The sequence below is a fragment of the Pristiophorus japonicus genome, chromosome 5, assembly GCF_044704955.1.
Source record: "Pristiophorus japonicus isolate sPriJap1 chromosome 5, sPriJap1.hap1, whole genome shotgun sequence".
Lineage (NCBI taxonomy): Eukaryota > Metazoa > Chordata > Chondrichthyes > Pristiophoridae > Pristiophorus > Pristiophorus japonicus.
Genome location: NC_091981.1, coordinates 240870331 through 240942419, shown reverse-complemented (window position 1 = coordinate 240942419; position 72089 = coordinate 240870331).

Sequence of the window (72089 nt, the reverse complement as noted above, 5' to 3'; positions counted from 1 at the left end):
AGCCAGGACCCCTTACTGTCCTTAATAAAAAACTGTGTGCTCCACGGGAGTTGGTCTAGTGTCCCATTAGAGATGCAGGAAGAAATAAAGCCGTACCAGCGGCGCAAAGATGAAATGTCTATACAGGCAGACTGCCTCCTATGGGGTAATCTGGTAGTTGTGCCAAGAAAGGGCAGGGACACTTTCATTAGTGGTCTCCACAGTACCCACCCAGGCATTGTAATGATGAAAGCGATAGCCAAATCCCACGTGTGGTGGTCCGGTATTGATGCAGACTTAGAGTCCTGTGTGCACAAATGTAATACATGTTTCCAGTTAAGCAATGCACCCAGGGAGGCGCCACTAAGTTGCTGGCCCTCCAAACTGTGGTCTAGGGTTTATGTCGATTATGCAGCCGCAATCTTGGGAAAAATGTTTTTAGTGGTTGTAGATGCATACTCCAAATAGATTGAATGTGTGATAATGTTAGCAAGCACGTCCGCTGGCACCATTGAAAGCCTACGGGCCATGTTTGCCACGCACGGCCTGCCTAATGTCCTTGTAAGTGACAATGGGCTGTGCTTTACCAGTGCAGAATCCAAGGAATTCATGAACCGGAATGGGGTCAAACATGTCACGTCTGCCCCGTTTAAGCCAGCATCCAACAGTCAGGCAGAACGAGCAGTTCAAACAATCAAGCAGAGCTTGAAAAGGGTAACTGAAGGCTCACTGCAGACTCACATATCCTGAGTCCTGCTTAGTTACCGCACAAGACCCCACTCGCTCACCGGGGTCCCTCCCGTTGAACTGCTCATGAAAAGGGCACTTAAGGCAAGGCTCGCGTTAGTCTACCCTGATCTACACGAACAGGTAGAGAGCAGGCAGCTTCAACAGAATACATATCATGATCACGCAAATGTGTCATTCAAAATTGAATTAAATGATCCTGTATTTGCGTTGAACTATGGACAAGATCCCAAGTGGATTGCTTGCACTGTTTTGGCCAAAGAGGGGAGTAGGGTGTTTGTGGTCAAACTCGTAAATGGTCTCACATGCAGAAAACACTTGGACCAAACCAAACTCAGATTTACGGACTATCCAGAACAACCCACAATAGACTCTACCTTTTTTGACCCTCCAACACACACACAAGTGGCAACCGACCCAGTGGTTGACCACGAAGCAGAATCCATCACCTGTAGCAGTCCAGCAAGTCTCACCACCCCCAGCAGTCCAGCAAGGCCAGCTGCACAGCAGCCCAGTGAAAGCCCAACAAACGACTCACCAACACCAGCATTTGCACCAAGACGATCAACCAGGGAAAGGAAGGCCCCAGATCGACTCACATTGTAAATAGTTACACTATTGACTTTACGGGGTCAGGGGGGAGTGTTGTTATATATGTAAACCTGTAATTACCATGTCTAACCACCAGAGGGCTTATCCCTTGGCGTCCCAAGGAATCCCACAATCCCTTGCGAGCATCTGTATATAAGGAGGCTTCACAGGCTGGAGAGGTACTCTGAGATCTGTAATAAAGGACTATTGTCACACTTACTTTGAGCTTGCAGTATCTCGTCTGACTCTTTATCCAAGACATTCAGGAAGGATAGAATAAAAGGAAAAGGAGGTGGGGTAGCATTGCTGGTTAAAGAGGAGATTAATGCAATAGTTAGGAAGGACATTAGCTTGGATGATGTGGAATCTATATGGGTAGAGCTGCAGAACACCAAAGGGCAAAAAACATTAATGGGAGTTGTGTACAGACCTCCAAACAGTAGTAGTGATGTTGGGGAGGGCATCAAACAGGAAATTAGGGGTGCATGCAATAAAGGTGCAGCAGTTATAATGGGTGAATTTAATATGCATATAGATTGGGCTAACCAAACTGGAAGCAATACGGTGGAGGAGGATTTCCTGGAGTGCATAAGGGATGGTTTTCTAGGCCAATATGTCGAGGAACCAACTAGGGGGGAGGCCATCTTAGACTGGGTGTTGTGTAATGAGAGAGGATTCATTAACAATCTCGTTGTGCGAGGCCCCTTGGGGATGAGTGACCATAATATGGTGGAATTCTGCATTAGGATGGAGAATGAAACAGTTAATTCAGAGACCATGGTCCAGAACTTAAAGAAGGGTAACTTTGAAGGTATGAGGCGTGAATTGGCTAGGATAGATTGGCGAATGATACTTAAGGAGTTGACTGTGGATGGGCAATGGCAGACATTTAGAGACCGCATGGATGAAATACAACAATTGTACATTCCTGTCTGGCGTAAAAATAGAAACATAGAAACATAGAAAATAGGTGCAGGAGTAGGCCATTCAGTCCTTCTAGCCTGCACCGCCATTCAATGAGTTCATGGCTGAACATGCAACTTCAGTACCCCATTCCTGCTTTCTCGCCATACCCCTTGATCCCCCGAGTAGTAAGGACTTCATCTAACTCCCTTTTGAATATACTTAGTGAATTGACCTCAACAACTTTCTGTGGTAGAGAATTCCACAGGTTCACCACTCTGTAGGTGAAGAAATTTCTCCTCATCTCGGTCCTAAATGGCTTACCCCTTATCCTTAGACTGTGACCCCTGGTTCTGGGCTTCCCCAACATTGGGAACATTCTTCCTGCATCTAACCTGTCTAAACACGTCATAATTTTAAACGTTTCTATGAGGTCCCCTCTCATTCTTCTGAACTCCAGTGGATACAAGCCCAGTTGATCCAGTTTTTCTTGATAGGTCAGTCCCACCATCCCGGGAATCAGTCTGGTGAATCTTCGCTGCACTCCCTCAATAGCAAGAATGTCCTTCCTTCCTCAAGTTAGGAGACCAAAACTGTACACAATACTCCAGGTGTGGCCTCACCAAGGCCCTGCACAACTGTAGCAACACCTCTCTGCCCCTGTACTCAAATCCCCTCGCTATGAATGCCAACATGCCATTTGCTTTCTTAACCGCCTGCTGTACCTGCATGCTAACCTTCAATGACTGATGTACCATAACACCCAGGTCTCGTTGCACCTCCCCTTTTCCTAATCTGTCACCATTCAGATAATAGTCTGTCTCTCTGTTTTTACCACCAAAGTGGATAACCGCACATTTATCCACATTATACTTCATCTGCCATGCATTTGCCCATTCACCTAACCTATCCAAGTAACTCTGCAGCCTCATAGCATCCTCCTCGCAGCTCACACTGCCACCCAACTTAGTGTCATCCGCAAATTTGGAGATACTACATTTAATCCCCTCGTCTAAATCATTAATGTACAATGTAAACAGCTGGGGCCCCAGCACAGAACCTTGCGGTACCCCACTAGTCACTGCCTGTCATTCTGAAAAGTCCCCATTTACTCCTACCCTTTGCTTCCTGTCTGACAACCAGTTCTCAATCCACATCAGCACACTACCCCCAATCCCATGTGCTTTAACTTTGCACATTATTCTCTTGTGTGGGACCTTGTCGAAAGCCTTCTGAAAGTCCAAATATACCACATCAACTGGTTCGCCTTTGTCCACTTTACTGGAAACATCCTCAAAAAATTCCAGAAGATTTGTCAAGCATGATTTCCCTTTCACAAATCCATGCTGACTTGGACCTATCATGTCACCATTTTCCAAATGCGCTGCTATGACATCCTTAATAATTGATTCCATCATTTTACCCACTACTGAGGTCAGGCTGACCGGTCTATAATTCCCTGTTTTCTCTCTCCCTCCTTTTTTAAAAAGTGGGGTTACATTGGCTACCCTCCACTCCATAGGAACTGATCCAGAGTCAATGGAATGTTGGAAAATGACTGTCAATGCATCCGCTATTTCCAAGGCCACCTCCTTAAGTACTCTGGGATGCAATCCATCAGGCCCTGGGGATTTATCGGCCTTCAATCCCATCAATTTCCCCAACACAATTTCCCGACGAATAAAGATTTCCCTCAGTTCCTCCTCCTTACTAGACCCTCTGACCCCTTTTATATCCGGAAGGTTGTTTGTGTCCTCCTTAGTGAATACCGAACCAAAGTACTTGTTCAATTGGTCTGCCATTCCTTTGTTCCCCGTTATGACTTCCCCTGATTCTGACTGCAGGGGACCTACGTTTGTCTTTACTAACCTTTTTCTCTTTACATACCTATAGAAACTTTTGCAATCCGCCTTAATGTTCCCTGCAAGCTTCTTCTCATACTCCATTTTCCCTGCCCTAATCAAACCCTTTGTCCTCCTCTGCTGAGTTCTAAATTTCTCCCAGTCCCGGGGTTCGCTGCTATTTTTGGCCAATTTGTATGCCACATCCTTGGCTTTAATACTATCCCTGATTTCCCTAGATAGCCACGGTTGAGCCACCTTCCCTTTTTTATTTTTACGCCAGACAGGAATGTACAATTGTTGTAGTTCATCCATGCGGTCTCTAAATGTCTGCCATTGCCCATCCACAGTCAACCCCTTAAGTATCATTTTGCCAATCTATCCTAGCCAATTCACGCCTCATACCTTCAAAGTTACCCTTCTTTAAGTTCTGGACCATGGTCTCTGAATTAACTGTTTCATTCTCCATCCTAATGCAGAATTCCACCATATTATGGTCACTCTTCCCCAAGGGGCCTCGCACAATGAGATTGCTAATTAATCCTCTCTCATTACACAACACCCAGTTTAAGATGGCCTCCCCCCTAGTTGGTTCCTCGACATATTGGTCTTGAAAACCATCCCTTATGCACTCCAGGAAATCCTCCTCCACCGTATTGCTTCCAGTTTGGCTCGCCCAATCTATGTGCATATTAAAGTCACCCATGATAACTGCTGCACCTTTATTGCATGCACACCTAATTTCCTGTTTGATACCCTCCCCAACATCACTACTACTGTTTGGAGGTCTGTACACAACTCCCACTAAGGTTTTTTGCCCTTTGGTGTTCTGCAGCTCTACCCATATAGATTCCACATCATCCAAGCTAATGTCCTTCCTAACTATTGCATTAATCTCCTCTTTAACCAGCAATGCTACCCCACCTCCTTTTCCTTTTATTCTATCCTTCCTGAATGTTGAATACCCCTGGATGTTGAGTTCCCAGTCCTGATCATCCTGGAGCCACGTCTCCGTAATCCCAATCACATCATATTTGTTAACATCTATTTGCACAGTTAATTCATCCACCTTATTGCGGATACTCCTTGGATTAAGACACAAAGCCTTCAGGTTTGTTTTTTTAACACCCTTTGTCCTTTTAGAATTTTGCTGCAAAGTGGCCCTTTTTGTTCTTTGCCTTGGGTTTCTCTGCCCTCCACTTTTCCTCATCTCCTTTCTGTCTTTTGCTTTTGCCTCCTTTTTGTCTCCCTCTGTCTCCCTGCATTGGTTCCAATCTCCCTGCCATATTAGTTTAACTCCTTCCCAACAGCACTAGCAAACACTCCCCCTTGGATATTGGTTCCAGTCCTGCCCAGGTGCAGACCTGGTTTGTACTGGTCCCACCTACCCCAGAACTGGTTCCAATGCCCCAGGAATTTGAATCCCTCCCTGCTGCACCACTGCTCAAGCCACGTATTCATCTGCGCTATCCTGCGATTCCTACTCTGACTAGCACGTGACACTGGTAGCAATCCTGAGATTACTACTTTTGAGGTCCTACTTTTTAATTTAGCTCCTAGCTCCTTAAATTCGTTTCGTAGGACCTCATCCCTTTTTTTACCTATGTCGTTGGTACCAATGTGCACCATGACAACTGGCTGTTCTCCCTCCCTTTTCAGAATGTCCTGCACCCGCTCCGAGATATCCTTGGGAAGGTGGCTCAACCGTGGCTATCAAGGGAAATCAGGGATAGTATTAAAGCCAAGGAAGTGGCATAAAAATTGGCCAGAAATAGCAGTGAACCCGGGGACTGGGAGAAATTTAGAACTCAGCAGAGGAGGACAAAGGGTTTGATTAGGGCAGGGAAAATAGAGTACGAGAAGAAGCTTGCAGGGAACATTAAGACGGATTGCAAAAGTTTCTATAGATATGTAAAGAGAAAAAGATTCATAAAGACAAACGTAGGTCCCCTGCAGTCAGAATCAGGGGAAGTCATAACGGGGAACAAAGAAATGGCAGACCAATTGAACAAGTACTTTGGTTCGGTATTCACTAAGGAGGACACAAACAACCTTCCGGATATAAAAGGGGTCAGAGGGTCTAGTAAGGAGGAGGAACTGAGGGAAATCCTTATTAGTCGGGAAATTGTGTTGGGGAAATTGATGGGATTGAAGGCCGATAAATCCCCAGGGCCTGATGGACTGCATCCCAGAGTACTTAAGGAGGTGGCCTTGGAAATAGCGGATGCATTGACAGTCATTTTCCAACATTCCATTGACTCTGGATCAGTTCCTATGGAGTGGAGGGTAGCCAATGTAACCCCACTTTTTAAAAAAGGAGGGAGAGAGAAAACAGGGAATTATAGACCGGTCAGCCTGACCTCAGTAGTGGGTAAAATGATGGAATCAATTATTAAGGATGTCATAGCAGCGCACTTGGAAAGAGGTGACATGATAGGTCCAAGTCAGCATGGATTGGTGAAAGGGAAATCATGCTTGACAAATCTTCTGGAATTTTTTGAGGATGTTTCCAGTAGAGTGGACAAGGGAGAACCAGTTGATGTGGTATATTTGGACTTTCAGAAGGCTTTCGACAAGGTCCCACACAAGAGATTAATGTGCAAAGTTAAAGCACATTGGATTGGGGGTAGTGTGCTGACATAGATTGAGAACTGGTTGTCAGACAGGAAGCAAAGAGTAGGAGTAAATGGGTAGAATTGCAGGCAGTGACTAGTGGGGTACCGCAAGATTCTGTGCTGGGGCCTCAGCTGTTTACACTGTACATTAATGATTTAGACGAGGGGATTAAATGTAGTATCTCCAAATTTGCGGATGACACTAAGGTGGGTGGCAGCGTGAGCTGCGAGGAGGATGCTATGAGGCTGCAGAGTGACTTGGATAGGTTAGGTGAATGGGCAAATGCATGGCAGATGAAGTATAATGTGGATAAATGTGCGGTTATCCACTTTGGTGATAAAAACAGAGAGACAGACTATTATCTGAATGGTGACAGATTAGGAAAAGGAGAGGTGCAACGAGACCTGGTTGTCATGGTACATCAGTCATTGAAGGTTGGCATGCAGGTACAGCAGGCGGTTGAGAAAGCAAATTGCATGTTGGCCTTCATAGCGAGGGGATTTGAGTACAGGGGCAGGGAGGTGTTGCTACAGTTGTACAGGGCCTTGGTGAGGCCACACCTGGAGTATTGTATACAGTTTTGGTCTCCGAACTTGAGGAAGGACATTCTTGCTATTGAGGGAGTGCAGCGAAGGTTCACCAGACTGATTCCCGGGATGGTGGGACTGACCTATCAAGAAAGACTGGATCAACTGGGCTTGTATTCACTGGAGTTCAGAAGAATGAGAGGGGACCTCATAGAAACGTTTAAAATTATGACGGGTTTAGACAAGTTAGATGCAGGAAGAATGTTCCCAATGTTGGGGAAGTCCAGAACCAGGGGTCACAGTCTAAAGATAAGGGGTAAGCCATTTAGGACCGAGATGAGGAGAAACTTCTTCACCCACAGAGTGGTGAACCTGTGGAATTCTCTACCACAGAAAGTAGTTGAGGTCAATTCACTAAGTATGTTCAAAAGGGAGTTAGATGAAGTCCTTACTACTCGGGGGATCAAGGGGTATGGCGAGAAAGCAGGAATGGGGTACTGAAGTTGCATGTTCAGCCATGAACTCATTGAATGGCGGTGCAGGCTAGAAGGGCCGAATGGCCTACTCCTGCACCTATTTTTCTATGTTTCTATGTTTCTACATAACACTTTCGGTCCCGGGTTTTTTGTTGGAGAAAGGCTTATAGTAGCTTAGAATCCCCAGTTTTTTTTATCCACTGCAAAATTGTCTCTGTAAACCCCTCTTCCTTTCCTTCTTGATTCTCACCTCCAACAGAAGTGCAAGGAGCTCATGGACTTCTTTGTCACTAAGATTGGAACTGTCCATTCAGCTCTCTCTGACATATTCCCCCTTCCCCTTGCCACCAAACCAAACTTCCCTCAAAGTTCTCCCCGGCCATTGCCCTGATCCCAATGTCTTTCTCTTATTTCTCTCCAATCCCTTTTCATACATTCTTCAAGCTCACCTTATCCATAAAAAAAGGAATTGCATTCTAATAGTGCCTTTCATGATGTCAGGACATCCCAAAGTGCTTTACAACCATTGAAGTATAGTCACTGTTGCAATGTAGGAAACACAGCAGCTAATTGTGCACAGCAAGCTCCCACAAACAGCAATGTAATAATGACCAGATAATCTGGTAGGTTTTAAGTATCATCTTGAAGGAGGAAAGAGAGGGAGAGAGGTGGAGAGGTTCAGGCAGGGCGTTCCAGAGCATGTGGCTGGGCATCATAAGGCACGACCACCAATGGCTGAGTGATTAGAATCAGGGATAAGAACATAAGAACATAAGAACATAAGAAATAGGAGCAGGAGTAGGCCATATGGCCCCTCGAGCCTGCTCCGCCATTTAAAACGATCATGGCTGATCCGATCATGGACTCAGGTCCACTTCCCTGCCCGCTCTCCATAAAACCCTTATTCCCTTATCGTTTAAGAAACTGTGGGCTAGAACCTCCACTTCTGTGCTTATCGCCGAAAAATGGGCATTATTTCCGGCGAGGGCATTAAAGGGTTTTCAGATCGCTGGCTTCTCACCCATTCTCAAAACACCTAGTTTACATTTTTGAAAATGGGCGTTACCTCGAGCGATATCAAATGGGCGGCAGCGTAAAATTTTTCTGACCTTCTGCCGTAAAGTGTGGCGTCCTTAGCAACGGCATGGCAACGTTCAATTCCTGCGATTCAGGAGGTCAAGGGTCATATGCAAAAGAGGAGACTGAGAGAGAGGGAGCTCAGAGGCACTGAAGGTGTTTGTGGCTGTGGTGTGTGCTTGTTTGGCTGTCGTGGGAGGAACAACAGAGATTCACCAGCAGCAAAAAGCCGACTAAGCACCAAGAACATAGTTGGCACCTAGTTTTTGTCCAATAAATAAGATGTAACGTGGAAGGGATGGAGGAGGCCCTGGAGCTGCTAGCCAGGAACACCGGTGGCAGAGGCCTCCCTGTGGTCTTGGAGCACCGTACTGCACCCCAAGGTGACGCACCCGCATTGCCAACCACATGAGAACCAGCAGCAACATCTTGTTTATGGCTCGGAGCACGCTCCCACCTCAGGACCGTCCTCTCCCATATCCTTCCAAGCAGTGCTTCGGCCATCACCCCCTCCCCAATGAAGCAGCGCCTGAGGACCTCCTCGGTCAGGTGACTTGGAGTCAGGAGGGTAAGGGGAAGGGGTAGAGGTGGGGAGGAGAAGCGGGGGGAAAGGGTTGGTTTGTACAGAAATACTGATGATTTCAGACTAATGGTTGGTTTAAATGTTTTTTATTTAACAAACTCTTGTAGCACATTGGCTCAGATAGCTGGACCATTACACGCTGGTGATTCCTCAACATCAAAGGGTATAATCACACTTAACTTCAATCAACTTTAACTTTAACTGTCACCAAAGTGAAGGCCACCATTGATGTATGACCTGCACACCCAGCAGTGTGTCAGCCTTATAAAAAAAACACTAACGTTCTTTCAGGCAAAGCGATCATTGATGAGCTCCTGACATAAGGTTCTTACAGCTATCATGTCACCATGGGCCCTTTCATGCGGTCTACAGGAGGGCAGGGGCATGGCTTCAGCATCAGTCTGATTGTCTGGCCCGATGTCAGCATCCACCTCCTCGTCCTCCTCTTCCTGTCTCTGGTGAGGTGAACTGTCAGACTCATCAGGCAATTCTTGTCCCCTCCTGATAGCCAAGTTGTGTAGCATGGAGCACGCCACCACGAATTGAGCTACCTGCTCAGGGTAGTATTGGAGCTCGCCTCCCGAGTGGTCCAGGCATCTAAAGTGCTGTTTCAGAATTCCAATGGTTTTCGCCACGATATTGCGAGTTGCTCTGTGGCTCTCGTTGTATCGCCTCTCGGCCTCGGTGTGGCTGTCAGGCCGGGGGATCATCAGCCAGGTGGCGAGGCCATATCCTTTGTCACCAAGCATCCAGCATTGACCTTGTGGCTCATTGTTAAACAAGTCAGATAAAATGCTCTCACGTAGGATGTGAGCATCATAGATACTGCCCGGAAATTGAGCAGTCACAGCCAGTATAATTTGCTGGTGGTCGACAACCAGCTGGACATTCAGGGAGTCTCTTGCAGTTCCTGAAAACCTCAGAATCCTGAAAAGATGCCTGCATCGCGATGTACATACATTCTATTGCTCCCTTGGGGAAGTTTGCAATTCTGGAGCATCCTGGAGCCCTCTCACTCTGTGCCTCCCTGGTCATAGTGAAGCTGATCAAGTCCCTCCTGTGTGCGTACAGGGCTTCAAGTGACCTGTCTAATGCAGCGTTGTGTGGCATGCTGAGAAAGTCCGCAAATGTCGCCAGCTGTGGCCTGAAAAGAACCCAAGGCGTAGAACGACAGTGCCGCGGTGACTTTGACCTCGACGGACAGTGCAGTACTGATGGTGCTGGCAGGCTGCAGGTCTGCCCTCATCAGCTGGCATACCTCAGTGATAACCTCTTTGTGGAAGCGCAGTCTCCGAAGGCAGGTGGTGTCGGGCAAATCGAGGTAAGAATGCTTCTCCTTGTACTTGCGGGGGGTGTAACATCTGGTCCTCCTCATCTGTCTGTCACTTCGTACATTGGGCACATAATGCAGTGGAGTGTTCCTTCGGCGATGTCGAGTCTGCAGCATGTCTTTGGTCACCAAGAGAGGGTGAGAAAGGACAGGCCCCATTGCAGTAGCTCTCTATTTTCCAGCGATTGCACACAAACAAGGAATGTCCCGATGAACACATCTCTCGGTCACAGTGTGGTCAAGATGTTTTTAGAGATGTTCACATCAACTCCAATGACCTGCAGAATACATCTGAACTCTGCCGAGATTGAAGCATAGCAGCCTTTTAAAGAACGCGACATGTGATGTAGAACACGGCGTCCATAACGCTGTGATTCGTCCCGGTTTGTGAACGGTTTTTTAAGCGAGCGATATTGTGGGTGACATGTGTGCGAGGTGGTGAAATTGATGATGGCCCATCTCCATGGCCGCTAGTTTGGGTAAACATACTCTTTACGATAAAAAACAGTGGGTGGCCGTTAATATTGAATCTCGGCGTTAATTCCACACGGAAAGTAACGCTGGCCGATATTATGGGTGTTGACTTCGCCCATTCTGATGATTCCACCCAAAAAAAGTAGGCGGGTGGTAATATTTTTTCTCGGCGTTAAGCACTTGGGGAAAGTAACGCTCGGCGATAAGTTTCTGAAAAATGCCTGCCAAAATGGGCAATATATAGGCGTTATACATCATTTCAGCAGTAAAATGGGTGTTAAATGGGCGTTAAGCAGGCAAAAAAAGTGAAGGTTCTAGCCCTATCTATTTCTGTCTTAAATTTATTCAATGTCCCAGCTTCCACAGCTCTCTGAGGCAGCAAATTCCACTGTTCCACAAATCTCTGAGAGAAGAAATTTCTCCTCATCTCAGTTTTAAATGAGCAGCCCCTTCTTCTAAGATTATGCCCTCTAGTTCTAGTCTCCCCCATCAGTGGAAACATCCTCTTTGCATCCACCTGTCAAGCCCCCTCATAATCTTACACGTTTCGATAAGATCACCTCTCATTCTTCTGAACTCCAATGAGTAGAGGCCCAACCTACTCAACCTTTCCTCATGTCAACCCCCTCATCCCCAGAATCAACCTAGTGAACCTTCGCTGAACTGCCTCCAAAGCAAGTACATCCTTTCGTAAATATGGAAACCAAAACTGCATGCAGTATTCCAGGTGTGGCCACTACCTTATATAGCTGTAGCAAGACTTCCCCGCTTTTATACCTTTTGTAATAAAGGCCAAGATTCCATTGGCCTTCCTGATCACTTGCTGTACCTGCATACTATCCTTTTGTGTTTCATGCACAAGTATCCCCAGGTCCCGCTGTACTGTTGCACTTTGCAATCTTTCTCCAATATACTCCATCTGCCAAATTTTTGCCCACTCACTTAGCCTATCTATTTCCTTTCGCAGTTTTTTTGTGTTCTCCTCACACATTGCTTTTCCTCCCATTTCTGTATCATCGGCAAACTTGGCTACGTTACATTCAGTCCCTTTATCCAAGTCGTTAATATAGATTGTAATATAGATGCTCAAGGGGGCAGAGTTAGAGGAGCACAGCCATCTCCGGGGGTTGTGGAGCTGGAGGAGATTATAGAGATAGGGAGAGGTGAGGTCATAGACAGATTTGAAAATAAGGATGAGAATTTTGAAATCGAGCTGTTGCTTAAACAGAAGCCAATGTAGGTCAGCGAGTACAAGGGTAATGACGACGAGATTCAACATCACCTCCAGTGTGCCAGTGCAGCCTTCAGCCGCCTGAGGAACAGAGTGTTTGAAGATCAGGCCCTCAAAACCCCCACCAAGCTCATGGTCTACAGGGCTGTAGTAATATCCGCCCTCCTGTATGGCTCAGAGACATGGACCATGTACAGTAGACACCTCAAGTCACTGGAGAAATACCACCAACGATGTCTCCACAAGATTCTACAAATCCCCTGGGAGGACAGACACACCAACATTAGCGTCCTCGAGCAGGCCAACATTCCCAGCATTGAAGCACTGACCACACTTGATGAGCTCCGCTGGGCAGGCCACATTGTTCGCATGCAGACATGAGACTCCCAAAGCAAGCGCTCTACTCGGAACTCCTTCACAGCAAACGAGCTGAAGCTGGGCAGAGGAAACATTACAAGGACACCCTCAATGTTTCCCTGATAAAGTGCAACATCCCCACTGACACCTGGGAGTCCCTGGTCAAAGACCGCCCTAAGTGGAGGAAATGCATCTGGGAAGGTGCTGAGTACCTCGAGTCTCATTGCTGAGAGTATGCAGAAATCAAGCGCAACCAGCTGAAAGAACGTGCGGCAAACCTGTCCCACCCAGCTTTTTCCTCAACGATTATCTGTCCTACCTGTGACAGGGACTGTGGTTCTCATATCAAGCTGTTCAGCCACCTATGGACTCAGTTTTAGAGTGGAAGCAAGTCTTCCTCAATTCTGAGGGACTGCCTATGATGATGATGATGATGGGTGAGCGGGACTTGGTGCGAGTTAGGACATGGGCAGCTGAGTTTTGGATCAGCTCTAGTTTACGTAAGATAGAATGTGGGTGGCTTTGGAATTGTCAAGTCTAGAGGTAACAAAGGCAAGGATGAGGGCTTCAGTAGCAGATAAGCTGAGGCAAGGGCGGAGACGGGCGATATTACAGAGGTAGAAATAGGTGGTCTTAGTTATGCTGCTTGAATTTTACATTTCCAACCTCACGTTCAATCCCTCAGGACCTCGGCCCTCCCTATCTCTGTAATCCTCTGAGAACTCAGCATTCCTCCAACACTGGCTTCTTGTACATTCCCACTCCCTTCACTCCACCATTGGAGGCCATGCCTTCAACCATCTAGGCCCTAAGCTCTGGTGTTCCCTGCATTAACCTTTCAACCTCGCTCCTCCTTTAAGCCCCTCTTTATAACATTATCTCTTTGACCAACACTTTCATTATCGCTCCCAATATCTCCTTTTTTGGCTCCGTTCCAATTTTTTTCTGACTACTCTCCTGTGAAGCTCCTTGGGACATTTTTCTACATTAAAGATGCTCTATAAATGCCACTTATTGTTAATTATATTGACTTGACTGGTATTTGGTTACTCTGTTTATCTCTTTTCCCTTATTGAAATGACGAGTTATATTCTCAACTCTATAGTTCTTTGGCAGAACTTCCATACTCAAGGATGTTTGAAAGATTATGATTAAATTCTCTGCTTTTCTCTCTCTGATTTTCCTCAGGATTCTAGGATACATGCCATTAGAGATGGATGCCCTACCACTGTGAATTCCAGCAACTTTTTCCTACCTAATTCATTCACTACCAAAGTGTCAGGCTTGGCTCAGTTAGTAGCGCTCATGCGTCTGAGTTAGAAGGTTCATGGGTTCAAGACCCAAGCCAGATACTTGAGCCCGTAGACTGACACTCCCGGTGCAGTACCCTGGGAGTGCTGCACTGTCTTTCAGATGAAGAGTTAAACAGCTAAACGAGTCAGCCCTCTCAGATCCTTTACATAGAATATACATCACAGAAACAGGCCATTTAACCCAACCAGTTCATGCATGTGTTTATGGTCCAGTCGAGCCTACTCCTATCTTTCCTCATCTAAGTGTATCAGCATAACTTTCTATTCCCTTCTCCCTCATATGCTTATTTAGCTTCCCCTTAAATGCATCCATACTATTTGCCTCATCCACTCCCTGAGGTAACGAGTTTCAAATTCTCAAATTGTTTGGGTAAAGAAGTGTCTGAATTCCCTATTTGATTTCTTGGTGACTATCTTAAATGGATGGCCTCTAGTTTTGCTCTTCCACATAAGTGGAAACACTCTCTGTACCCCTCTAGCAATAAACCCCAGCTTGATTTGCTTTTTTATGGCCTTGTTCACCTCTCACTATTTTTAGTGATTTGTATATTTGTACTCCGATTTCCATTCGCTTCTCTACCCCATTTAGATTCTTATTTTCCAAGTAATAATTGACCTCCTCGTATTTCTTACCAAAATGTACAACCTCATACTTATCTGTGTTGAAACTCATTTGCCAATTCAATGCCCATTCTACAAGCTTATCTTCTTGTCCTGGATCCCATGTGCTTTTACCTTTGTGACCAGTCTGCCATGTGGGATCTTATCAAAAGCTTTGCTAAAGTCCATATACACTACATCGTACATACTATCCTCATTGACCCTCCTGGTTATCTCCTCGAAAAATTCCATCAGGTTAGTCAAACACGATCCTCCCTTAACAAATCCATGCTGACTATCCCTGATTAATCCTTGCCTTTCTCAATGTAGATTTATCCTGTCCTTCAGGATTTTTTCCAATAATTTTTCCACCACTGAGGTTAGGCTGACAGGCCTGTAATTACTTGGCCTATCCCTTTTTCCCTTCTTAAACAAGAATACCACATTAACAGTCTTTCAGCACCATGCCTAAATCCAAAGAGGACTGGAAAATGATGGTCAAGGCTTCTGCTATTTCCTCTTTTGCTTCACTCAACAGCCTAGGATGCATTTCATCCAGGCCTGGGGACTTATCCACTTTCAAAGCTGCTAAACCCTTTAATACCTCCTCTCTCACTATGTTTATTTCAGCCAGAATTTCACACTCCTCCTCAATAGCAGTATCTGCATTGCCCCTTTCCTTTGTGAAAACAATCGCAAAGTATTCATTAAGAACCATACCAAAACCTTCTGCCTCCACAGAGAGATTATCCTCATAGTCTCTAATAGGCCCTACCCTTTCTTTAGTTATCCTCTTAATATATTTATAGAACATATTTGGGTTTTCCTTAATTTAACTTGCCAAGAATTTTTCATGCTCTCTCTTAGCATTCCTAATATCTTTTTTAATTTTACCTCAGAACTTTCTATATTCCTCCAGAGATTCTACAATATTTCGCCGTCGGTATATGACATACGCTTCCCTTTTTTTCTTTATCCTCACCTGCAAGTCCCGAGACATCCAGGGGACTCTAGAATTGTTATTCCCACCCTTTTTCATTAAGGGCACATGTTTGGCCTGAGCCCTCCGGATTTCCTCCTTGAATGCCTCCCACTGTTCCAACACTGATTTACCTATAAGTAGCTGTTTCCAGTCCACTGTGGCTAAATCACTTCTCAACTTAGCAAAGTTAGCTTTTCCCCAATTTGGGACTTTTTATTCCTGGTCTATCCTGGTCCTTATCCATAACTATCTTGAATCTGACTGAATTATGGTCACTGGCACCCAAGAGTTCCCCCACTGATACCCCTTTCACCTGCCCAGCTTCATTCCCCAAAACTAAATCCAGAACTGTCCCCTCCCGTGTTGGGTTTATTACATACTGACTAAAAAAGTTCTCTTGAATGCATTTTAAGAATGCTGCACCCTCTGTACTCTTCACACTATATTTGCCCCAATCAATATTAGGATAGTTGAAATCCCCTACTATTACTGCCCTATGGTTTTTGGATTTCACAGAAATTTGCCTACATATTTGCTCCTCTATCTCCCTCCCACTGTTTGGGGGTCTATTATACATGCCCAGCAGTGTGATCACCCCTTTTTAATTTTTCAGTTCGACCCATATGGCCTCATTTGATGATCCCTCTAACATATCATCCCTCCCTTCTCACAGCTGTAATAGTTTCTTTAATCAATACTGCAACCCCACCTCCCTTTTTACCCTCCTCTCTGTCTTGTCTAAAAATCCAGTAACCAGGAATATTGAGCTGCCAAACTTGCCTCTCTTTCAGCCATGTCTCTGTAATGGCTATAATGTCATACTCCCAAGTGTTTTTCTGTACTCTCGGCTTATTTGTCTTATTCGCTATACTCCTTACATTGAAGTATATACCATTTAGCACAGGAAGACCTCCTTGATTGCTACTTACTAACCCTTGTTTCCTCTGCCTTCTACATTCTCGCTTTCCAATTTCATCTTTTCTTCTTTCCCTACTGAATCTATTCTCAGATTCCCATTCCCCTGCCAAGATAGTTTAAACTCTCCCCAACAGCACTACAAAACTCCTCGCGACAATATTGGTCCTGGCGCTATTGAGGTGTAACCAGTCTAGTTTGTACAGGTCCCATCTCCCTAGAAGCAGTCACAATGCCTCAGGAATTTAAAGCCCTCCCTCCTACACCAAATCTCCAGACACGCATTCATCCTCTCTATCCTTCTATTCTTGTACTCATTAACATGTGGCATCGGTATGAGCCCGAAGATTATTACCTTTGTGGCCCAACCTTATAATTTTTCTCCTAACTCCCTAAATTCTGCCTGCAGGACCTCATCCCTCTTTCTACCTATGACATTGGTCCTGAAATGGACCACGATCTCTAGCTGTTTACCCTCTCTCCCCAGAATGCCCTGCACTTGCTCTGTGACATCCTTGACCCTGGCACCAGGGGGGCACCATACCATCCTGGAGTCACATCTACAGCCGCAGAAGCGCCTCTCTATTCTCTTAACTATTGAATCCCCTACCTCTACAGCTCTTTTATTCTTTGTCCCTGCCCCCTGTGCGGTTGAGCCACCCGTGGTGCCTTGGACTTGGCTCTGGCTGCACTTCCCAGAGGCACCATCGCTCTCACCGGTGCTCAGTAGAGAATATCGGTTGGAATGCAAGATGGACTCACGGGGGAATTCCTACACTACCTTTCTAGCATTCTTCCTCCATCTGGTGTTCACCCACTGCCCCTCTGCCTGCATGCTTTTAAGCTGCGAGGTGACCACCTCATGAAACTTGCTATCCACGTAGCTCTCAGCCTCGTGGATGCACCGTATTGACTCTAGCCGCTGCTCAAGCTCCGAAAAGCTCCTGACCTCCCGACCTCTCGGACCTCCGGGCCTCCTGAACTCTCGGACTCCTGACGTCCCGAACTCTCAGATTCCTGACGTCCCGAACTTTAGGAACTCTGGGCCTCCCGAACTCTCGGACTCCAGACATCCCGAACTCTCGAACCTCCGGGCCTCCTGAACTCTCGGGCCTCCTGAACTCTCGGACTTCTGACCTCCCGAACTCTCGGACCTCCGGGCCTCCTGAACTCTACCATTCTGAATAGCTACCCTTTACCCCCTACTCTCTGCTAGCTATCCATTCTACTACTTGTCCCCTGACTCCACATGCTCTGTTCTTAATCATTAGTCTATTATGTGGTACCTTATCGAAGGCCTTTTGAAAATCTAGATAAATGACATCTACTACATTACCTTTGGCTACTCTCTCTGTTACCTCTTCAAAGAATTCAATGAGGTTGGTAAAGCAAGATTTTACCTTTTGAAATCCATGCTGAATATTCATTATTATATTTTTGGTTTCTAGATGTTTTTCTAATTTTTTTCATTTAGTAGGGTTCATAGGTGGACATAAAAGATCACATGCCACTATTCGAAGAAGAGCAGAAGAGTTCTGCCAGGTATCCTAATCAATATTTAACTTTCAATCAACATCACTAAAAGAGATGATCACATTATCACATTGTTGTTTGTGGGACACAACTGTATGTAAATTGCCATTTCCTGCATTTACTACACTTCAAAATGTACTTCATTGGCTGTGTACATTGCAACACATGATCCATGGAATGTAATTCAATGTTCATACACTACAACACATGATACATGAAAGTTAATTCAATGTTTATACATAGCAACACATCATGTATGGAATGTAATTCAATATTTATATACTGCAATACTTCATACATGGAATGTGATTCAATGTTTATACAGTACGCACTCAGAATGTAATTTAAAATCACAAACATTAATAATTCAAAGTGGCGACATATCAGTATACTACCCTCACTTGTCTATTAGCGTGTAATTGTTTACTGCACAACCATCAATAATAACAAAGGCTATAGAGAAAGCAACAGTGCAATATTAATGTCAGAGCATTTTTTGGTGCAAGCCAGAAAATTGTGTTCCCTGCACCCATTGGAGCAGTATTAACAACTGATTACCTCCATTCCACAGTAGGCAGCAACATGTATGGTTTCTCATAATATCTACTTACATCAGTGGTAGTATAAGGCTAGAATTGGAAATAAAAGATCAGGGTTAGAGTGATTTTATTGTAGATCAGTTGCATATTTCTGACACTCTCATGAAAAATGAATAGATCTTCAGCAAAGAAAAATAACAAGGACCAGAGAGCCCAGAACAACAGGCGTAAAATATAAGATAGCCATAAAATAAGATAATATAAGATAAAATAAAAGATCAAATAAAGAATTTATCAGAAATTTCGCAACGCAGGGAATGGTGAGAACATGAACTGGTTGAAGCAGATTAACATTGACACATTTAAGGAGGGGGAAGGCTCAGTGCATAGATGAGGGAGAAGAGAATATGGGACAGGGTGGGAAGATGTAATCAGAATGGGAGCAGGCTCGTGAGAAGTATAAAAATCAGCATAGGCCAGTTATGCTGAATGGCCTGTTTCTGTGTTGTAGTGTAATTCTATGTAATTCTATGTAAATACCAATCTTGATGGCAGAGTGATGCTATATGGCAATACAATGCTAATCAATAATCAGTGACTACTAAAACACAGATGCCATTTAATATGAAAAATATTAAAACAGCAGTACAAATGTTCTCTAACTGCAATTATGGCCAAAGAAATACACACATTTGTACTTATTAAGATGACTTTTAGTAAAAGAAAACACTACCTTAAAATACATCTTATAATAAGCCTGTGGTTCATACTGTCCACAAACAATTTACCTCAATGCCCATGTAAATCTATAATTTATAATACAGTTAGACTAGCAAACCTTTAGTACATAACAGTAACTTAAATAGTCTGGTAAGACCTTTAGAAATGAAAATAATCACTTACAAATGTTAGATGCTAAACCTGTTTCCTAAACAATTACAAAAAGCCCCAGGAAATTGTCCAGTTATAACTGGTTCATTGGCCAGCTACTGTACAAGAATCTTGATGAGCTCTTGAAGGGAGGAGCTATTAACTAATCCCTAAAATCCAAAGCAAGCAGGCAGCAGCACTGGATTTGAACATTGTGGAGCTGTGTCGAGGATTAGTGGGTATTAATGAGGGCTTCAAACAGAGCCTTTTGTAATATGGTTTTGATCTCCAAAGATGCAAACCATTTAGTTCAACTATAAATGGTGCGTAAAATTCATTCCAGCACATTAGACTTAGATATATACTTCAGAAGATTTCAATAGAAAGGCCTAAATTATAATGCTGATGGTAACCCCATTAAACTGAATGGGTTACAACTGGTGTGACAGTTGGAAAATCAAGGTCAAATGGTCTGGTAGCTGGCAATTATTTTTATTCACCCTGATAGCCCTCTCAGTAGCACATCGAGAAGGCTTCGTTTCCCTGAACAACAGGGAAGAAAAAGGGAATGGTATCTGATGCAATGTTACCCTAAGATTCTCTGGGCTTACCCAAAGAGGCGGACGTCTGATGCCTATAACAGATGCAGGATCAATGTAAGGGCAGCCATGGAAATTAAGAGGGACAGGGCTCTCTCATGCTCTCTTGTCTCAGTTTCCTCATTCATTTTCAGGGGCACCTGGATGAAGTGGTGTTAGACCTTGCAGATCAGAAGGCCTAAGGGAGCCAAACAGCAAAGGCAAAGGGTGCCAAAGAAAATAAATTCTACCCTCTTTTTCAGCCTCCCCACTGATCTCCAACAGCAGCTAGAAGGCCCTGGAGGGAGCATCCAGTTCCACAGCTGCAAGCCTCTTGGGAGTGCAATCAGCCATCTAATGTCACGATCCATAAAGTCCAGGCACACTGTTCAGTGGCTAGGCAAAGCAGGGGAGGAATATCAAGAACTGAATGTAAAAATAAATGTCTGTGGGCCTGAAATTCATCGACATATCATCCACTACCACCTGCTTACCGCCCAAAATGCAAATTTGGGCAAAACACCTACATACGACCGACATACCACTCGGCGGGAGATTTATCATTGACATACCACCGAGCGGTATGCACACCGTCTGCCGTGCAGGACCGCCCACATACCGCCCAAAAAGTGCAAGTTTCATGACATACCGCCGGAGCTGCATACCGTCCTGGAAAAGGTGGTTTTACTCGATCTTAAGTGGGCGGGAATGGGTGGTAGTGCTCAGAGCCACCATTTTCAAATCGGGAACAGTCAGCAAAAACAGCACCTCAGTATTTCTGAGGTGAACAGTGACTTTACATTGCGATTTACAGTGGAAAAGGTATTTTTTATTGGAACTGAGTATATTCTTACAATAGAAGGCACTTCAGTTAATTCTTTTTCATTAAAAAAATTATTTGAGTTTATCTCAGGACATTTGAAGAGATTCTGGAGATTTAAAACGAATGGGGCCTGTACTATCTCAGCCTAATGCAGGATCCAGATGGGAGAAGATTTATTGAGCAGAATTATCAGGGTAATGGAGGAGGTCACAGACTGATGAGGAGGAGGAGGCCTTACCCCCAAAGGATTTTCAGGGAGAAACGCTCATATTTGGACCTGACCGATCGACAGTGCATTCGAAGGCTGCGTTTCCAAAAAGAGGTGATCAATGAGATTTGCCAGCTCATTAAGGCAGACCTGCAGCCCAGCACCACCAACATTACTGCACTCTCTGTCACGATGAAGGTGACTGCAGTACTTTCCTTTTATGCACGCGGCTCATTTCAGGCATCAGCTGGGGACATATGCTGTATCTCTCAGGACGCTACTCATTGCTGCATTCGACAGGTAACCAAAACACTGTATGCACGCCGGATGGAATTTATAAACTTCCCAATGACCAGGGAGGCACAGAGTGAGAGGGCTTTTGGATTTTCACGCATTGCCAGCTTCCCCAACAGGATGCTGTTGACTGTACCCATATTGCCCTGCGAGCACCATTACAGGAGCCGGAGGTGTACTGAAACCATAAGGGATTTCACTCCCTCAACGTGCAGCTCGTCTGCCACCATACACAGCACATAATGGCAGTGAATGCCAACTTTCCAGGGAGCATTCATGATGCGCACATCTTGCGTGAGAGCACTGTGTCTGAGCTGTTGAAGTCTGAGCCACATGGTAAATGCTGGATGCTGGGAGACAAAGGGTACGGCCTCACCACCTGGCTCTTGACCCCCCTCCCCTGAGGAATCCTCAGACAGAAGCCGAGCAACGATATAATAAGAGCCATATAGCCACACGTAATATTATTGAAAAGACTCTGGAATCTGTGATTAAACCAACTGACCCTCAAATACCTTGCTGCTCCTTCTCACTTTCTCTCCCTCCACTGCAGGCGCAGGTGACCTCTGACCCCTGAAATCGTGGGGAAAAAGCATCTGTGATAAAAAAAATCAAAAAAAAACTTGTGCATGCGCAGCGCAGTGCCGCGCCGTCCGTCGACAAGAAAGTCAATCTTGATCAACTATAATGCTACATACCGCCCGCTGCACACCACTCGTATACCACCAAAAAAAATTCCACCAAACTAGTGCTCTTCGGTCTCGGCGGTATTCCGGCGGTTTTAAACGACGCACCGCCGGAATACTGCCGAGAAATGGGCAGACCTTACGTCCTGATGAATTTCGGGCCCTATGTGTTTGTGTGGAACAATTGGACACCCTCATTAGGGGCACTCTGGCCCCGATATATACGGGGAGGTGGGGAGAACGTAACAACATAAGAAATAGGAACAGGATAGATTCTAGCATTTTCCATACTACTGATGTCAGGTTAACTGGTCTGTAGTTCCCTGTTTTCTCTCTCCCTCCTTTCTTACGTTTGCTACCTTCCAATCCACGAGGACCGTAATGCATCCATTATCTCTGCAGCCACCTCTTTTAAAACCCTAGGATGTAGGCTATCAGGTCCAGGGGATTTGTTTACTTTTAATCCCATTAATTTCACCAGAACTATTTCTTTACTAATACTAATTTCTTTAAGTTCCTCATTCTCACTAGACCCTTGGGGCTAGATTTTCCACTTCACATCACCCAGTTATGGCCCAAAACGGACCTCTATCGGCCATTCTGAGCAAAAAGTGGAAACTAGGCCCAAAATATTGCCCAAAAAACAGGTGCCTAAATTTCCACTTTGATCGCCGAGAAGATCGCCAAAATTCAGCACCTAGGTGTTACTAAAGTACTTGTTTATTAATAGAATGCTCAGATATGGAATAACATCTGTATAGTTGATAACTAACTAAGAGAGAAGACAAACACAATTTATTGAATGAAAGACATTTTTTTTTATCAACAAAAACACAAATAAAAATTGAAAAACTATCCCTCCAACCCCCCCGCACCCCGCATCAACCCACCCTTCCCTCAAATACAAAATCTTAACAATTAACAATTAACAATTAACCAATAACAACTAACAAAACAGGAACAAGAACAATTGAACAAGTTTACAAACTGAAAAAACGCCCCCCCCCTCCCTACCTGCGGCCACGTTTCCCTCCAGGTCCAGTCCCACCCTGTGTGCGAACCCCACCCGCCCGTTTTGGTCTACGCAGACCGACACCAAGACATCGTGCAGAGTTGGACGGCAAGACTTCCTGCCGTGGTGGAGGTGACGGAGCGGAAGCGGAAGCCTGAAGCTCCACTCCAAGTCAGGAGGAACTGTGCCCTCCGTACTCGCTTGCATGCTCGGGTTCTCACTGCAAGCAGACACAACACCTTGGGGTGCAGCACCGTGTCCAGCCAGCAACGCATGCCATAGGGTATTGGTTGCGGCTGTCTGCTGCCGAATAGCCTCCAAGGCTTCCCTTGCAGTCTGTGACTGCTCAGAAGACCAGTTGGAGAAGTTTGTGCAGAACTCACTCCAGGATGCTGGAAACTGGCTGCAGTTTGCAGAGAACTGGCTCCAGTTCACAGAGAATCCCGCAAACCCCTGGATAAAGTTGCAACCAATTGTGACCGTCTCCCTGCACAGGGAAATCAAGCTCTTTGTCTGGCCCTCCATGGTAGGCAATTGCTCGCCACGCTGACCGGACCTCCGTGGGGTCGGCATTTGCAATATGACGCACCTTGGCATGCCACCTGCACACCGCTTGGTCCCGGTGCTTCTTCCATCTCAACCGAGATGGCCGCAGGTTGTTCACCCCTCCACAAAAAAAATCATCATCCTCCTCCTTCTCCTGCTCATCCTCCACCGTCTCACCCTCCTGTGAGCTGTTAGAAGAGGGGACTATGAGCAGTACTGAGCAGTGCTCAATGGACACCGCACCTTAGAAAGATGAATGAAATTTCTAAACAACTCATAACAATACATATCAATATATTTCAATATCAATAATTTCAATATAATGCCAAACATTGCAATACTTTGCAAAACCACATATGCGCAAGGGTTCATTAGCGTTAACATGGCCTCACTCGTAGATCAGACTACATCTAAATTAATGAATTATAATTGCATAACAAATGAGTAACTACGATATTTCTCGTATGTTATTAGTAATGTTTGATACTTTGCCCATTTCGCATTACACACCAGGCTCAAGGGTGGGCTCAGCCACGTCGCGTGTCGTGACTGCACGCCTTTCAGGACCCACCAAGGCCACCGCAAACTCCTCGTATGGATTCAGAACGTGCACTTGAGCGGGGCCACCAACCGTCCTCCTTTCCTCTGTGTGGTTTAAACTGATCTTTTTCTGTAAATGATAATTTAACATTGCATGGCATAAGCTACCTTACTTGACAATAAACGTTGAAGACTGATTTAAATGTTCAATTATTACATAACATCGTAGTGCATATGAATAATTTTTAATATTATTCTAATTATACGCAGTAAGTATACAATACATATGTATGATTTTAAATATGACTTTTAAATATCTTTTAAATATTAAAATGCAATTTAATCTTGGAGCTGCATATGAATAATTTTTAATACTATAACATGCAACTTAGTATTAGGGTGAATAAATGTAATTGGTAATGTAATTTTTTTTAATTCAATGTAGTTTTTAAACTTCACATTACAAATAATTAACATTGAGGAATTTGTTTGCAATTTATAAACATCAAGTAAATAATACATAATAATAATTTATAAACATGAAGTAAATAATACATATGTGTGCTTTCAAATATGACTTTTAAATATGTTTCAAAGACATATCAAACTTACTCTGGCAGCTGCCAGCAGGCTGTTCCATCTCTTGCGGCACTGGTCAGCCGTCCACACCTTGTGGGATGCCGATGTGACAATATCGGTAATCTCCTGCCAGATCCATCTGGAAGCACGGGGTGGAGGTTTCCCAAGGTCACCCCGTGTCAAGTCCTCCCACCTTGTTGACACTACATTTACAAGTGCCTCGTTGACCTCTTCACTGAAGGCTTTGGCCCTTCTCATTTCCATTTCATTTTTATTTTCATTTTGAATGTGCATGGACATTGCTGAAACGTCTTTTAGGATACCAGATAATAATCAACCGACCAAGTCCTCTCTCCTTCTCTCTCTCCCGCTCTCTCCAACCCTCCCTTTCCTTCTGAGCATGTGCGATGACCCAAGAACTCTCCAAACGCGGCAAAAAAAAATCGACCCCAAAAAAAAATCCCATACATACGCACAATATCGTTGCTAGGGAAGCTTTTTTTTGGACTTCCGTTTCACTTCCTCTTTTTTTGGGCGATCGTGAGATCACTGAGAAATCAGATTGCCCATTTGACATCGCTGGAGTAAGGCCGAGTGAAAAATCGCAACAAAAAAAAATGGGCCTTATGCCGGCAATCAGCATGGGCGATACATCACACATCACTGGAATAGGGCCCATTTTTTGGGGCCTTAGCCACCAAGTGGAAAGTCTAGCCCTTAGTTCCCCACTATTTCCAGAATGTTATTTGTATCTTCTACTGTGAAGACAGATACATAGTTTCATTTAATGTCTCTGCGATTTCCTTATTTCCTATTATAATTGCTCCTATCTTTGCCTCATATGAACCCACGTTTACTTTCACATAATCCCTTCCTTTTTACATGTCTATAGAAGCATTTACTCTCATATTCTCTCTTCTCTTTCTTTACCAGTGCCTTTGTCATCCTTTACTTAATTTTAAAATCCTCCCAATCCTCAGGCTTACTATTCTTTTTGGGAACATTATGGGCTCAATTTTGCCCAATGTCGTTTTTTTGGCATATTGCCAGAGTTACGCCCGTTTTTTTTGGCCCCGACTACTCCAAAAAAAATAGCAAGTCTCCCCGTTCTATTTTTTGAAATTGGCGCCGTGCAGTCTGTCCTGTAGCCTCGGGGGGGTGGAGCCTAATGCCTGCGCCGAAAAAAACAATGCTGCCCCTTCTGCTCATGTGCAAAAAAAGACATTTTTGATGTGATTCCTATGGGTGCACATGCCCAGTACAGCTCCCAGTCTGCATTCAGCCATTTTTAAAGAGCCAGTTGTGTGAGAGAACTTTAATTCTCATTTGAAAAATCAGAGTTGCAATGCAAGATGCAACCGGTGTAAGGACCAAGAATTTCTCACAGTTACTGTAATTGAGACCAGATGGCATGAGCTGGACACCAATAGAAGTCACATAAAAGTTCCACTAAAAGAAATGAAGAAACGCTGGAACCAACTTGCAGAAGATTACTGCGCAATGGTGACCACCGAGAGGTCTGGAGGCCAGTGCAAGACCATTGTCAAGTAGTTAATCTAAGTAATATTTTCATTTATTCAATGGAATTGCAATTGTAAATGTGACCAGCTGTATATGTCTGACCCAGCAGAATTACACCCTCTCTAAAAATTATATTTTCATCTTTACAGAGGAAAGTGGCACACAACAAATGAGAAAGAACTTCAACAGGAGGACGCCCGGCAAATCTGCACCCACTGACACCCTTGGAAGAGAGGGTCGCTGCTTTGATGGGTCCTGCCTGGAGAAAAGTAACCACCACTGCACAAGCTGGGCCCACACTCGAGGGAGAGGGCAAGTCCTGCAAATTCCACAGTCTGGCTTTGCTAAATGTTAAGTACTGTGCGGATTAGCCATGCTTCGGTTCATGGGGATGTCTCCGTCGGCTACGCTTCGGTTGATGCAACGTGCTATCATTCATCGTGGTCCTTCAAATCAGCCTGCTGCCTGCGCTGTGTGAGCCTACTCATGCCACCCACCCTGCCCTCTCCTCTGCTGCTAACCATTTGTCTGTTCTGTTATATTTTGCAGAACTTGATGCAGAAGAAGATTCAGACATAGACGAGCCTGAAGAGGAGAAAATATTTCAATTCCACCTTCCAGACCAAGAATATGGGTTGAGGGGGAGGTGATGGCTGAATCCTCCACTGTTGTACTCACTCTGGAGGAGGTGCAGGTGCCATCCATTGAGGTGCCAGCCCCTTTCCTGAGTGGTATGAGCGTTGGTGGGACATTCCATGGTTTCCCACCATCCAAGGCTGCGAGTCCAGTGGGGTGCAACAAGGCACACCCAGGGTTCCACCATCCCAGACTGTGGGTCCCAGTGGGATGCAGCAAGGCACACCCAAGACCCCACCGTCCGAGGCTGTGAGTCCCAGTGGGATATAGCGAGCCACACCCAGGGTGAGGAGGAGCAGGAGAGCATGACAACGCTCTCCTGAGGTGCAGGATCTAACAGATGTGGTTCACATGATGGCTATGAGGGCGGAGAGCATTGACCTTACCCGATCACTCCTGGACACCATCAATGGGGTGGGTGATGAGGTATCGGGACTGTTGGGAGAAGTAACAACACTCTCACGAGAAATGGGAACGCTGTCCGGGAACATGAGGGAGGGAATGTCTCAGTCAATGGAAACAATGTCGGTGCACGAGGGAGGGAATGTCACAGGTAGCTGATGCGCTGTCAGTGATCATGAGGGAGGGAATGTTTCAGGTAGTTGAAACACTGTTGTTCAACATGAGGGAGGGCACGTCACAGGTAGCTGAGACACTGTCGGCGAACATGAGGAAGGGAATGTTGCAGGTAGTTGACACACTGTCAGTGAACTTGAGGGAGGAAATGTCGGAGTTAGCTGCTGCAATAAGGGAACACGCCCAGACCCCACGCCCATTGACAAAATCAACTACCACTCCCACTCCAATCCCCAGACCAGCCTCTGACGAGGCCCGAGCCGGGCCTTCCACATTACCACTTGCCCTCCCCCACCCCCACCCGCCCGCATCAAGAAGTGTGCATTATCTGAGATATTTGAAGGAATAAGCTTGGTACCACCCAAGAAACATTGTACCCCTGCCCTCAGGCAGGGGTGGAGTCAATAAGACCAAGCGCAGTGGTGGAGAAGAGATGGGTGCAGCCTTTCTTTGCTGCTGTTGTTGTTGTTGTTACTATTGTACTGTTCTCAAATTAAACATTTTTTATAAGTTATTAAATTTACAAGTTTAGAAGTTTGTAAGTGATCTGAACGGTTTTAAGTGATCTTAGAGTTTGTAAGTGATCTTAAAGTTTGTAAATGATCATAACTGAAAACTTGAAAGTTTGTTACATTTTTATTAAAGTTAAGTTAAGTACAAATGTTAAACTTTTGAATAAAATATATTTTACATTATAACATTATTTGTTGCATTATTAACACAACTTTTTGAACTAAGGAAGAATCATTTGCATTATTTGTTCCATTATTAACACAACTTTTTGAAGTAAACAAGAATCATTTCCATCATTTGTTCGATTAACACAACACAACATTACGGAACAGGTCCAAACAATAAACATGGTCCATTTTGGAATAGTTGCCGCTGAGCCTTCAGGCAGCAAAGTGTTCATGGAATGAGCTGCTGGCGCAAGGCTCGAGCAATCGTTTAAGGGGAACAATGGCCTGCCCTCCTCCGCCGTTGTGCTCTGGGTGCAGGTAGTTGCTTGGCTTCCTCGTCCTTGTCATCTGCATCTTCTCATCTTCATCAGCCGCTCTCACCTCAGGTGGATCTTCTAATACCATCTGCTGCAGCGACATGATGGCTAAGTTATGCAGCATGCAACAGACAACAGTTATGCAGCATGCAGCAGACCGACAATCTCAGGGGAGTATTGCAAGAACCCTCCGGAATGGTCCAGGCATCGGAAACGCTGTTTCAAAGTGCTAATGGTCCTCTCTATTATGCTGCACGCTGCAATGTGCGACATGTTGTATTCCCGGTCAACTTCCGTCCGGGTTACGCGTAGGGGCGTCATGAGCCAGGTGGTGAGGCTGTACCCTTTGTCTCCCAGTAGCCAGCTCTGCCCTTCTGGCTGCTGCTGAAATATAGCAGATATAATGCTCTTGCATAGTATGAGCGCATTATGGGTATTTCGCATCAACTGATATGATGCAATGCAAGTCGTCACACACGAGCTGCATATTAATGGAGTGGAAGCCTTTTCTGTTCTTGTATATCTTGGAATTCTCCAAAGGTGCTCGCAAGGCGATATGGATACAATCAATGCAGCCCTGTACCTTTGGGAAGCCAGCAATCCTAGTGAAGCCCACAGCCCTTTCACACATTGTCTGGGTGGTCATTACTCTGGGCATATAGTGCAGCAGTCACCTGCTGAATGCAGATATGTGTTGCATGTTGAGAAATGGCACACACATCCCCAGTTGTAGCCTGAAATGATCCAGATGCATAGAATGAAAGTGCAGCTGTAACCTTCACTTCAACTGACAAAGCAATCCTGATGCTTCTAGGTTGCAGGTCTGCTTTTACTAACTCACAGGTCTCAGTTACAACTTCTTTGTGGAAATGCAGCCTTCTGACAGAGTCGGCATCACTCAGGTGCAGGTACGAATGCCTGTCTCGATATACCTGATGTGGGTAAGGCCTCCTGCCCATCATCCTACGTGCTCTGAGGCTCCTCATGCGATGATGTTGAATCAATTGTCTCCACCACAGCATCATCATGCAGAAGGCTTGCACAAGGTATGGCATTATCAGTATTGCAACTTGATTAAATTGTACCTTTGCAAGAAGCTGAAAACGGCAAGGTCGACGCCCTAGTATGGACCACACCTAGGTCTGAGCAGGCGCAATGATCGGGAAACCCCATCGGGCTTTATTTGATGCATAGTGTAGGCATCTCATGCCTTCCGTTCACCTTCCACAACCCCCCACACCCACCCCTCCCCAGGCTTCTTTTGAAACCGAGCCCCAAGCCCCTATGTTCGAGCGAGAGACCGATTCTGCCGGGTAACGCTCCGACCCCCGAGCCCGGTTTGGAGACATCCAGTGGTGGCGTACAGTTTTTTAAAAATTACAACTTAAATAATTACATTAAACTTCCATTTTCTGTGTTTTAAGTTTTAAAAATTTAAACTTGATTATGATATTTATGTGTTCTTGACTCCCTCCAAAACTTTGCATAAAAACAATGGCGTCTTTCTGCGCCAATTTTTTAATGTGCGCTGGGTTTTTTTAAGTGCCCAGAAGGTTTTTTGGGAGTGGTCACATATGCTGTCCTAGAATAAATTTAAATTGGCCAAACTTCCAGAATTGTGAAAAACTGGCGCAGACATCAGGTTATGCTCCCTATGATGCAAAAAAAAACTAACCTAAAAAAATCGTAACTAACTAAGTTACACTGGTGCACAAAGATTGAGAAAACTTGGATTTTAAAATATAGGCCAAAAAAAGCGGCGCGTGCCAAAAATACGGCGCAAATCACTGGCTAAGTTGAGCCCCATAAACTTCTTCTTTTAATCTAATACTATCTTCAACTTCTCTTGTTAGCCACTGTTGGACTACTAATTCTATGGGGTTTTTATTCCTTAGGGGAAATGTATATTTGTGATAAATTATGAATTAATTCTTTAAATGTTTATCATTGCTTAGCTAATTATACCTTTTAATCTAATTTCCCAATCTACCTTAGCCAACTCATCCTCATAGCTGTGTAGTTTGCTTTGTTCAAATTTAAGATTAAATCACTCTCAAACTCAATATAAAATTCTATCATATTATGATCACTTTTTCCCAGAGGATCCTTTAATACAAGGTTATTAATTAACCCTTTCTTTTTGCACAATACTAAATCTAAAATAGCCTGTTCCCTAGTTGATTCTTCAACATACTGAATAGTCCTCCACACTATTACTGCAAATTTGGCTTACTCAATCTATATGAAGATTAAAGTTCCCCCATGATTACTGTATTAGCCTTGTTACATGCACCTCTGATTTCATGGTTTATACTCTGCCTGAAACTACAATTACTGTTTGGGGGCCTATAAACAACTCCCACATGTGTTTTCTGCCCCTTCTTGTTTCTTAGCTCCACCCAAACTGATTCTACATCTAGCTTTTCTGACGTAATATCCCTTCTCTACTATCTTTATTATCAGGGCTAACCCGCTCTCCTTTTTCATTTTGCCTTTTGTAGGGTGTTTGATTTTACACTCTACCTTGATTTGTTTGACCTCGGGAATTATAGGAAAAAGGATAACACCTGGCACAAAATTTAGGCTTAACCCAGTGCCAGTTTTATTAAGCAAAAACTAACTAAAACTACAGAACTAGATTCCTGAGAGAATTGACTGAAGACATACAATCACCCGTCCAGTTTATCACTGTAATCGAGGATCGTCGGTTCTTGGTCGTTGGTTCCTTGACCGGATGTTTCCTCTCCTAGCCATTCTTCTCAGTTCTGTTCCTTCAGTGTTCATTCCATACCTCGCTTCGGTACAGTATCACTCTTCGCCCTTCTTCGCTTCTGTTCTTGGCGCGCTGAGCCGTTTCTAACTCGCATATTTATATCCATGTCAGGAATAATCCCCCGCTGCTGCAGTTTTCGACAATGTGTTTGAATCGATACGTTGTTTACAATGATCTTGTTTGATTGACTGCAATGATGGACCTGAATGTTCCCAGTTTGCACACAGAATCTACCAGGCAAAAGATGACTCCTCACGCTTAACACCTCGTTCTCCAACAAGATTTGTTTTTCTCCCTCTCTGGCCAATCAGTTCGGGGCCTCTTCAGTTCGTTTATGAAAATATACAACTCCATTGTTGTTATGCATAAAACCAGTTTGGTACTTGACCACAAAGATTGTCTTTAATTGGTGATGAGTCACTACCTGCCCCCAGAACTTTTGAGTTCATGGTCTCATTCTGTGCTTTCTGGAAAAATTGTAACCTTACATTATCCCTTCTAAAAGTCAAGTATCCTGAAATATTTAGTTCCCAACCATGGGCACTCTGCAACCATGTCTCCATAATGGCTATTAGATCAAACCTGTTATGTATATAACTATGTAATACTTGCCACCAGAGGACACGACTGTTAGAGTCCTAATGGTCTCCTGCACACACGTGCAGGGCCAGTATAAAAGGTTGGCTGCCATGTTGTTTAGGCAATCTGGAGTTGTAATAAAGAAGACTAAGGTCACATTAAGTTTAGCTCATAGTACTCAGCCTCGTGCAGTTCTTCTATACAAAACAACTGGCAACGAGTAACAGAATATGACCCTTCTAGCAACCATGGCTGCCACTGGAATATTAGAGAGATTTGTAGAGGGCGATGATTGGGAAGTCGTCATCGAGCGTTTCGACCAGTACTTCATGGCCAACGAGCTGGAAGGAGACACTAACGTGGCCAAGGGCAGGGCGGTTCTCCTAACCATCTGTGGGCCTAAAATATACGGCCTCATCAAGAATCTGCTCACACCGACAAAACCAACAGAGAAGAAATATACAGAGTTGTGCATGCTGGTTTGGGACCACCTCAAACCAAAGGAGAGTATCCTCATGGCCAGATATTGTTTTTACACGCATCATCACTCTGGGGAGCCAGGACATGGCAGATTATGTCGACAACCTGAGATGCCTCGCGGGACCTTGCGATTTTGGAGCTGTGTTGGGGCAAATGTTGCGGGACTTTTTCATGCTGGGCATCAGCTATGAGATCATTCTTCGAAAGCTGGTGGCTGCCGAAAACCTAGACCTGAGCAGGGCCATCGTGATCGCCCAGGCATGTATAGCCATAGACGATAACACCAAACAGATAACTTATCAACATCGAAGCTCACCGGTAAGTACTGTGCATAAAATGACATCGCTAGCAGGCTGAACTGAATATGGCAGGGCCTATACGTCTGCGGCTGCAAGACCTGTGATGACTCAGAGTCCGCCATCAGGGGTGAATGTGAATCCATTAGCACCATGTTGGCACTGCAGGGGTAATCATCAGGCCCATCAATGTCGATTCAAGCACTACGTGTGCAAAGGCTGCGCAATGATTGGCACCTCCAGCGAATGTGCAGCGACATACCACGTGGCAGAGGATGATCACGCAGCACAGACCACTCAACCTGAGGAAGAAGTGTATGGGGTACATACCTTCACCATCAAGAGCCCTCCTATAATGCTGAAAGTCAAATTAAATGGAGTTCCAGTATCCATGGAGTTGGACACGGGTGCGAGTCAGTCAATAATGAGCCAGAAGGCTTTCAAGAAACTGTGGGGCAATAAAGCACAAAGGCCCAAACTGAGCCCAATTAATGCAAAGTTGCGTACCTACACCAAAGAGCTCATACCAGTCATTGGAAGTGCGGCAGGGAAGGTATTGTATGATGGAGCTGTGCATGACCTATCATTGTGAATTGGTGGCCCAATGCTGTTCGCCAGAAGTTGGCTAGAAAAGATTAGATAGAATTGGAAAGACATCAAAGCATTATCTTCAGAGGATGACACCTCGTGTGCTCAAGTGCTGAGCAAGTTTCCCTCGCTATTTGAACCAGGCATCGGCAACTTCACAAGCACCAAGGTACAGATCCATCTAGTCCCCGATGCACGGCCCGTCCATCACAAGGCTCTGGCATTTCCGTACATGATCAGGGAGAAAGTCAAGATCAAACTGGACAGACTCCAACGCGAAGGAATCATATTGCCAGTTGAGTTCAACGAGTGGGCCAGTCCAATTGTTCCGGTGTTGAAAAGCGATGGCACAGTCAGAATCTGCGGAGACTACAAGGTAACGATTAACTGAGTCTCACTACAGGACCAGTACCTGCTGCCCAAGGTGGATGACCTGTTCGCAATATTAGCGGGGGGGAAGTCGTTCACCAAGTTGGACCTAACCTCCGCCTACATGACGCAGGAGCTGGCTGAATCTTCGAATAGACTGACGTGCATCAACACACACAAAGGGCTGTTTATATACCATAGGTGCCTTTTCGAGATTTGCTTGGCTGCAGCCATTATCCAGAGAAACATGGAGAGTTTGTTGAAATCTGTTCCGCACACCGTTGTGTTTCAAAACGACATCCTGATCACTGGTCGTGACACCACCGAACACTTACACAACCTGGAAGAGGTTCTAAGTCGCCTAGACAGTGTGGGACTCAGGCTGAAACGCTCCAAGTGTGTTTTCCTGGTGCCAGAAGTCGAATTTTTGGGGAGAAAGATTGCAGCAGACGGCATCAGACCCACGGACTCAAAGACAGAGGCCATCAAGAATGCACCCAGACCACAGAATGTGACGGAGCTGTGTTCGTTCCTGGGACTCAACTCTTTCGGTAACTTTCTACCCGGGTTGAGCACGTCAATAGAGCCTTTGCACATGTTGCTACGTAAGGGTGACGACTGGATTTGGGGCAAATCTCAAGACTCAGCCTTTGAGAAGGCCAGGAACCTGCTATGTTCAAATAAGTTACTTGTATACTATGACCCATGTAAACGTTTAGTGCTAGCTTGTGACGCCTCATTGTACGGGGTCAGCTATGTGTTACAGCAAGCCAATGTATCGGGCAACCTCCAACCGGCTGCATACGCGTCTAGAAATCTGTCTAAGGCTGAGAGAGCCTATAGTTTGGTCGAGAAAGTGGCGTTGGCATGTCTATATGGGGTTAAGAAAATGCACCAATACCTATTTGGACTTCGGTTTGAGCTTGAAACTGACCACAAGCCGCTCATTTCACTGTTTTCAGAGACCAATGCTTTGTCCCGCATCCAAAGATGGGCACTAACATTATCCGTTTATGACTATGTTATCCGCCACAGACCAGGCACTGAAAACTGTGCCGATGCTCTCAGCCGGCTACCATTACCCACCACTGGGGTTCAAATGGCGCAGCCCGCAGACTTGCTACTGGTCATGGATGCTTTTGAGAGCGACGGGTCACCCATCACAGCTCACCAGATCAGGATCTGGACCAGCCATTAAAGAGTGGTGTCCTAAATGGGAACTGGTCAGGGAAATGCAAGATGAGATTAAGCTGTTTCACCGACGCAAAGATGAAATGTCCATCCAGTCGGATTGCCTCTTATGGGATAATTGCGTGGTTTTGCCAAAAAAAGGGAGGGAAACATTTAACGCGACCTACACAGTACCCACCCAGGCATTGTCATGATGAAGGCAATTGCCAGGTCGCATGTTTGATGGCCCGGCATTGACTCGGACTTGGAGTCATGCGTGCATCATTGCAACACTTGATCGCAACTGAGCAATGCAGCAAGGGAGGCTCCACTGAGTCTGTGGTCATGGCCCTCCAAACCATGGAGGGATCCACGTAAATTTTGCCAGCCCCTTTCTAGGAAAGATGTTTTTAGTAGTTGTGGACGCTTACTCCAAATGGATTGAATGCGTAATCATGTCATCCAGCACGTCCACAGCCACCATTGAAAGCCTCTGGGCCATGTTTGCCACCCATGGCTTGCCCGACGTCCTTGTCAGCGACAATGGACCGTATTTCACCAACTCGGAATTCAACGAGTTTATCACCCGCAATGGCATGAAGCATGTCAGGTCTGCTCCGGTTAAGCCTGCGTCTAACGGTCAAGCAGAGCGGGCAGTCCAAACAATCAAGCAGAGCATGAAATGCCTGACGGACAGCTCCCTGAAGACCTGCTTGTCTCGCATTCTGCTCAGTTACCGGGTGTGACTCCACTCGCTCACTGGGGTTCCCCCTGCAGAATTATTAATGAAGAGAGCCCTCAAAACCAGACTCTCCCTAGTCCACCCGGACCTTAATGATCACATGGAAACCCGGCGACACCGGCAGAACATGTACCACGATCACACGACTGTTTCACGTGACATTGATGTTAACGACTCTATGTTTGTCCTGAGTTACAGTCATGGTCCCAAGTGGGTTGCTGGCACTGTTTTGGCCAAGGAAGGGAATAGGGTGTTTATAATCAAACTGTTAAATGGCCAAATGTGCAGAAAGCATTTAGATAAAACAAATTGCACTTTACTGACAACCAGGAATGACTTGAAGAGGACATCACCATCGACGATCCACCAACACACACCCAACCAGCAATCGACCTCTCTGTCCATCATAAGGATGAACCCACCATTCCTGACAGTCCGATTAGACCAGCCATGGTGCAGTGCAGCAAAGGTCCGACCAACACACATACGCCTGGGTTTGAACTTAGACAATCAACCAGGGAGCGAAGGGCTCTGAATTGCCTCAACTTGTAAATAACTTGTACCAAAGACTTTGGGGGGAGTGATGTTATGTATGTAACTATGTAATACTTGCCACAGAGGGCACAACTGTTGGAGTCCTAATGGTCACCTGCACACACGTGCAGGGCCAGTATAAAAGGTTGGCTGCCATGTTGTTTAGGCACTCTGGAGTTGTAATAAAGAAGACTAAGGCCACACTAAGTTTAGCTCACAGCACTCAGCCTCGTGGAGTTCTTCTATACACAAACCCATTTATTTCTATCTGTTCTATTAATTGAACTATTTTGTTGCAAAAACTTTGTGCATTCAGATATATTGCCTTTAGTTTGAACTTGTTTCTATTTTCCCTTAGTCTCTAATGCCCTATTACTTTTGTTGGATGCTCTGTTTCTTCCTGGCCCACTTTGCTTCTTTTTACCCAAATCGCTGCTCTGCTCTACAGCCATGACATTTCTCATATAGTTTTTGAATTTATCCTTTCCTGATCCTCCCACTTCCCCCTTCATTAGTTTAAATCCCTATCTATCACCTTAGTTATTCGGTTCACTAGAACACTGGTCCCAATCCAGTTTCAGTGGAGCCTGTTCCAATGGAACAGCTCCCTCTTTCCCCAGTACTGGTGCCAGTGCCCCATGAAGCAAAACCCCTGCCTCTCACATCAATCTTTCAGCCACAGCTGAAAAGGCATACGGAGGTCCTGCCGATCTTAATGGCTGGACCTCATTATCATCTTGCAGCTCTGCCTCCTGCCTGGCAGCCGGCCAAATGGACTACCTGGCTAGCGGGCAGGAGGGAAGCCCCTAGAGGACAATCGCCGGCAATCGGGAGTGGGGGGGAGAGGCCTGCGATCAGGAGGACTGGGAGAGGCTGAAATTCGGAGCTGGAGGGGAGGCCTTGGAAAACTAGTGCAGCAGCAGTTAACATCAAATCGGGCTCCCAATTGCATTCTCGGAGCAATATTTAAATATACCAATACGTGTCCCTCCTCTCCACGGCAGGACTCTCAGGTGCCCCGATATCCGCCCCATAAAAGTAGCAGCAGTCACGGGCACGCCAGGCTGGGGTTCCGCGCATTTCACTTTTTAACGTCCCTCTCCCGCCCCCTTGGCGGGGTTATCAAGGCTTCTGTTTTTTTATTGCTGTCATTTTGTAAATAAATTAATGTCAAATAGAAGCCTGCACTTTGTGCGGCGAAGTTCATTCTGATGACTTTAAAAATGTATTACTTTTTCTGTTGTATGTTTAACACAGCAGTATTTTTTTATTACCAGAGGACCAATTAGCCAATTATTCGCTGGAGAACCCAATTCACTTAAGTAATTCAATCATATTGGGCTATTGTATAAGTCTTCTGATGCGTTATAAGTCTTAATGCTGCCACGGGACTAAACGCGTTGTGTTGGAAGTAAAAGACGACTTTACACCCAATAGTCCAAAATGCTAATAATCCAAAACTAACAGTGGAACATCAAAAGTGCAAGTTAATATTGTCACAGAATTGGCACCAATGGTACCCTTCTGGCATTGATGTCCGAAGCAATGTGCATATCTGAATCAGCATTCAAAGTGTTTTGAGCTATGCTAAGAAGCTTATAGTGTACATATTCAGTCCTTCTTACCCGTGTTCGTTTAACAGATACTGTGTTACGGGCTTTTACCCAAGTTGAGGAGGGTGATTGTCACCTTTACAGGATCAGAAGCTAATACGGGAACATTCATAAAAGTAGTGAAAGATGGACAGAGGGTTAGAAAGAATGACAAATCGGCAGAAGGCATTACAAGATGGAAGACAATAAAATAAACAATTGGAGTGTTGAGTGGAAGGATTATGATTTGCTGAGCTCTAACAACAATGACGGCTTGTACTAATATAACAACTTTAACATGTACAAGGTCCCAAGGGCCTTCACCTGTCTAATGATCCCACCGGTGTACATGACTCACTCACTAGTATTGATGGCCAGATTTTCTCTCTGAACCAGTAACTTTGAGATCAAATATCTGAGATTAAATACAATTCAACATTTGATGGCGGAATAAAAGAATGCAGATGTTACATTCGACTCAGATCAGCTGTTTTTTTCCAATGAATTCCATGGTTCATGTATATATACCCATTAGTGGAAGGTTAATATCTCATTTACAGTACTATAGGTGATAATAACGAGTCTATTCTCAACTATAGTGTCCAACGCATTGATTAATTATTCATAGCGCTATTACACTATGACAACAAATTAATTACATTTGTAGTGGATCATTTTTACCAATTGCAGCAATGACCATGAAGATGATGAGGCATTTGTTACAAAGTAATATTGGTCTTTGATGAAATTTGACTAAATATTATTGATCCTGTCTTCAAAGTTATTGTTACAGACATTTGCCAATTACTTGTCAAGATCAATCCCCACTAAGCAACAAGTGAGAGAATCTTGGGTGACTTGCCTGAAAATAATAGGGGAATGAGGGGAGGCACCATGTCCCAACAATTATTTTGATATTGTTTATGTATTCTCCCCACCCCCAGCTTGCCCACTCCAAACCCTGATATCGTTTCAAATCTATACACATGGTGTGACTCTGGTATGTGCTCATTTTACCTTCACATACACCAATGTACGCAGACACATTTTTTCAAAAAGCAATAAGATTCTCCCTTATTCACCGTTACAGATTGTCACAGCATTCAGGAGTGCCATTTTCTGACCTCTGGTGACGCACACTCTATGAGCATACCAGCTCCTGGAATACATGTTGTCAACCAGAAACTGTTTCGTTTCCATGGCAACTAGTCTTTGCTTCTGGGGCAATTTAAAAAAAATGGTTTAATAACAGCACTTAGAAGCACTTACCATTGCTTTTACATGCCTTCTCTTGATGTCCTCCTGCACTGGCACTCCACAGTAGTGCATAAAAGGAAATCTCAAGAAGGCATTCTCAGTGTACAGGTAGTGCTCTCTGCAAACCACTGTAAAATGTGTTTCTGCCAAGTGTGTAGGATAATAAGTGTTATTTTACTTTGAATGTAGAATCTTACATTTATACTCACATCCTGACCTTGGGAAATACAAATTAGTTTGTCTAAATCAGTCAACTTAATAACTCGCTTTTTCGGATTATTGAAACCAAACGTAAGCTGTCGCATTTGTTGAACACACAAGATCAGAGACAGCAGTAGAGACAAAGGGTGTAGCAAAGGATTTGCAATAGGATTTAAACTAGCTCAGCAACTGTCAAACAGCAAATGGAATTTAACACTGATAAACAGAATGGTTTATGCAGTTCTTAAAAATATACAAGTCACAAGTAATAATTAATTAACCTAACTTATCACGGGAGATTTAGAAAAGGACCAGGTAACAATGGTGTTCACTCCACTTTCAATGCCTAATCAACGTGGCAAAGCAATTAATAACAAGCTAATCAAATTCTGACAGACATAGCCTGAAGAGTAGAGTTAGTTCAAGGCCCGGATTCTCCAGACCCACAGAAATGTGGTTGACTCTTAACTGCCCTCTGAAATGGCCTAGCAAGCCACTCAGTTGTGACAAACTGCTACAAGAAACAATAATAAGAATAAAACCACTCTGCACCGACTTCAAGGCCCGGATTCCCCTCCACTATCTGCGCAAAAGTGGAGAATGAAGGAAAATCTGGGTGGTGAGGACGACTGCCTGATTTGAATTTCCCTCTCGCCACCCACAATGCAATCAACACTGGTCTCTCCTTCCATGCTTGTTACATGTAAATGATGGCAGCGAGGCGGTGCATGGGTCCCCAGAGATTTGCCTTCCTAATTTAACTAATGGCCCTGAATGTAGTGCTGGTCTGATGGTTCACTCTCTGAATAGGCCGTCATTCCACCTTTGAAATTGACCGCAAGCTCGGGAGTTCCACATGCGCTTGCGCAAAATCCCGAACTTGCGAGCTGTTAAGTTCGGAATAGACAGATGACTTTCAGTCCTCATTCAAATGATGTGCTGGTGAAAAGGTGGGCGAATTGCCCACCTACTGTGCATTAATTATTCTGTTTTTTTTAATGGCTGATGCAAACAGACACAGCAGCCTAATACAAAAGCAAAATGCTGCAGATGCTGGAATCTGGAATAAAAAGAGAAAATGCTGGAAATCTCAGCGAGTTAGGCAGCATCTGTGGAGAGAAAGCAGAGTTAACATTTCGGGTCGATGACCCTTCGTCAGAACTGGAGAGTGTTCGGAAACATAGAAACATAGAAAATAGGTGCAGGAGTAGGCCATTCAGCCCTTTGAGCCTGCACCGCCATTCAATAAGATCATGGCTGATCATTCACTTCAGTACCCATTTCCTGCTTTCTCTCCATATCCCTTGATCCCTTTAGCCGTAAGGGCCATATCTAACTCCCTCTTGAATATATCCAATGAACTGGCATCAACAACTCTCTGCAGTAGGGAATTCCACAGGTTAACAACTCTCTGAGTGAAGAAATTTCTCCTCATTTCAGTCCTAAATGGCTTACCCCTTATCCTTAGACTATTTCTTTTGGTTCTGGACTTCCCCAACATCAGAAACATTCTTCCTGCATCTAACCTGTCCTGTCCCGTCAGAATTTTATATGTTTCTATGAGATCCCCTCTCATCCTTCTAAGCTCCAGTGAATACAGGCCCAGTCAATCCAGTCTCTCCTCATATGTCAGTCCTGCCATCCTGGGAATCATGTCTGGTGAACCTTCGCTGCACTCCCTCAACAGCAAGAACGTCCTTCCTCAGATTAGGAGACCAAAACTGAACACAATATTCCAGGTGAGACCTCACTAAGGCCCTGTATAACTGCAGTAAGACCTCCCTGCTCCTATACTCAAATCCCCTCGCTATGAAGGCCAACATACCATTTGCTTTCTTCACCGCCTGCTTTACCTGCATGCCAACTTTCAATGACTGATGTACCATGACACCCAGGTCTCGTTGCACCTCCCCTTTTCCTAATCTGCCACCATTCAGGTCATATTCTGCCTTTGTGTTTTTGCCCCCAAAGTGGATAACCTCACATTTATCCACATTATACTGCATCTGCCATGCGTTTGCCCACTCACCTAACCTGTCCAAATCACCCTGCAGCCTCTCAGCATCCCCCTCACAGCTCACACCGCCACCAAGATTCTTAACAAGCACTGAAAGGGGGAGGGAAAGAAAGAACAAAAGGGAAGGTCTGTGATAGGGTGGCAGAGAGGAGAGATTAGAGAGACAAAAGGGATGATGGCCCAAATTCAAATGGTAATGCCAGGAGTTAGAAAAACATTTGTCAAGATAGGGTGTGAATGGTGGGATCATGATCAACTTCCATTAGAGACAAGGAGAAAAGGAAAAAGAAAGAGGCTCTGGGGTTGGGGCGGGGAGGGGGAGAAAGGGAGCCAAAGATTGGCAGTGGTTACGCTCTGAAATTGTTGAACTCGGTGTTGAGTCCAGAGGCTGTAAAGTGCCTAAACGAAAGATGAGGTGCTGTTCCTCAAGCTTGCGTTGAGTTTCGTTGGAACAGTGTAGGAGACCGAGGATGGAGAGGTCAGAGTGGGAGTGGAGTGGAGAATTAAAGTAACAAGCGACCGGAAGCTCAGGGTCACACTTGTGGACTGAACGGAAGTGTTCCGCAAAGTGGTCACTCAATCTATGCTTGGTCTCCCCAATGTAGTGGAGACCACATCATAAGCAGCGAATACAATATACTAAATTGAAAGAAGTACAAGTAAATCGCTGTTTCACCTGGAAGGAGTATTTGGGGCCTTGGATAGTGGGAAGGGAGGAGGTAAAAGGGCAGGTGTTGCATCCCCTGCACTTGCATGGAAAGATGCTGTGGGAAGGAGAGAGGGTGCTGGGGGTGACTGTGGAATGGACCAGCGTGTCACAGAGGGAGTGGTCCCTTCGGAACGCTGAGAGAGGAGGGGAGGGGAAGATGCAATTGGTGATGGGATCATGCTGGAGGTGGCAGAAATGGCAGAGGATGATCCATTGAACATGGAGGCTAGTGGGGTGAAAGGTGAAGACAAGGGGAACCCTGTCATGGTTCTTGTTGTGTTCATTATTTATTTTTTGCAGCTCACTGAATGGGCTTTAGGACCCTGCGGGAGCTATTCACAGTTGCTGTACTCATGCTGGTTCATGCCGGTTTGGGGACACCATTTTGGGTTGTACTAAAGCACACTTAAGTTAAGTTACTTTTCTCCTAGCTCAGTATGTCAGTTATTTACGCATACACAACATAATTTGGCGATAAGGATGATTCAAATTAACCTCCCTAACACCCCGCCTTTCCTCGTCACACCCGGGGACCCTCCAATTCCGTGGCCGAGATGGATAAACAGTTTTTCTACATACATCACGGCGAGTGGGTTAGACGGTGACAACGTAACACCAGCTCGCCACCGTGCAATACTTATCCACTGCCTCGGTACCAAAGGCTAACGCATTTTTGGCCAAATCAAAGACACGGAGTCCTACGACAAAACGGTAAGCGCCCAAGAGAAATATTTTGGGCCAAAGAAAAGTATCATGATGTAGAGATACCAATTTCATAAAAGGGGGCAAGGGAATGGTGAACCAATCAAACAGTACATCATTCCATTAACTGAACTGGCTGCTACGTGTAACTTTGGAGCACTCACAGAGGAAATGATCAGGGATCAAATTATTGAGAAAACAATGATCCCCCGCATTCGGGAACATTTGCAAATGGAGGATGATAAATTGACATTGGACTAAGCAACTAATTTGGCCATCCAAATCGAATCAATGCTTTCCGATTCAAAAGTGTTCAGATCCCCTGCTCCCCCTGTGCAGCAGACTGCAGTTACAGCCAATGTGCAAGGCGTTTGTACAAAGCAGAACTCACAGCAGAGACCCAGGACTGCTAATAAGCCACCAACTATGGATCACGGGCTTAACTTCCACTGCTTTAACTGTGGGGACAAATCATACTCAGCAAAGTGTCCTAACTGCCCTGCATGTGGGAAGAAATGGTCTGCATGTGGTAAAATGAACCATTTTGCTAATATCTGTGGCTCATCGCAGCATATTCGACATGTGGATAAACCCGATTGAGATAAACCCAATATGGTTTACACCGTTAGTGACATTTCGCACGTCAGTTCGGGCAAATTCAAGGACTGTGAGGTAAACATTAACAGCACGCCCTACTGCCTCCTCATTGACCTTGGAGCCAAAGTCTCCATATTGAGCGAGGCTGTGTACAAAACCCACTTCACGCACTGTCAACTGCAGCCCGCAACTTCCACTCTACATGCATACTCCGACTCCAAAATTGAGGTACTTGGGGTCATATCTGTCACAATATACTACAAGGACATAACATTGGATAATTTTTCCTTTTATGTCGCAAAGGGATGAAGCCTCATGGGTGTTAACTGTAGAATTGCAAAATTTGTGGGAACCCCCCCCCCCCTCAGTGTTTGGACTCATTGGAAAGGGAATTTAATTTGGAACTGTCAACCAGAAAGGTTGGGATCCTAAAGTGTACCTGGAAGAAACTACGAGTTTTAATCGAATTTGGGATTTTACAAGGCAGATTGGATCCATGTGGAAAGGGCTGAAGACTAAAGGATAACTATCCTTCAAAAGAAACCAGTTTGGGTATTGAAGTTGTCTGGGGTATTGAAGCTAAACAAATCGTCTGGGGAATTGTGTAAACTCGAAAACCCTTCCCCACCCGGAGACATTAACATAGCAACAATCAACCCAGAAATAGCCAGCCATCACTCTGAGCAGGAAACCCATCCAGGGCATCCATAATGATAATGGCCCATCCAGCCCGCATGGAAACCCAGGCCTAGGCAGATATTGCAAATACCAAAGCTAATTTTTCCCGATCGAGAAACAAATTCAAAATGATCAGCACATCCGAGACAGGTTACCCTTAATGGGCCTGCCAAAGTATGACAAAGAGATATCGAGCCCACCAAAATTAAAACAAAGAATCCGGGCTGATTTGGCACATAGATTAGAACAGCTCCAAAAGTATAACTGGGGCCCGATTTTTAACGGAAAAAAAAGTGAGAGAGCGAGCAGGCATTCATCTATTCAAAGAGGGAAAGAATGGAGAAAGAGCACCACAACAGTTTGTGCAGCTCATCTGAGCACCAACATCTCCAACCTCGATGACACTCTGGGGCCACACGGTCCTGCTATCGAAAAAAAGAAGGAAGATCATCGTGGCAGAAAGCAGCCCCAATAACTTCGGACATCGCCATCGCGGCAACAACTGATCACAGCCAATGTGGTAACATCGACAGCACCGCGATCGACCAATTCCAAAACCAAAACTCCTCAAGAAGAAACCGAAGATTGAAAGTTGCCACTCTACAAGCTGGTCCTAGCTACCAACAGGTGAAACATTACCTAAAGAGACTTTAAAACCTATTTCTGATGGAAGAAAGTGGGTACTCACCCCATAAGTCCAATACGTGCCCTACCGCATCGCGGACACCACCCAACTAAAGACTACGCAGTCAGAAGTCCTCTACGATGTTCGGGGTACGGCAAGCAGAACCTACAGAGTCCAGCAAACCCAAAATCATGAACTACCGCCAAAGGATAATAAAGGATTGGTGAGCATGATCCCTGTTTGCCCTGGAGTTTAACCTAGTCAGAGTTAGGCATTGGGAGGTGAGAGGTGTATTATTTCTGTAACCCCTTTTGAATGTGTGATGAAGTGTTCTTTATTCTAGTCATTTCAAGCTTGACATTGTATTTTCCTTGTCTGTAATAAAATCGAAGTTCTTTGCACCAAAACCAGTGGTCTCTCGCACTTTGTCACATCCCCCAAATAAATCCAAAATCTCGAACCCAGGGAGTGGGAGCGACTCAGAAGGTCAGAGGTGAACCTGATCCCACACACCACCCCCACATAACCTTTTTGACAAGCTTGGGTTCAAAGTTTACAACCCAATTGGCACACCTATGTACACAGTGGACTTTGACAATCAGTATCCCTCAATCTTCACGGGGTTTTGCGTGACAACAAAATTCTGCCATTGTCTCCGCATTGACCCTTCCGTCAAACCGGTTATGTAGTGACTTCGCCGTCTCCCATTCGCGGCTCGCGACCAAGTATCCACAGAATTAATGCATCTTGAATCTCAGGGAATCATTGAGAGCATCAACGCCTCACCCTGGATCTCAAACTTAGTCATTGCTTGGCATAAAAATGGGGAGAACCGCCTATGCAATGACCTGAAAGAGGTCAACAAGGCCAGCATTCCTGACAAGTACCCTCTTCCTACCATCGACGAATTGTCTTCAGAATTCCACGACTCAACAGTTTTTACGAAACTCGACATGCACCGCAGTTACCTGCAAAAACCCCTAGCAGAGGACAGCAAACCGCTTACGGCATTCACGACACATGAGGTCTGTATCAGTATCAACGCATGCCCTATGGACTATCTTCTGCACCAAGTGCATTTCAGAAGATTGTCACTACTATGCTAGCAGGCATAGAGGGAGCCCTCAATCTTCTTGACGATATCGTCGTCCATGGACGGATAATGGAAGAACATGACCAGTGACTTCACGCAGTTATGGCTAGACTTGCTACACATAACATTACACTTAATGCCGACAAGTGTACATTCGATGCTGGAGAAATAAACTTTCTGGGCTACAGAGTCACAGCACAAGGTGACGCGATCCAGCAAATGCAGGAGGCTACCAACGTCAAAGAACTTTCATCATTCCTCGGCACTTGCAACTTCTATCTAAAGTTCGTCCCGCACTACGCGCACATTGCCGAACCACTTCACAAGTTGCTGTGCAAGGACATCCCTTGGGAATGGACAGATTCCCAGGCTCAGACATTCACCAGGCTTAAGAAGAAAAATCACATCCCCTCCAATCCTCGTGCACTTTGATCCGAATGCCACTACGTATGTCACCACGGATGCATCAGGCACTGCCAAGGGTGCTGTGCTCTCACAATGGATTGATGGCCTGGAACACCCAGTAGCCATCGCCTCTCACATGCTCTCATCTGCAGAACGTAAATACTCTACAGGGGAATATGAAGCACTCGCTTGGATCTACACATGTGAACACTGGCACATCTACCTCTACGGCAGGAAATTTACCCTCCGTACGCTGCTCGCTACAACTGGATCTGGGCACAGACCACTATGAATCAGCCGATGGTCAGATCGCCTTCATCAGTATAACTTTGATGTACAGTACATCGCTTGCAGTCACAACCACGTAGCTGACATGCTCAGCCACTCGATACCTGCTTCAGACTCTGGTGCTGACTTGTTCACAGATTACGATACATATGTCACGTTGATTATCACTCAGTCCATCAGAAACCTTGTCTCCTGCGACAAACTCAAAACTGAATCACAGAGTGATGCTACACTTCAGCACGTGTGCTACTTCCTCTAGACGGAGTGGGCTAAGTAAATTCCGGAAGGGCTGAATACATTCCACAGACTTCGCGATGAATTTTCCTTTTGGAACAATGGCTGCCTAGCTCGTGGTGATAGAGCAGTAATTCCCAAGTTGCTTCAACAGTGTGTTCTCTCATTGGCACACAATGGACACCCTGGCATTGTCCGTATGAAGCAGAGATGTCGTGATTCAGTATGGTGGCCTGGGATTGACACTCGCATCACGGAGTTTGTCTCACACTGTGAAGCATGCAGTCTGGGCGAAAAGGCCACAAACATCCGACCAGCACCAGTGAAGCTCATTCCATGGTCACAAAAACCATGGCAACAACTTCAGTTGGATATCTTCAGTCCAGTTGAAGCAGCTCCACAGCACCAGCATTTCCTTGTTGTAGTACATGACCTGCATTCCAATGGCCAGCAATCACTACAAGTTCAGTGACCTCATCAACGATCGTCACTATTCTGCAACGTATGTTCACGAAGTGGGGCATCCCAGAGGTCATAATCACTGACAATGGACCACAGTTTGTGCCTGACCAGTTTGCGGATTTCCCCATTCGTCATGCTATCGAGCAATGCCTTACTGCTCGGTACAATCCTCAAAGCAACAGAGGTGTTGAGCGATTTAACCATGTCATCAAAGAGGGTTTGAAAGCCAACCTCGCAGCAGGCCAAACATTCAACGAAGCAGCTCAGACCATTTTCTGCACATACTGTTCGACAAAGCACTCGCTAATGGGGAAGACACCCGCTGAATTCATGATTGGGCGGAATGTTTGCTGGCTACTGGACATTGTCAAACCGCCAGCCAAACCTAGCGCGAAGAGACCAGCAGGATGGAACAGAGGCACCATTCTGCTTCCCAACCAAAACCCAGAACAAACACCGCAAGCTCCACACTGGTGTCAGCATATCAGAACACGGCCTGGCTATCTCAAGGACTTTGTCTGTACATAGACTGTGGTTTTAAAAAGGGGGGAAATATGTTGTGTTCATATTCTATTTATTTGTTACTGCTCACTGGATGGGCTTTAGGACCCTGCGGGAGTTATTCATATTTGCTGTACTCATGCTGGTTCATGCCGGTTCATGGACATCATTTTGGGTTGTATAAAAGCACAGTTAAACTAAGGTACTTTTCTCCTGGCTCAGTTTGTCAGTTATTTACGCATACACAACAATTCTGAGAGGGAGGGGAAGGAGTGAAAGCAGAGGTGCGGAAATAGAACAGACACAGTCGAGGGCCATGTTAACCACAGCAGAGGGGAATCCTCTGTTGAGGAAAAAGGAAGACGTGTCAGAGGCACTAGTGTGAAAGGTGGCGTCGTCAGAGCAGATGTGACGGAGGTGTAGAAACTGGGAGAATGGGAAGAGGTATGAGAAAATTGTAGAATAATTAAAAACAAACACTTAAAAGAACCTACCATGCAGCTGTAAAGGCTCGGTTTGAGGGATGAGATCATTTTAATTTTTTTTAAATCTTGCAGTCTCCCAGTAAATAACTGTACTTACTCCAAAGTATTTCCTGAGGTTTTTAAAGCCAAGTCTTGCATTTGTCAAGTAAATAGAATTAGTATCACGCCGTTTAATCTACAAGCGATAACCACATAATAATACACTGGGCTTTCTATGTTTCTTGATTGGCAGCCCCACGTAATCCCAGGTACGCTTACGCACAACGACACGCCCCTAGGATCAGTGGACCACTGGTTTGCACACACTCCGCAGCATTTCATAGCAACTTTTCAAAGTGGGGTTTGCAGCAGATAAGTGTAGATTCCGATCAGAGGTCAGGGGCGTAATCTTTAGTTGTGCCGCCAACCGCAAATTCAGGGCCAATCACTTTCAAGACTTCAAACTGTGGAACTTATTACATCCCCTTGCTCGTCCTTCCTATAATCTGTAGGCTTTTAAAACCATAGTTTTGCATTACCCAATCACTGCATCCCACTTTATTGCCTCTTCATTGTTATTCTTTGTGGGCTTTTGCACTGTCCTGCAATATGGGCTTTGGCCCGTCACCTTGGTTTGTCAATAAACAAATGGTTTCAGGTTTAGATCACTGCTGCTGGTGAGTGGGTAAGGAACTGCTTTGTGATAGATTGAACACGAGTCACATGATTATAGTTAAAAGTTAGTGTTTCACAGGTTGCAGCTCACTGGCTGTGATAAGCCACCTGGATAATATTGTGAGGGCGCTATTTGCTTTTATGCTCATTTGTCCTGATTTTTCTCCTCTTAAACCTCCACTGCTAACATAATAGGTATAATCATGCTAAAGGCAGTGACCTCATGTGGTTCTCCGGATTCACAAAGTTTTGGGCTAAAAATTTGGGTCATTTGTGCCTCCTGTTAGTGCCCCCGGGGGCGCTAACGACTTTGCGACTGGGTGCGGCACCGTTAACGGGAGTTTAGCGGTGACGGTAAACCATAGTGCTCCGCTGCGCTGCGCCAGTGATGATGAGGTGATCACCGTGTGCAGTGCCCCTGGGCGATGGCAGCGACAGCTTCAGGGGAGTCATACTGGGCAACCGGCTATCGCAGGATGAAAGTTATCGGGGAGGTATTGTGCCATTTAAAAAAAAAAGCTCTGATTTTTTGTTGCGTCCCATCGGCGCTTTGAACGCGAAACCCGTGCCCCGAACGGTCAGCCCGGCACTCTGCTTGAGTGCTGGGTTGTTGACATGGCACCCCCGCTCCCCAGAGTTCCAGGTAGGACTCTATTTATAAGTCAGAGTATGCAGCTAGGGCCCTTCCCTTTAATTGTGGGAAGAGCCCCTCCTACGCGGCAGCACTACACGGCCCAGTGCGTAGCGCTGCGTCCCCGCCCCTTCGGATCCGCCTCACTACTGCCCCAGAAAGGAAGTGGAGCACGTTATTTTGCGCTCCCATCCTTTTGGAGGCGGTAACGCAATTTCACGCAAGACTTCTGCGCCTGGTGCAAAGTCTCGCGCCTTGCGAGTGTTACTGCCCCCCAATTTTTCCCGTAAATCTTGTCCAAGTGATTGTCCTTTATGTGAACACTAAGGGCGACTTAGTTAACCATGGAAGGCATCATAGCTGAGCCTAATCCTGTCCATGCATGTGGACTTTCAAGGAGGTTGTCAATGCACCGTGAACAATAAGAGTGCTTTTTTTCTGATGTCAATTGTAATGTCCCCATCAGAATTTTGGGGTTGAACCTGGGATCTTGCGAGTCTTTGTGGTTTAGTACTACACCATGCTGTGTCTGACACATTGAGCTATTTGGGAAACCCGCTGTACCTATATGTTTATAAAAACTTCACAAAACACACATATGGTCAGTGAAAGATTTTGTTCCCTGATTTGGCATGATTCCACAAAGGGATCTGTGTCCGTCTTCTCATTTAATTATCTAAATTTACAGCAACACAATACAGGAAATGCCCTCTGAGTTCAGTAATGCTCTGTACAGGCATTCTTTCCCAGTGCTCAGGACGAAACACAATTAACACTCATTGTGTAATCACACTGTCTACTGCAGTACTGTGAACAGAATACAGATTTATTAAAAAATCTCTTTACAAGTGGTGCAAATGACAATTAAATTCACCCTGAAATATCATGCTCAGGCAGTACTAAGCTATCTTATATTGGCTGCTTATAATATCATGGTTATAGTTATCCTGTAGCTACTAACTTTTTCACTGGTTATTGCTGCTGGTAAATTGGTTATTTTGATGAAAATCCATTGACATAGTTACCATACACTTGCACTTTCCACAATAAATTCAACACAGTGTTTAACGTATTCCTCATAATGACTAGCAGTAGTATTAGGCAGTCCCTCGTATCGAGAATGACCTGCTTCCACACCAAAAAGGGATGAGTTCACAAGTGTTTCAATGAGGGACCTGACATTCTAGGGCCTGAACTACATAATAAAGAATGGAAGATGCGTGTGCGTGGTTCCTTTTAAAGTGGGGTGGCCGTTGCACACCAGTCACCACACGAGATTGGCTTACAGAGCAAGGTACTTGATCCAGTGGCAAGGGTTAATCAAGACGACTGGAGACCAAGCTCTGCTGCATGGGCCTAGTGCACACACATACTCCTACTGTCCATAGATCGCAGTGTGGGAAAATACCAATTAAACTAATAAGTAATTTAGTTTCAATTAAGCGAAGTTGAAGTCAAGGGTTTTCTAATATGTAGCTTACAGCTGTCAATTGTACAAACATTTCCAGGTCAGAGGAAACAATCAGGCAACTTCCTGTACTTAACTGACGAAGGGTCATCAACCCGAAACGTTAACTCTGCTTCCTCGCCACAGTTGCTGCCTGACCTGCTGAGATTTCCAGCATTTTCTGTTTTTATTCCAGATTCCAGCATCCGCAGTATTTTGCCTCTGTACTTAACTGTGGTTGCAATGTTACACCAATATTAATACATAAAAGGTCTTGATCACGGGGGTAATTTTCACTTTGAGCATGGGTGTAAAATTGATGGCTGCAATTGTCCCATCCATTGACCGCAATATAAAGGAAAATTGGACAGAGTGTATAATGGCAGCTGATTCGCAACCATCAGTTCTATGCTCCTGTCCATATCAAAAGTTACTCCTCACAGGCAACAACAAAGTTTAGAGGTGGACCACATGTGGCTGAAGGAGTCAAAAGTGGAGAGAGAGATTGAGGGAGGCGTGAAGAATGAGGATGATGGTGGACATGGGAGGCTGAGATCAGGCGGATGTTGAAATAAAGAGTTGCTTAGCAAGAACATAAGAAATAGGAGCAGGAGCAGACCATTTGACCCCTCGAGCCTGCTCCATCATTTAATACGACCATGGCTGATCTGAACATGGACTCAATTCCACTTCCTTGCCCGCTCCCCATAACCCTTTATTCCCTGATCGTTCAAAAACCTGTCCATCTCCGCCTTAAATGTATTCAATGACCCAACCTCCACAGCTCTCTGGGGCAGCAAATTCAACAGATTTACAACCCTCTTAAAGAAAAAAATTCCTCCTCATCTCAGTTTTAAATGGGCGGCCCCGATGAGTGGAAATATCCTCTCTGCATCCAACTTGTCAAGCCCTCTCATTATCTTGGCCACATTGTATGCCCTTGTTTTCAATTTGGTGCCATCCCTTATTTCCTTAGTTAGCCACGGATGGTTATCCCTTCTCTTACAGCCTTTCCTTCTCATTGGGATATATTTTTGTTGAGAGTTATGAAATATTTTCTTAAATGTCTGCCACTGCTCATCAACTTTCCCACACTTTAATCTAGTTTCCCAATCCACTTTAACTAACTAAATCTGCCTTCATACCTTTGTAGTCTCCTTTATTTAAGCTTAGGACACTGGTTTGAGATCCAACTTTCTCACCCTCCAACTGAATTAGAAATTCAGCCATGTTATGGTCACTCATTCTTAGAGGATCCTTTACTAGGAGCTCGTTTATTAATCCTGTCTCATTACACAGTATCAGATCTAAAATAGCCTGCTCCCTGGTTAGTTCTGCAATGTACTGTCCAAGGAAACTATCCCGGATACACTGTATGAACTCTGCCGCAAGGCTGCCCTGGCCAATTTGCTTTGTCCAATCAACATGAAGGTTAAAACGCCCATGATTATTGACATTCCTTTTTTACAAGCCTCCATTATTTCTTGATTTATACTTCGTCCAACAGTGCAGCTACTGTTAGGGGGCCTATAGACTATGCCCACCAACGACTTTTTCCCCTTATTATTCCTTATCTCCATCCAAACTGATTCAACATTTTGATCTTGTGAGCCAATATCGTTTCTCACTAATGCACTGATCTCATCTTTTCATTAACAGAGCTACCCCACCTCCTTTTCCTTTTTGTCTGTCCTTCCAAATTGTCAAATACCCCTGAATAATTAGTTCCCAGCCTTGGTCGCCTTGCAACCACATTTCTGTAATGGCTATCCTATCATACCCATTTGTATCTATTTGTGCCGTCAACCCATCTGTTTTGTTATGAATGTTGCGTACATTCAGATAAAGAGCTTTTAAATTTGTTTTTTTACCATCTTTTCCTGCTTTGACCCCACTTTCTGATTCACTTTTATGTTTATACATTCTGTCCCTTCGTGTCATGCTCTAGTTTTCATTTCCCGCAGTGCTACCCTGTTCTAGTGCCTTCTGCTTATTCTTTGACTTTTTAAATTTTCGCTCACCTGAACCTTCCCCCCACTAATTAGTTTAAAGCCCTCTCTACAGCCCTAGTTATTTGCTTTGCCAGGACCCTAGTCCCAGTACGGTCTAAGTGGAGCCCGTCCCAAAGGAACAGCTCCCTCTTACCCCAGTAATGGTGCCAGTGTCCCACAAACTAAAACCCATTTCTCCCACACTAGTCTCTGAGCCACGTGTTTAACTCTCTGATCATATTTACCCTATGCAAATTTGCTCATGGCTCAGTGAAGAGAATGAAGGCAGAATGGAGGGAGGTGATTTTGGCGAGAACGACACCTGGGACCTGGAAGGTAATGGATAAGGAAGTTCTTAAAAATAAGTGAATTGGTACAGGGCAAGATTATCAGCTGGGGAAAGAAGCTGGAGGTATTAGCGAATAGGCCAATATAGGACCTGGAGAAATAAAAAAGGGATAAAGGAAATTGCACTTTTCTAGCTATTTTTAGATAAACGCTATTTTATATGTGCACACAGTCGGGATAGTAGGAACCAATGGATAGGAGCATGGTACATAGAATAATAGAATGATACAGCACAGAAGGAGGCCACCTGGCCCATTATGCCTGTGCCAGCTCTTTGAAAGAGCGATCCAGTTAGTCCCATTCCCCTACTCTATCTCCAAAACCCTGAACATTTTTTTCCCTTCAATTATTTATCTAATTCCCTTCTGAAAGTTACTCCAGCTGCGCTCTAACTGGCATGGGCATGCACCTGAACCAATTAAATGCCCCGACCCTGGAAAGTAGGCCAGTGTCATGGTTATGGTAGCGGAGTAAGACTGTAGGCAAGTCGCGGCCCAGATATCTGCAAAGACTCCAGGGAATGAATTCTGCCATTCTCTCCATTTTCCTCCTTTTGAATGAGCGGCCTCTAAAGTGAAGGCGCATTTTCCAACTGCCTTGTACATAATTATAGTTCCTTTCAAGATACAATTTTATCCAATATTATCAATGATTTTACTGTGTGTAGGGTCCTGAACTTAAGGAAAGGTAACTTCGATGGTATGAGACGTGAATTGGATAGAATAGACTGGCAAATGATACTTAAAGGGTTGACAGTGGATAAGCAATGGCAAACATTTAAAGATCACATGGATGAACTTCAACAATTGTACATCCCTGACTGGAGTAAAAATAAAACGGGGAAGGTGGCTCAACTGTGGCTAACAAGGGAAATTAAGGATAGTGTTAAATCCAATGAAGAGGCATATAAATTGGCCAGAAAAAACAACAAACCTGAGGACTGGGAACATTTTGTAATATAGCAGAGGAGGACAAAGGGTTTGAGGAAAGAATTGAGTGTAATATCTCCAAGTTTGCAGATGACACTAAACTGGGTGGCAGTGTGAGCTGTGAAAAGGACGCTAAAAGGCTGCAGGGTGACTTGGACAGGTTAGGTATGTGGGAAAATGCATGGCAGATGCAATATAATGTGGATAAATGTGAGGTTATCCACTTTGGTGGCAAAAACACGAAGGCAGAATATTATCTGAATGGCGCCAGATTAGGAAAAGGGGAGGTGCAATGAGACCTGGGTGTCATGGTACATCAGTCATTGAAGGTAGGCATGCAGGTGCAACAGGCAGTGAAGAAGGCAAATGGCATGTTGGCCATCATAGCTAGGGGTTTTGAGTATAGGAGCAGGGAGGGCTTACTGCAGTTGTACAGGGTCTTGGTGAGGCCTCACCGAGAATATTGTGTTCAGTTTTGGTCTCCTAATCTGAGGAAGGATGTTCTTGCTATTGAGGGAGTGCAGTGAAGGTTCACCAGACTGATTCCCGGGATGGCTGGAATGACATATGAGGAGAGAATGGATCAACTGGGCCTTTATTCACTGGAGTTTAGAAGGATGCTAGGGGATCTACAGAAACATTTTAAAAATCTGACGGGACTGGACAGGTTAGATACAGGAGAGAAAGCAGAAAAGGGTACTGAGGTGAATGATCAGCCATGATCTTATTGAATGGCGGTGCAGACTCGAAGGGCCGAATGGCCTACTCCTGCACCTATTTTCTATTTTTCTATGTTTCTATGTGTGGTAATTTATAGGGGTCAATATTATGCTCAGTGTATAAAGAAGAATTACTCAACTAAAGATGCATGGAAACCTCCCTAGTTTAGTAAAAATATTTTTGAACTTTACACACAAACCAACATAGAAATGTAGAAAAATAGAAAATAGGTGCAGCAGTAGGGCATTCAGCCCTTCGAGCCTGCACCACCATTCGATAAGATCATGGCTGATCATTCAACCTCAGTACCCCTTTCCTGCTTTCTCTCCATATCCCTTGATCCCATTAGCCGTAAGGGCCATATCTAACTTCCTTTTGAATATATCTAACGAACTGGCCTCAACAACTTTCTGTGGTAGAGAATTCCATAGGTTAACAACTCTCTGAGTGAAGAAGTTGCTCCTCAGCTCAGTCCGAAATGGCTTACCCCTTATCCTTCGACTGTGACTCTTGGTTCTGGACTTCCCCAACATCGGGAACATTCTTCCTGCCTCTAACCTGTCCAATCCCATCAGAATTTTGTATGTTTCTATGAGATCCCCTCTCATTCTTCTAAACTCCAGTGAATACAGGCCCAGTCGATCCAGTCTCTCCTCATATGTCAGTCCTGGCATCCCGGGAATCAGTCTGGTGAACCTTCGCTGCACTCCCTCAATAGCAAGAACGTCCTTCCTCAGATTAGGAGACCAAAACTGAACACAATATTCCAGGCGTGGCCTCATCAAGGCCCTGTTCAACTGCAGTAAGACCTCACTGCTCCTATACTCAAATCCCTTAGCTATGAAGGCCATCATGCCATTTGCCTTATCACCACCTGCTGTACCTGCTTGCCAACTTTTAATGACTGATGTACCATGACACCCAGGTCTCATTGCACCTCCCATTTTTCTAATCTGTCACCATTCATATAATTTTCTGCCTTCCTGTTTTTGCCACCACATTATACTGCATCTGCCATGCATTTGCCCACTCACCTAACCTGTCCATGTCACCTTGCAGCCTCTTAACATCCTCCTCACAGCTCACACCGCCACCCAGCTTAGTGTCATCTGAAAATTTGGAGATATTACTCTCAATTCCTTCATCTAAATCATTAATGTATATTGTAAATAGCTGGGGTCCCAGCACTGAACCCTGCGGCACCCCTCTAGTCACTGCCTGCCATTCTGAAAAGAACGCATTTATTCCAACTCTCTGCTTCCTGTCTGTCAACCAGTTCTCTATCCACGTCAATATATTACCCCCAATACCATGTGCTTTAATTTTGCACACTAATCTCTTGTGTGGGACCTTGCCAAAAGCCTTTTGAAAGTCCAAATACACCACATCCACCGGTTCTCCCTTGTCCACTCTACTAGTTACATCCTCAAAAAATTCTAGAAGATTTGTCAAGTATGATTTCCCATTCATAAATCCATGCTGACTTGGACCGATCCTGTCACTGCTTTCCAAATGCGCTGCTATTACGTCTTTAATAATTGATTCCAACATTTTCCCCACCACCGAAGTCAGGCTAAAAGGTCTATAATTTCCTGTTTTCTCTCTCCCTTCTTTTTTAAAAAGTGATGTTATATTAGCTACCCTCCAGTCCATAGGAACTGATCCAGAATCAATAGAATGTTGGAAAATGATAACCAATGCATCTACTATTTCTAGGGCCACTTCCTTAAGTACTCTGGGATGCAGCCTATCAGGCCCTGGGGATTTATCGGCCTTCAATCCCATCAATTTCCCTAATACAATTTCCTGACTAATAAGGATTCCCTTCAGTTAATCCTTCTCGCTAGACCCTCGGACCCCGAGTATTTACAGAAGATTATTTGTGTCTTCCTTATTGAAGGCAGAACCAAAGTATTTGTTCAAGTGGTTTTCCATTTCTTTGTTCCCCATTATAAATTCACCTGATTCTGACTGCAAGGGACCTACGTTAGTCTTCACTAACCTTTTTCTCTTCACATATCTATAGAAGCTTTTGCAGTCAGTTTTTATGTTCCCTGCAAGCTTACTTTCATACTCTATTTTCCCCCTCCTAATTAAACCCTTTGTCCTCCTCTGCTGAATTCTAAATTTCTCCCAGTCCTCAGGTTTGCTGCTTTTTCTGGTCAATTTATATGCCACTTCCTTAGATTTAATACTATCCCTAATTTCCCTTGTTGGCCACAGTTGAGCCACTTTCCCCATTTTATTTTTACTCCGGACAGGGATGTACAATTTTTGAAATTCATCCATGAGATCTATAAATGTCTGCCATTGCCTATCCACCGTCAACCCTTTAAGTATCATTTGCCAGTCTATCCTAGCCAATTCACATCTCATACCATTGAAGTTACTTTGCCCTAAGTTCAGGTCCCTAGTCTCTGAATTAACTGTGTCACTCTCCATCTTAATAAAGTATTTTACCATGTTATGATCACTCTTCTCCAAGAGGCCTTGCACAACAAGATTGCTAAGTAGTCCTTTCTCATTACACATCATTCAGTCTAGGATGGCCAGCTCTCTAGTTGGTTCCTCGACATATTGGTCGAGAAAACCATCCCTAATACACTCCAGGAAATCCTCCTCCACTGTATTGTAACCAGTTTGGTTAGCCTAATCTATATGTAGATTAAAGACGCCCATGATAACTGCTGTAACTTTTTTGCACGCATCCCTAATTTCTTGTTTGATGCCATCCCCAACCTCACTACTACTGTTTGGTTGGTTGGTGGTCTGTACACAACTCCCACTAGTATTTTCTGCCCTTTGGTATTCCGCAACTCTACCCATACAGATTCCACACCATCCAAGCTAATGTCCTTCCTTAATATTGCTTTAATTTCCTCTTTAACCAGCAATGCTACCCCACCTCCCTTTCCTTTCTGTCTATCCTTCCTGAATGTTGAATACCCCTGGCAGCCGCTCAGAGACATCCTTGACCCTTGCACCAGGGAGGTAACATACCATCCTGGAGTCTCGGTTGCGACAACAGAAACGCCTATCTATTCCCCTTACAATAGAATCCCCTGCCACTATAGCTCTCCCACATTTTTTCCTGCCCTCCTGTGCAGCAGAGCCACCCCTGGTGCCATGGACATGGCTGCTGCTGATGCCTTCCCCTGATGAGTCATCTCCCCCAACAGATGTTGAGCTCCCAGCCTTGGTCACCCTGGAGCGAACGAATATCATATTCGTTAATAGTTGCCTGTGCAGTTAATTCATCCACATTATTACGAATACTCCTTGCATTGAGACAAAAGCCTTTAGGCTTGTCTTTTTATCAATCTTTTTAACACTCTTTGTCCCTTTAGAATTATGCTGTAATGTAGCCCTTTTTGATTTTTGCCTTGGATTTCTCTGCCCTCCACTTTTACTTTTCTCCTTTCTATCGTTTGCTTCTGCCACCATTTTACTTCCCTCTATCTCCCTGCATAGATTCCCATCCCCCTGACATATTAGTTTAAGCCCTCCCCAACAGAACTAGCAAACACTCCCCCAGGACATCAGTTCCAGTCCTGCCCAGGTGCTGACCATCCGTTTTGTGCTGGTCCCACCTCCCCCAGAACCGGTTCCAATGTCCCAGGAATTTGAATCCCTCCTTCTTGCACCATTTCTCAAGCCACGTATTCATCTTAACTATCCTGCTATTTCTATTCTGACTAGCTCTGAGATTACTACCTTTGAGGTCCTACTTTTTAATTTAACTTCTAGCTCCCTAAATTCAGCTTGTAGGACCTCATCCCATTTTTTTACCTATGTCGTTGGTACCTATATGCACCACGACAACTGGCTGTTCACCCTCCCCCTCCAGAATGCCCTGCAGCCGCTCAGAGACATCCTTGACCCTTGCACCAGGGAGGTAACATACCATCCTGGAGTCTCGGTTGCGACAACAGAAACGCCTATCTATTCCCCTTACAATAGAATCCCCTGCCACTATAGCTCTCCCACATTTTTTCCTGCCCTCCTGTGCAGCAGAGCCACCCCTGGTGCCATGGACATGGCTGCTGCTGATGCCTTCCCCTGATGAGTCATCTCCCCCAACAGTACCCATGGTGGCGTATCTGTTTTAGAGGGAGATGACCCTCAATTCCAGATGGTGAGACTTCTTAAATCAGACATTTAATTTGATGGGTTAATTTACCATTGATGATAAATTGCAATGTGAAAAAGTGATAAGCGGCAGTCTAACAATTGGACAATAACCATGACTGATCACCATGCCTTTAATGCTAACAATCTTAACCCTTGGCCTGCTGACAGCTCCACGGAACTTTATACACCCTTGGTCAGCCATCTTTTTTTATGATTTCAGCACTTACATTTTACAGTAATAACAGGAGTATGTTTCTCACTTATTAAACTTATAGTGCAACATTTTCTACTTTTTCACAATTTTAAACAAAGCTAAAATCTTTAAAGGTCTATGCTCGGCCTGACTTCACTTATTCCCTCTAGTTTCTCCTCTTTCCCATTGTGTCTAACTTTTATTTTTATTGGTTACATTTATTCGTTAAAAAAGGTTATTTCACATTTAGAGTATTTATATATTTATTTGAACTTTTAATAAGCTTTCTACCTGGTTTTCTCTACCTCCTCCATCTTTATGCTTCACATCTGGCTCACTCTCAGGTCATTTTAAATCAGTCCCCGTTGACGGAAAGCTGATACTGAAATCTGTGTTCTTCAGACAAAGAGCATCACAAACCAAAAGCAAAAAAAGAAACAACAGATGCTGGAGATCTGAAGAACAGAAAATGCTGGAAACACCCAGCAGGTTAGTCAAGGTACACATCCGAAATGTTAAGACATCAGAACATAAGAAACAGGAGCAGGAGTACGCCATTTGGCCCTTTGAGTCTGCTCCGCCATTTAATAAGATCATGTCTAATCTTCTACCTCAACTCCACCTTCCTGCATTATCCTTTCTTCACTTCACAGATGCTACCTGGCCTGCTGGGTGTTTCCAGCATTTTCTGTTTTTGGCCCCCAACAAAAAAATCACATCTGGTTACATCGCTGAAGTGAATCTATGAGATGGAAATCAGACTGACATTCGGCAGCCTGAATTGGTCTTAACGCTACACCAACATTGGTGGCATGCAGAGCTTTAAGTGCCACCTAAATGAGACCACCGGATGACCCGAAGTACCTTACAGCCAAGGAAATACTTTTTGAGGGGTTGATATCGCCGAGAGAACTGTCTCAAAACACATTTCTAACTTAATTCATTCATTTCATTCCACAGTATGACTTTCTATGTAGTTTTAAATGTCCAACCCAAATTGATTAGTAAAATATCTCATAAAAGCAGTAATATATCCAATGACTGTACTTGCTGTCACTTCTATTTATTATGGTTAGTTACAATGGTTTGAATAGTATTTTGCATTACTGAATATTTTACTATCTAAGCAAACAATACACCTGGCTGAAGGCACTGTCAGCACAGACATGAAGACCGTGAGCAGACTAGAGACTCATGAAAGTAAATATAATTGCCTTTTAGTCAAATACTAATCAACCAGTGGTGGAAGTCTAACAGCATCAGTAGAAAAGATTCCAACTAACAACGGAACAGATATCATTCAATGGTTAGAATACATAACCCTGCCAGATTAGATAAATTAACAACCCAACTCAGTACTGATGTACTTCGAGATAGGGCCCACATGGATTTAAATAGCGAGTCAACAGAAGAAGAACTTTGCAAAGAAACTCACAGTTTGTGCAGATCTTCATATTAACCGCATGAGCTATTCCGTCACAAAGCACATTGTTAAAGTCTAAACATTCTGGGGTTATTTAGGGAAGCCGAGGTAGAGTCTGCGCTGAGCTTATTGAATTATGCATCATTTCAGTCAAGTGGTAATCTAATATTATACAATTTGCTGAAATATTTAAACTTGCAATTAGTCTAATGGAGAGACAGGCATTGTGTCAAGCCACCAGTGAGAGCCAGGAAGAAAAAAAACCTGTCAATGCATGATTGCACGACCTATAACACTGGTACAAGGCATACAGTGCTGATCAGTCCAACAGAAATGTTATACGCAGCCGGGTATTACAATATGTAAACATATAAGATACAAGGGACGAGTTATATAACAATGAAATAACCTCATGGTCAGATGTTGATCTGCAACAAGACTAAAATTGCATGGAAGCTGTGAGTGTGAATGCTCTTGCAACTTGCCACAGACTTGTGTATGTGTTGACAGCTCCAATGCTATTCAATATCACAAGCACTTCAGCCCTGGCTGCAAGGAGTAAATTACCCTTGACCTTGGCTTAAGATGATATTTTTAGAAGAGGCTGATAAAAGAATCACAGAGGTATTGTCACTCATAATATGAACAAGATATGGAATATACAATCACATCCAGAAACACGATCAACAAATAGGATACAGGCACAGTGTCAAGACCAGTTACATTTGTGTACATTAAGTCATGTACAGCATGAACTTTAAATAAAAATATAAAGGGGATAATCTTTTACTCTGCCTGTGGTGTACTTTAGGGTACGAATGCTATCTTGTTTTTCTTTTGGCTTCTGGCTAGAAGGGGTTTAATATGAATGAATAAACCCTGTTGCAAGTCAATATCTTGCTGAAATGTATTCAGTGGGTAAGAGTGGAAAGTTTTAAAGAGTGAAGTGAATTGCAGTTCAGATGTGTTTACCTCTGATAACCGTCTCTCTGCATTTCTAGCATTTCTGTTTAACACACTAATAGATTTCACTTTTGTCATGCTAGGTATCAGCAGAGAGAAATGAAAGTACTTTCAATAATAAAGCCAGGAAATGCTGACAATACAACAAGTGAAAGAGAAAGATAGGTTAATATTGCAGGTAGGACTTGCCATCGGAATAGTTGCTCGGGCAGCTAACCCTTGGAAACTAGTTAAGTTGTGTAGATAAGGTGAAATATCTATGAACCTGTCTGTCAATGGTATTTCTGGATACAACTGTATATTCACATGTTGTTTATATATGGTCTCGTCCAGGCCACCAGCCCCAGCATTGAAGCACTGACCACGCTTGATCAGCTCCACTGAGCAGGCCAGACACGAGACTCCCAAAGCAAGCACTCTACTCGGAACTCCTTCATGGCAAACGAGCTAAAAGTGGGCAGCAGAAATGTTAAAAGGACATCTTCAAAGCCTCTCTGATAAAGTGCGACAACCCCACTGACATCTGGGAGTTCCTAGCCAAAGACCGCCCTAAGTGGAGGAAGTGCATCCGGGAGGACGCTGAGTTCCTCGAGTCTCGTCGACGAGAGCATGCAGAAATCAAGCGCAGGCAGCGGAAAGAGCATGCGGCAAACCAATCCCACCCACCCTTTCCCTCAACGACTATTTGTCCCACCTATGACAGAGACTTTGGTTCTCGTATTGGACTGTACAGCCACCTAAGAACTCATGTTAAGAGTGGAAGCAAGTCTTCCTCGAATCCGAGGGACTGCCTATGATGATGATAATGATGATATAAGAGTGCATTTTCACTTATTCCAGTGCCCCTTCCTATAATTCTGGTTGGGGGTAGGAGTAAACTAAAATTATACAATTTGCTGAAATATTTAAACTTGCAATTAGTCTAACGGAGAGACATGCATTCTGTCAAGCCACTAATGAGAGCCAGGAAGAAACTATTTTTGTCAGTGACTCTGGACAGGTGCTTGCAGCTCACCCAAAATATTTAAATGAGGCCCAAGGCCCAGTTTAGAGCAAGCTTCGGGCCTCCAGGCTCAGGTGTGCACAGTTTGTGCTCCCGAAAACATACTGCAAACAATTTCTACCTCAGTGAGTTATCTTCAGTTCACATTTCTATTCCATGTGATTTTTGTGAAAAAATGTCAACTTCAAAAGAAAATGTCATTTGTATGTAAGAAGAGCCCTTGTAGATTGTAGTAATCTGTGGTCAGTTAATGATGTCTTCAGTGGGGTGTCTGTTTTCTATCAGTAAGGGGGTAACAGTAAGCTATTGCTAAATGTATGTGCGTATCCTTGGTGGAGCATTTAGAGGGCTCTTCACTGATTTAGGCTAGGAGCAAGAATAAGCCATTCTGCCCAACAAGCCTGTCCATTTTCTGATTGTTTACAATCCTATAGTGTATTTGCTTCAGGGTTCTTTGCTTTGGAATTCATATCAACACATTGCTATTTAGAACTAGTCAGTTTATTAGCAAAAGGTTGAACAATCATGCTGCACATTACCAGTTCATCCATTAGGCTCACAACCACCTGACTCATCGTGGATTCCCCAAACCTAATTGGCTGGGGTTTTATTGAGTTTTGTGGTCATCATGTGACTGGCTAAGCCACTCCCAACTCAACAGTTCCAGAAACCTGTGAGCATACTCAGGTGGATACATTACAAATCCCACATTCCCATCTCCTTTCAATTTCCATCTATCTGCTCTTCCTTCATAAAAGCTATCTTGTTTTCTGTTGAATCCATTTATAGTATTTCTTTCAATAGACTTTTTACGTAACTTATTCCTGGAGGCAGATGTTCCTATATAGCGTTAATCAGGCAGTCGATAGGCGAGGTGTTCGCACTACCCATCTGATGGAGTCTCTGATACATTTATTTTTGTGGTGAGGCCTCACTTAAGTGAATCCAATAAGGTGCCAATATGACACCCAGTCCTTATAGGCAGCTTCACAATCTGGGAGCATGGAAAATCCTGTGGAGCAGCTGATTTTGAACGGTTTGCAACAACACCTGAAAGGGGATAGGTTCTGAGTGTCAGGAGTGAAAGGAAGTAGCAACTTATATTGGTTGGAACATGTTTGCAGTACTTAGAGCATCAAGTACAGGAACCTTGAAGGCTTACAACACACAAGTGACTGGAATGAAAGCCAAACCTGTATCCAGCCTTCCCTGCTGCTCAAAATGGCCACCTTCCGTCTTCTAGCAGCCATGCCTGGTGGGCGGTAGCAATCCCGGGTACCGATCCCAGAAGTTTGCCTATGCCAATGACAAAGCACTGCTGACACAGGTATCAACACTAGAGGAAGATAGTAGGATTCTCACTAGCGCCCTGGACCTACTGGAACGCTACTTCCAGACCTGGCACCTCTGCCATAATCCAGAGAAGACAGTTGTGTAGACGTTCCATCTGAACAACAACGCCGCGGGAAAGAACTCAAGATTTCCTTCTGCGGAAGGCGACTTACCCATGAACCCCACCCAAAATACTCACCTGTCGTCCTCACAGAATCATAGAAGTTTACAGCACGGAAGGAGGCATTTTGGCCCATTATGTCCATGCCGGCCAACAAGACGCTATCCAGCCTAATCCCACTTTCTAGCTCTAGGTCCGCAGCCCTGCAGGTTACAGCACTTCAGCTGCACATCAAAGTACTTTTTAAATGTGGTGAGGGTTTCTGCCTCCACCACTTTTTCAGGCAGTGAGTTCCAGACTCCCACAACTCTCTGCATGAAGATATTTGCACTCAAATCCCCTCTAAATCTTCTACCAATTACTTTAAATTTATGCCTCCTGGTTGTTGACCCCACTGCTAAGGGAATTAGGCCCTTTCTATCCACTATACCTAGGCCCCTCATAATTTTATACACCTCAATGAGGTCTCCCCTCAGCCTCCTCTGTTCCAATGAAAACAAATCTAGCCTATCCAATCTGTCCTCATAGCTTAGATTCTCCACTCCTGGCAACATCCTCGTAAATCTCCTCTGTACCCTCTCCAGTGCAATCACGTCCTTCCTGCAATGCGGTGACCAGAACTGCACGCAGTACTCCAGCTGTGGCCTAACCAATGTTTTATACAATTCAAGCATAAGCCCCCTGCTCTTGTATTCTATGCTTAGGCTAATAAAGGCAAGCATTCCGTATGCCTTCTTAACCACCTTATCTTCCTGGCCTGCTACTTTCATGGATCTGTGGACATGCACTCCAAGGTCCCTTTGTTCCTCTATACTTCTCAGTATCCTACCATTTAATGTGTATTCCCTTTCCTTGTTAGCCCTCCCAAAATGCATTACCTCACACTTCTCTGGATTAAATTCCATTTGCCACTGTTCTGCCCTCCTGACCAGTAGATTGATATCTTCCTGCAGTCCGCAGGTTTCTTCTTCATTATCAACTACACAGCCAATTTTAGTGTCATCTGCAAACTTCTTAATCATACTCCCTATATACAAGTCTAGATCATTGATGTATATCACAAAAAGTAAGGGACCTAGTACTGAGCCCTGTGGAACTCCACTGAAAACGTCCTTCCATTTAAACTTTGCTTCCTGCCTCTGAGCCAATTCTGGATCCAAGTTGCCACTTTGCCCTGGATCCCATGGGTTTTTACTTTTGTGACCAGTTTTCCATGTGGGACCTTAACAAAAGCTTTGCTAAAATCCATATACACTACATCATACGCTTCATCGACCCTCCTGGTTACCTCCTCGAAAAATTCAATCAAATTAGTCAGACACGACCTTCCCTTAACAAATCCGTGCGGACTGTCCTTGATTAATCCGTGTCTTTCTAAGTGAAGATTTATCCTGTCCTTCAGGATTTTTTCCAATAATTTTCCCACCACTGAGGTTAGGCTGACTGGCTTGTAATTACTCAGTCTATCCCTTTCTCCCTTCTTAAACAAAGGTACCACATTATCAGTCCTCCAGTCCTCTGGCACCACAGCTGAAGCCAGAGAGGATTGGAAAATGATCATCAAAGCCTCTGCTATTTCCTCTTCTGCTTCGCTTAACAGCCTGGGATACATGTCATCCGGGCCTGGGGTTATATTCACTGTCAAAGCTGCTAAACCTCTTAATACCTTCTCTCTCACTATGTTTATTTTATCTAATATTTCACACTTCTCCTCCCTGATAGCAGTGTCTGCATTGCCCCTCTCTTTTGTGAAAACAGACACTAAGTATTCATTAAGAACCATACCCACATCTTCCACCTCCACATGCAGATTATCCTCATGGTGTCTAATAGGCTCTACCCTTTTTTTATTTATCCTCTTGCTCTTAAAATATTTATAAAACATCTTTGGGTTTTTCTTGATTTTACTTGCCAAGAATTTTTCGTGCTCTCTCTTTGCTTTCCTAATATCCTTTTTCATTTCACCCCTGGACTTTCTATACACCTCTAGAGATTCTGCAGTATTTAGCCCTCGGTATCTGTCATAAGCCTCCCTCACCAACACCAAGCAAAAAGTAAAAATCAGGGTGAAATAGTCCGTAAACTCACTGGAACGTCACGGGGGAGCACAGCACCGCAACATTGCAGCTGGTCTTCTTTGCTGCAGAATTCTGCTCTGCCTCACGGTCCTGTAGCCACCACATAAAGGTTGTGGATGTGCAGCTAAATGCTGCCATGAGGACGGAGTCAGGGGCACTTAAGTCAACTCCAACTGAATGGCTTCCGGAGCTGTCCTATATTGCCCCGCCTGCCATTCACGCAATGCCACCATGCTCTGTAAGATGGAAAGAACCATGAGCAACATCAACATTCTTATTCATGAAGACTTGAAAAACCCACCGCAAAAGCACTTCAAACTGCACCGGCCACTCTGGGAAACAGCAGCCAATATTCATGCAGCTGGTATCGACCCACCATCCAAATGGACGGAATCGTGGGACACATGCAACATAAAGAAGCAAGACCTCATCACTGACCCAACAGCAGAGGTCCCTGGCTTTGACCTCCCTCGAAGACAGTAGACAGTGCTGAACTGAATCCACACAGGGCATGGATGATATGGTCACCTGCTCCACAAGTGCAAGATGATGGACGACCCTGTTATATATGCAGACTATAGATATAGTCTCTGAGTAGTCACTGTATTATTGCATAAGTTGTTTACCTCATGTACTATCAATCAGGTTTACACTGTGTATATACTATGCTGGCACCATTAGAGGGTGTAACTGGTGGAGACCAGGTGGCAGGGGCTGTATAAAAGGGTAGCCACCATGCAGCTGCCTCACTCTGGAGTTACGAATAATGGACCGAGGTCACTACAGTTTGAGTACAACACATTGCTTCGTGGAGTCATTCATAGGTACATTACATTCATAACAACTGGCGATGAGAATATGGACTTTCACGCGATTATGGCTACCTTTGGTACACTAAAAGACTTTGCAGAGGTGATGATTGGGATGCCTTCACAGAAAGGCTTAAGCTATATTTCGTAGCAAGCGACCTGGCAGGGGAGATGGACGTATTGGCGGAGAAGCGCAAGGCTATACTGCTGACCAGTTGTGGGCCCGAGGTCATCCTGTGGACTCAAACCCAGCAAGTACTGTACACAGAATGGTGCCTTTCACAGGCAAGACTGTAGAACGTGGCTCTGCCCAGGGCAGAGAGCATAGACCTCAGGGTTCCAGAACTCAGAGTATGCCGAGGGATGCTAATCGAGTAGCACCGTGCTGGCGTTGCAGAGGAAACCATAGGGCTCACCAATGTTGGTTTGCTGAGTATGTATGCAAAGCCTGTAACGCGAAGGGCCACCTCCAGCGTATGTGTAAAAGAAATACGACTCGCCGTCTAGCAGAGGAGTCGGTAGATGACTTTGAATCCAGCGGGGAGTATGATGAATTGGCCAGAGAGGCAGCTCAGCCCCAAGAAGAAGTGTATGGAGTGTATATCTGCACCACCGATTGTCCTCCAGTGAAGATGGCAGTCGAGATAAACAGCGTTCCAGTCTTCATGGAAGTGGATACAGGAGCGAGCCAGTCAGTGATTAGCCAAAATGCCTTTGAGAGGCTATAGAACGAAAAACAACCCGAGCTGGTTCCAGTACAGGAAAAGTTGCACACCTACACCAAGGAACTGATCACAGTCCTTGGTAGTGCGGAAGTAAGTGTAATCCATAATGGCATGGTGCACAAGTTACCTCTGTGGATTGTTGCAGGTGATGGTCCAATGCTACGCGGAAGAAGGTGAATGGGGAAGATCCAGTGGAAATGGGAAGACCTCTTCACTCCAGCAATCGATGTCCCCCGTGCTCAGAGGCAGAGCAAAACCTCACCTTCACTTGGGCCAGGCACCAGAGAACAGACCAGCGCAGCACCTGAGGCACAGATCGTCCATCACGACTGCGTGGCAATGATCTGACCGAATCGACCGAAATGTATCTTCCCTGCTCCAGTGGCATGACTCCTGGGGAGGAAGATCAAATTCACAGGCACTTTTCCAGCTTTTGTGGCAGTATCGCAGGAGAGAAGGATCAAGGCAGTCGACCTCGAGGACAGAGGCAAGATAGCGTCCCTGCAGCAGCGAGGTGCAGCGTGGCTGAAAAAAAAAATGGCCGTGGCCAGAGCATGAGGTGCAATGCTGAGGGACCAACACGTGGTGTCTAACAAAGGATTTGATTGGGGTAAAGCCAGCAGGGTTTTCTTAAAGGAGACCTGCAACCAACTGAACTTAGAGATATTATATGCATGGTAATCAGTGTAACGAACCGATTAAGATTGTGAACAAAATGTTGTTGCAACATGTCAGTACTGTTCCTAATGTAAAGAACAAAATATTGTTGCGAGATGTCGGGAATAGAGTGTCCCCAAAAGTAGGAAGCGAGCAAGTTTGGGAGGGTAAAGGCGCTGATCCTGATGTCCTGCCCCAGGTGTCCCCACAAGTTATGGGTCAGCGACCTCAGGAGGGTGAAGGCACTGATCCTGATACCCTGCCCCAGGTCTATCCCACACTGCAGGCACCCGATGGCACTATTCGCCACGGACCTGGAAATGAAAACGCCACCAATACACACAGTCGGCCGCCGTTGCCCACCATCCGGAGACGGTGCAGCCCCCAGACCCAGTCGCTACCTCGGCCATGTCCGGGAGCGAAAGGTCAGAACCAACGAGTTCCCCAAATGGGACCTGGAACAGCCAAGTTCCCAACACCGTTAGAAAGCAGGCAGAAGATTCTGCAGCCCTCAAAGGAGGACGGGGAGGTCACACACATCTGTGGCTCTGCCCACCACTAGGCAATGGCAAAGGCCTGAGCCCTGGCAAGGTAAGCGAACCAAGCCCACCCCGCTAGCAGGGGGCGCAGTGCCGTCATCAGATTACTAGGACCCCGTCCAGTTGCTCTGGAACCAGCGTCCTCGCACACCTGTACTGCTACCTCAGTACTGACCATGACTGAACTAATTATGCAATCTACCCAATCCTGGCGTACGACCGTAAAACGTAACGAATGTAAGTCACTGAACCAAGGTGTCATGTTATAAACTGAAAAAAAATGTTTTTCTTCCTTTCTTTGTACTTGCTTGGTGTCTGATCCTGTATGTTAATGTAACGGGCCAGCTGCATAATCTCTGGGGGTGGAGTGGGGGGGGGGGGGCGGCGGAATGGATGCATGTAGCCATGGACACACACATGGATCACACCCAGAACCCACTGGAACCTCCACTGCATCATCGAACCATCCAAACTGGTAACCACTATCCAACATTGCGGCAAAAGGACTTGGGGGTTAACAGGGAGAGAGCCAAGCCAAAGCATAGCCAAGATGCAAGGGCTATTAGCACAAAGAACTTTGGAGAGAGTGATGTTATATATGCAGACTATAGATATACTATCTGGTTCATCACTGTATAGTTGCATAAGATGGAGACTTGTTTATCTGATGTATTATCAATAAGGTTTACACTGTGTATATATTATGCTGGCACCACTAGAGGGTGCAACTGGTGGAGACTGGGGTTTCCTGCCCTGGTGGCAGGGGCTATAAATAAAAGGGGAGCCACCATGCAGCTGCCTCACTCTGGAGTTACGAATAAAGGACCAAGGTCACTATAGTTTGAGTACAACATATTGCCTCATGGAGTCATATTAAGTACATTACAGACATAACAGACCCAAAATACGACTGTAGCCATGAGTCCCAGACAATGGAACACATCACATCAACCTGCCCACCAAGATCTGTTGCGGGATGCACCTCATTTCTCCACTCGGCATCTCAGGAGACCATCGAATGGATAGCCAAACTAGGCATCCCATTGTAAGCTTTTCCCGGTCATATGAAAGTAGTAGTGGGAAGTAATGAGGGCAGAAATGATAATAGCATTTTAATTATGTCACTTGACACTAATTTGCATTTTTTAAATGTATCCTCAGGAGGTGGGTATCACTGGAAAGGTTGGCATTTATTGGCTATCCCTAGTTGACCGAACTGAGTGACTTGTTAAACCACTTCAGAGGGTAGATAAGAGTTAGCCACACTGGACTAGAAACATAGAAACATAGAAAATAGGTGCAGGAGTAGGCCTGCACCACCATTCAATAAGATCATGGCTGATCATTCCTTCAGTACCCCTTTCCTGCTTTCTCTCCATACCCCTTGATCCCTTTAGCCGTAAGGGCTATATCTAACTCCCTCTTGAATATATCCAATGAACTGGCATCAACAACTCTCTGCGGTAGGGAATTCCACAGGTTAACAACTCTCTGAGTGAAGAAGTTTCTCCTCATCTCAATCCTAAATGTCCTACCCCTTATCCTAAGATTGTGTCCCCTGGTTCTGGACTTCCCCAACATCGGGAACATTCTTCCTTTATCTAACCTGTCCAGTCCCGTCAGAATTTTTTAATGTTTCTATAAGATCCCCTCTCATCCTTCTAAACTCCAGTGAATAAAGGCCCAGTCAATCCAGTCGCTCCTCATATGTCAGTCCAGCCATCCCGGGAATCAGTCTGGTGAACCTCCGCTGCACTCCCTCAATAGCACGAACATCCTTCCTCAGATTAGGAGACCAAAACTGAACACAATATTCCAGGTGGGGCCTCACCAAGGCCTTGTACAACTGCAGCAAGACGTCCCTGCTCCTATACTCAAATCCCCTTGCTATGAAGGCCAACATACCATTTGTCTTCTTCACCGCCTGCTGTACCTGCATGTCAACTTTCAATGACTGATGAACCATGACACCCAGGTCTTGCTGCACCTCCCCTTTTCCTAATCTGCCGCCATTCAGATAATATTCTGCCTTCGTGTTTTTGCCCCCAAAGTCGATAACCTCACATTTATCCACATTATACTGCATCTGCCATGTATTTGCCCACTCGCCTAACCTGTCCAAGTCACCCTGCAGCCTCTTAGCGTCCTCCTCACAGCTCACACCGCCACCCAGTTTAGTGTCATCTGCAAACTTGGAAATATTACACTCAATTGCATCATCTAAATCATTAATATATATTGTAAAGAGCTGGGGTCCCAGCACTGAGCCCTGCAGCACTCTACTAGTCACTGCCTGCCATTCTGAAAAGGACCCGTTAATCCCGACTCTCTGTTTCCTGTCTGCCAACCAGTTCTCTATTCACGTCAGTACATTACCCCCAATACCATGTGCTTTGATTTAGCACATCAATCTCCTGTGTGTGACCTTGTCAAAAGCCTTGTCCCTTGTCCACTCTACGAGTTACATCCTCAAAAAATTCTAGAGGATTTGTGAAGCATGATTTCCCTTTCATAAATCCATGCTGACTTGGACCAATCCTATCACTGCTCTCCAAATGCACTGTTATTTCATCCTTAATGATTGATTCCAACATGTTCCCCACCACGGATGTCAGGCTAACCGGTCTATAATTACCCGTTTTCTTTCTCCCTCCTTTTTTAAAAAGTGGTGTTACATTAGCAACCCTCCAGTCCATAGGAACTGATCCAGAGTCGGTGGACTGTTGGAAAATTATCACCAATGCATTCACTATTTCTAGGGCCACTTCCTTAAGTACTCTGGGATGTAGACTATCAGGCCCCGGGGATTTATAGGCCTTCAATCCTGTCAATTTCCCCAACACAATTTCCCACCTATTTAAGGATATCCTTCAATTCCTCCTTCTCACTAGACCCTCGGTCCCCTAGTATTTCCAGAAGGTCATTTGTGTCTTCCTTCGTGAAGACAGAACCAAAGTACATGTTCAATTGGTCTGCCATTTCTTTGTTCCCCATTATAAATTCACCCGAATCCGACTGCAAGGGACCTACGTTTGTCTTCACTAATCTTTTTCCCTTCACATATCTATAGAAGCTTTTGCAGTCAGTTTTTATGTCCCCGGCAAGCTTCCTCTCATACTCTATTTCCCCCCTCTTAATTAAACCTTTTTTCCTCCTCTGCTGAATTCTAGAATTCTAAAATTCTCCCAGTCCTCCGGTTTGCTGCTTTTTCTAGCCAATTTATAGGCCTCTTTCTTGGATTTAACACTATCCTTAATTTCCTTTGTTAGCCACAGTTGAGCCACCTTCCCCATTTTATTTTTACTCCAGACAGGGATATACAATTGCTGAAGTTCGTCCATATGATCTTTAAAGGTTTACCATTGCCTATCCACCGTCAACCCTTTAAGTATCATTTGCCAGTCTATTCTAGCCAATTCGCACCTCATACCATCAACGTTACCTTTCCTTAAGTTCAGGAACCTAGTTTCTGAATTAACTTTGTCACTCTCCATCTTAATAAGGAATTCTACCATATTATGGTCACTCTTCTCCAAGG